Source organism: Oncorhynchus mykiss, chromosome 11, assembly GCF_013265735.2.
Source record: "Oncorhynchus mykiss isolate Arlee chromosome 11, USDA_OmykA_1.1, whole genome shotgun sequence".
Taxonomy (NCBI): Eukaryota; Metazoa; Chordata; class Actinopteri; order Salmoniformes; family Salmonidae; genus Oncorhynchus; species Oncorhynchus mykiss.
The window spans coordinates 55,985,776-56,057,864 of record NC_048575.1 but is presented as its reverse complement, the minus strand read 5'-3'; the positions used below and the strand labels follow the sequence as shown (position 1 = coordinate 56,057,864).

Below are 72,089 nucleotides of genomic sequence, written 5' to 3'. Positions count from 1 at the left end.
GAAAAGGACTGCCCACTACCTCCAAACGTCCCTATTTTTAACTCAGCCTGCCTCCTACACAGAAGAGGAGGGTGGAGTGGCTCGTGGAACCACAGCTCCAGGAGCCACATGGCCAAAGAAAATACAGATCTGGCACTACGATGCATCAACTAGGACACAACACAACAGCCAAAGTCAACAACTCGAGAGCACTAAGTATGAAGAGGCACCAGTTCAAGAGTTATATCACAGAGGAATGGGAAACACCAGTTTACATGAATATTTAATCACATTAACGCCTTTCTTTTCATTGCACTCACCTAACCACAACCAGACTTTAACATGCTCTGCAGACAGTTATCTAGTTATACACTACACTGAGCTCCAGTCTCTTTTGTTGATTTTGTGCATCGTCGTGTCACCATAATTCATAGGGACATGAAAGATCATAGAGTCAACATATGATCATCATAACTTTCCCAATCCCTTATTCTACTGTATTATTGATTGTATGTTTGTTTATTCCATGTGTAACTCTGTGTTGTTGTATGTGTCGAACTGCTTTGCTTTATCTTGGCCAGGTCGCAGTTGCAATTGAGAACTTTTTCTCAACTAGCCTACCTGGTTAAATAAAGGTGAAATAAAAACATAAAAAACATGGGAACCATGTCAATTACAGCTTACAGATTTACCAATACTAAACAACTGGTATTTCAGAGTTGTATATAACTCCTAGATGTATGTAATTCCTATATAACATCTGAAGCTATTATATAGGAATTATCCACTCACTCTTAACCACTGTAAAAAATAAATAAATAATAATAATTGAAAAAAGGACTCCAAACCCTAAACAAAACAAATAAGAACAGCAATCTCTGTAAATGTTCAAATCCCCATGTCCTAAAATCAACCGCTCGTTTTTCCTGGTGGAAGTGTATTTCTTTGGTTTCCAACAGCATACTGTAGCATCAGCTAACCAGGTGTAGTATGGTTCAGTCTGACTGAGGCTTGGAGGGGGGGGGGGTATGGAATTAGTAGAAGCCTAGAGTATGATTCCTGCATTTCTCTCAATGTTGAGGACTCTTTTCACTATACCAATGCTTGCGAAAACAGTCAAGCTCATTCTAAGCTTGTTAGTCACCCTGGATGCGATCTTGCTAGCTGGGGCTTTCAACACTTTCTTCTGGTAGCTCTACACACACACACACCTACTCACCACCATGAAAGCATTTTTGAAAAAGCACATGCTCACGCACAGTAACTGGCATTAACAGGTACTTGTATGTAACAGGCACAAGCATATTCAACACCTCAGACAAAGAAAAAACAAATGGTAAATGGAGAAAAGTGTAGCTCTGCAGTACAAGGAGCTCAACATACAGAATGAGGTAAATACCAACACAGGACTGAAATCCATAATTACTATTTTTATCATGCTTACTTCATACGAAAGGTTATAGTGTTGCGCTGCCATTTGGTTGGATTGTGGAGGAGCACACCAACAGGGAATGTGAGTGCCGCTAAAAGTCTCAGTAGACATTCATTTTGAGGAGGAAAATGTAGATACCAAATGAATAAATGTAGGCCTATACATTATGCAAAAAAACATTTGGAGAAATGCATCATTGAAAGAGAGAAAAAAAGAAGCGTATCTATTTAAGACACCATATCCTTTTAATCCAGCGATGAATAAAATCTCTATGTACACAGTGCCAGGATTTTTGCAGCAAAGAAATACACTTGGTACAAGTGCACTCAAAACAGCTAGTCCTCCAAAAGTCACAATATCGGGAAAGATTATATTTCAAAGCTAAAACTGCCTGAAGACAATTAAATAAGGTCTCTGAGAGCTGTCTGATATCCATCCCTCTGAGAGGGATATTCTAAATATAAACATATATTGGAAATGGGTTTTTAGTTTGACTCCAGGCAGGTATATGGTTCCTATGGCAACCCTTTTTTCATTTGTGATAATAAGGGGGGGGGGGGGGGGGGGGGGGGGGGGGGGGTTGGGGAGGGGACAGTGTGGAACACCACCATGTCTTTTTCATTTACACTGCTGAAACAAATCAGTGTGATCTCAACGTGATCTCTGGACAATTAATGTCAGAATTCAGCCCCCGCCCCACCTGTATGTCGTAGCCCCTTATAATAATGACAATAATTAACACAGTCTTGCTGCTTTAGACAGGAAAAAAGTGAGTCATGAGTAATTAGTACATACTGTGTCTATAACTAAGTAAATAGTCTGGAAAACTCCCCAAGACTTTTCTTTCCCAAAACCCCCTTCTGTTTGCCTATCAGAGGTGTCAGAGCTGTTCACGGGCACTGTGTGCTTCACCAGCCTGGATGCCTTCCACGTTCTCTATATCATGATTCATGAATGCTTCTGATGCACTATACAGTGGGAAAGTGTCAATTATTCCCACATTTGCTTGTGCCCTCTGTTTACTCATGTCTGTGTAGGAAGATGCCATTGACACCATTCATGGACAGCCACCAGAAGACATCTACATACTGTCTTAGAGTGTACTGTAGGGTGGCGGAGCTTAGTGTCTATCAGAGGAGGGGCAGTGCAGTCTGTGCCTGTGTGTGTGGCCTGAACCAGGCCCAGCCTGCCAGTTCACAGGGACTGATTTTTCAGTATGTCTCTGGGAGTCTCTGGTTTCAGTGGGCGATGCTGGGTGTTGGGAGACTGGGAGAGAGGAGTGACTAGGGCTTGGAAGCTTGACGTATTCAAACCAGACAAGTACAGTCTGTGTTCATATACTGTATCACCAGCCCACCAGTCTGACAATCAGGGCCACGTGATCAGAAAGGCGCTGAGTAGTTCAAGGAGCACTCATCTCACCTAACAGGAGGTAGAGAGCTAAGATGTCAGGGCATGACTGAAGTCATGGCTGAGTAAAAACAAAATGTAAACACTGTTAGAAATGAACACAACAGTAAATGGGTAAAACACAAAAAGACTGAGAGGTTATCTCTCTTGTTTTTTTAACCTCTTCAATCTCAACCTCAAAAATAAATAAAACTATTGAGAGAAGAACGGAAAGCCTTAGTTCGGAGGACAGGCTCAAAATGATCCTCCCCGTGGCATGACATTCATTTAGTAAGTGTTGATATATCAGGGCTTCCGAGTGGCACAGCGGTCTAAGGTACTGCATATTAGTGCTAGAGGCATCACTACAGACCCTGGTTCGATTCCCGGCTGTATCACAACCAGCTGTGATTAGGAGTCCCATAGGGTGGTGCACAATTGGCCCAGTGTCGTCCAGGTTAGGGTTTGGCCGGGGTAGGCCGTCATTGTAAGTAAGAATTTGTTCTTAACTGACTTGCCTTGTTAAATAAAAACATTTAAACAAATATATGTAAAGCCCTATTGAGAGGAAGACACAGGGCAGAATGACACAGATTTCACAATACTGAAAGTGTTATCAGACGAGATGCAGGTTTATGGTTCAAGGGTCCATTCATACAGAGAATGCTCTCCCTCTCCGCCTGCCTGACACACTGATAAAGACACAACAAACAAAGCAGCTCCACACACAGCTCCATTCTGGCCTCTCCCCACAGGGGTCATATATCATCCTACTGAACACTCCACAAGCAGAATCTCCTTTAACCTCCTCCATTCATTTGAATAAAGCATATTTTACAAAATTCTAAGATAAGTACATGAAAACAGGCATAACAGATAGATTATCGAACTGACACTGATCTAAAGGTCTGAACCCCATTCAGAACACAATTAACCACCAAAGCACATAATCTTAGCAGATGTGTCCTTTTCATCCTTGTTTGACTGTCATCCATAACCTGTCTACCTCTGACAGACCCAGGCATGCTTGACCCTGGGGAGTCGGTAGCTGCAGGCAGAAGTCATCTTATCCTGGATTTACATAGATAAATGCAAAGCAATAATTCTGGGGTCAACCAGTGGCCTGAGTCTTGACCTGATGTCTGCTCTGTTGCTATCTAATGGTCCACTCTGGCTATTAACCATACTGACAAGAGCTTAGCTGTCTTATGTTGTCAAGAGTCAACTACCTGATAATGTATTGTACTGAACTGAAATGATGCCCAGTTCTCAGTCTCTACTCTGTACATGACAAAAATCTGTCCTTTTTTAAACAGTAGCAACCCAAAAAATAAGGTCCAGTGTGTTCAGCACAAAGCTGCACAGATGCACAGGATCAGCCTAGTGGCAAATACGAGGAATTAACCACTTAGGGTTATATCCACATCCAGGCTGAAAGACACTCCAACATACACAGACACAAATCCTGTTGAGCTGAGCAGAGATACCCTACATACTACCAGCCCTCCAAGGCACAATTAGGATTTCACGGGAGGGAGAAATCCACATTCCAGCACAAGTCCTTTCTTCCTCTTCAATATCAACTTTTTACTCAAGGAAGAACCTAAAGCATCACTCAATAGGATTTGAATGAAGAAATAAAAACAAAGCCAGAAAAAAAACTATCTAGGTAGTCATGGTTGACTAAGGAAAAGAAGAAAAACTGTCTTCCAGTTTCAATAATTTCCCCAATTCTATACAATATGAAAAGAATATTGTGTGAAGTGTGTAACTTAGCCATGTTGACTGAGATGAAGATCCTGTGTGGATTGCTACAAACAGCTGCTCTTCTACCATCTCTCAGTGTCCTAGACGAAGTACAGTACTAGAGTAAGAGGCCAACATTTTAACACATCAAAGAGCTGGCTGACAAGTGTTGTGGAGGAATAGCTACATTATGAACAGGAGAGCAATTGGAGATAATATTTGACGGAACATGTCCACAACATACAACAGCAGTTAAAGGTTTAAAATAGGAAAATAATGAGAGTGTTTTCACACTTGGTCCCTTTCAGCCAATTCTTGGGAACTCGGTGCAGTTCACTTATTTTTGTGTGTAGTGTGAACACTCCAAAGGAACTCAGACGCTCAAAAGAGTCCCCGAAGAGAACCGAACTGAGACCATCGAGAGGTTCAGTTCACTTTAATCCGGTTCCCTTTTTTAGGGCAATGTGAACACAAAGCTCCCCAGGATCACTTGTCATTATTCCCACACCACACACTAGATTACTGCAACACTGTTTCCCCTGCCATAAAAAATGTGTGCTGTTTTTGGATATTGATTAGCAAGGACGCACAGACATTACAAAATATGTGTGTAGTTTTGTACTGACACAATGTTCAGGTTATTTGTTTGCAATATGTGATATTTAGGCTAAGATAGCTTCATAAGCTGCTTATTCAATTGTGGGGTTTGAATAGTGTGAGAAGACAACAAATATGATTTGGTCACAGCATAGGGTACAAAATCAATGCTTGCTCTTAAAGTGGCAGTAGCCTATATTGGGTGTACAATTTCCAATTACAGCATTATTTGTTCTGTAGTTATTCTTCTGATATTTATTATGTTACCAATAATATTTACATGTTAATATTCACTTCTGATTATAATTATTATGTCTCATCTTTTAACTAAATGCAACCTATTGCTTCCAAAATGTAAGTAGGTACATCTAGCTGTCTCATAATATGTTCTGATAGAATGGCTGGTCCTGCACTTTGTTAAAACCCAGCGTGCATTGAGTGAATATTGGAAAAAGATCTTGATTCCTTTCTAAACATAACAATGTAAATGCAAAGAGGACTCGGACCACAAAATAGGTGAAGTGAACTTGCAAAAGAGTTGAGTCCTCATGCAAAGGCAAGGGCAGTGTGAATACAAAGAGAACCAAGGTTTTGGGCTTTTTTTTCCACCCCAGAGTTCACTTTAAATAGGACTGAGATGGGTTCTTTTAAAGAGGACTATATGTGAAAACACCCTGAAATGAAGAATGACAGTTCTCATGATGTGATCACTGCATTCTACTAGGGACATGCATTAATTAACTAAGGTTAGAACAAGTTTTTTCAGATTCACTCTGACAGTATCATCAGCTTAATTTGATATAGCCAATAAACCCAATGCACCCTAGAAAATAAAGAGTAAATTGATGCAATTAAGAACGATAATTTCCTTTTAACAGCTTTCGAGAAACACATTTTTTTTTTACTGACAGTGACATCAGAGCTTTTTGATAAGAGCATGAGAAGAAAAAAATCCCTAATTTACTATGAAGATCTCAACATCTATTACACTGTGAAGTGACTTTGATGCTAACACTATCAGATGAAATTATGACAATAAATGGGGAATGCAACATGGGATAGTCACTAGCTGATGAGGAAATGCCTGGCAGCAAAGCCTGGACGTAGCACATCGCAGCACATAAGGGCTCAGTTTTGGATCAGTTACTGTGTTGTGATCAAGGCTTCCCAAGTGTCCAGACAGTGGAGCCGAGATTGAAAAGACCACATTGTAGCTGTCACTACCGATTCCGGCCCAGAGCTATTACCCTGCCTGGAGAAAAGGTTAAGAACATCCTCCACTTGAGAAGTGCCAAAACCTATTGACAGATGTGCGCTGGCATACAGAGAAATCATGCCTGCACTGTGGTTATGTCTCAGTACTCTAACTATTGATATAACTTCTCATAACATTTACCGAACAAAAGACCTCAAAGCGCTCGCCAACACCTACTTTATGAGAAAGTTCTTTCAGTGCAGCTCAAAAGCTGAGAGCTTCAACCCTCCACCTTACAGTGTGGGCAGTTCTGGCAGAGACACGTGCAGAACGACACCGACTGAGAGTGCAACAGTTATCAACAGAGCCAAATCTCCACGGCTGAGAAAGTTGACTCTTGCCCACCTCTGTTTTATTGAAGAGTCCACAATGTCCACAATGCCTTCCAGGTCTCAGTGCATTAAATGGGATGATCTCGATACAGCTTTAGCCACTTCAGGGTAATGCAAATCACTTTAATATGTTAAGAAGATTAAACTGGATAAATGTCTAGATACATGTTTTTTTTAAAGCCACATAAACCGCTCTGGTGTTTTTATTTAGGGAGGGGAGGTGTGTGCGTCAGTTCAGATGATCAACACAAACCCTCCAAAATCTCATGCCATTGGCTGAGGAAAATTAGGCTTATTCGAGATTTTGCATTTTAAGCTTCTTGGATATAAGACCATCCCACTTCTTTCTTATTATTTTAACACCAACCCTTAGGACAACAAAACACAGGTCACAATCTCATATCTCCGTTATGCTACTCTTGAATTTGATTTGGTTGTCTTGTCTTATCCTGCCTGTGCCAATATATGGTCTTAATTTTGACCATGAAATGTTGGTATTTTCAAAGGTTTCATAATCTATTGGTAAAAGTATGAGAGATATCAAAGTAGGTACGGTGAAAGGAATATGGAAATTATATCCCTTAGTAGCTTAATGAAGCTTTAGATACTTTTAATGATACTTTAGATAAAAGTATTATCCTGTCACACTTAGTAGCTTAAACTTTGATGATACTTTAGATGAAAGTATTATCCTGTCAGAGTATGTGCAATATTTCTATAGTTTTGAAATCTGGTAAATTCACTACAACTAAATCAATAAACATTGGATTTACATGTGTGTTTTCATTGGTTGATTGGTTTCCCTGGCAATTATTTTGGCTTATCAAAATCAAAATCATGTTTTCCATTTATTACTGAGATATATCAAATTCAATCAGGTGATCAGGTATGTTCCCAACACATGATTTATTGTCAATCCTTTTCTATCAGAGGAATTGTGGAACTGAGAAGGTCTGTCAGTTTGCCATTCTGTAAAACATAGAAACTGCGCTCAAAATTGTTGAGTGTGAAAATGAAAGGGAGAAATGGAACAAAAATAATGTAAAGGGATTAACAAATAATTTGCATACCCTTTCCACTGCTTCCAAACCACAGGATCAGAGGAATGACAAGAAGGTGATGGCTGCTAAGTCGTATCACCAACTGCATTCTCTGGAGAGGAGCAAAGCCAGCTCAGATCAATCAGAGTTTGCTTTTATATCAGAGATGGATTCATTTAACATAATCATGTCTTGGTCACCACTCTCAGAACAGATAGGCCAATATTTATCTGTTTATTGTCTATCAAAGCTACCTCCTTAATTGGACAAGGGAAAGAGATGTTCTTATTTCAATTAGACAAATCTTCTCGCTCTACAAACTCTAACTTTCCGTACGTCTCTAAAAGAGAACGAGTTAGTCTGCTTTCAAAACATCCACTTGTTTCCAAAATGAATTGGGTTCAAAATTGCTATTAAAAACTATTTGAACATAAATAACAACTTTATTCTACATTTCGGATGAAGTCTACACTAGCAAACACTGGTAAATTGTAGTAAAAAAATACTCCACAGCAGATAAAAACAAATACTGTGTTTCGGGAAAATAAAGAACCCACAGAACGGAGTTCACAACAACATCACCAGGGGAGATGAGGACGTTCTTAAAGAAGGTGAATCAGGGGATTGGGACAGAACTGTAACTAAACTTTAAGCTGGACTACGGATGAGAAGCACATTACAATTTTGGAAAAATTCCACAGAGCCAAAGCTTCCTCGTAGGCTGTTAACTTTATATTCTTTAACTCTATCATCACTCAGAAATGTGAGTAACACTCAAAGGGAAAGTTTAAATCCAATAATTCTGTCTGTATAGAGAAGAGAAGCCCTGGAGAAAGGTACAGTATAAGACAAAAGGAGGCACTAGCATGGAAGAGTCTGAATAAAACAAGCATGATTTGAAATGTCACTGTTGGATTTCACAGCATTGCTCAGTGAGGCCACAGACAACTAACTAAAAACATCTTGAACTTATGTGACATTTTTGGGCACATGTCATGATCCTAACGCCAGACTGAAGGTGACAGAATCCTTACATCGTTAACATTAGCGCTAATTACTGAAGGTGGCTGAGGTTGCTGCTGTAGTCTAGCTACAACGCTAGATGGTTTCTGTGCCCTCATATAAATAGACATTTAATCTTGTATGTTTGTCCTAGCATCCACAGCAGCAAATGCACTTTCCTGTGCAGATTATGAATCTCTGTTCAAACAGATCTGAGAGTCAATGTATATGAACTGACTGAAATGGAAAGATGGCACTTCCATTTGAATAATATTGACAGAGACCACAGGTTGAGTACTGACTGTCTTTTCATGCTCCTCTATCAGTTGTCTTTGCTCTTGATTATTTCTGTTTTCCCCACCAAAATTAAGCAAAACTGATCATTATGAAAAGGCATGAACAGGGTTTTGATAGCAGCCAACATTTGGACAATATTCCATTTAGTCCAGGATTTACAACATGTTGTGTATCAAGTATCACTTTCACATGACTTTCCCCTCTAATACTGCTGCTTGGACACTAACCTGGGCTTAGCCATTCACACCACATGGGTATTCCCCTGATCTTTCCTTATCCCCTCATGGTGATAAAACACAACTCTATGGTAATTGAAATCATATTTTACTCAAATCCACTGTGTAATACTGTTTTACTACATGAGCTCCTATCACTACGCAAAAGAGAGGGAATGAGAAAGAAAGATATATAAAGAATAGAGAAGATACTGGCAGTAATATGTCAACAGGACAAGTCATAATGATTGAGTGGGTGAGTGTGTGAGTGAGTGATAGAGAAAGAGAGAGAGAAAAAGAGAGAGATAAAGAGAGGAGTGGAGAGAGAGAGAAGAATACAGAGAGGTCAAGAGGGGTAAATGAGCAAGTTGGAGCATTACCACAGTGCACACCTCACCTCAACCCAACACAGTGGCCCACTCACCAAGGGCAAACTTCATAGCATGGCAGCCTGTGTTAACCTATCTGGGCTTTGTAGAATGGGGGGCTGTACAGAATTTACATTTGACACAACATGTAAATCATTCATCTTTGTGGAAACTCGGATTATGTGGCTTATTGACTCTCAACATTCAGCTGATTATGCTTAATCAATCCTGCGCTTCTGGTAAGAGAGGTTGTAATTCTTTACTCTTCAGAACCTCGCATGAATCATACATGTTGCGTAAGAATGGACGATGACTGAATAAATTGGGTCACGGGTCAGCTTAACAGGGTTGTTATTATGATAAACTGGAACATTAGCTAGGGAAATAAACACCCTGAATCTTGGCTAAATGAGCTGGTGTAATCCTACCAGCCAACTACACCCACCCGATGACACTGGATTTACAACTAGACAGACATCACGTTTCATTTGCAGACCTTGGGTCTCATGTAATGATAACTAATAGTATGCAAAGTGTCTTTAGACGTCTAAATATACATCCCTGACTCTTCCGCTGAATGAGGACAATCGCCTACAGAAATTAAAATCCCCGTCTCTCTCACATCCCCAACAGGAAGATCTTTCAGGAATCCTGCATGGGTGGACGTGTAGGCTTTCCTGGGAATGACAGGGTCTGTTGGAGAGGAACCCCACCCTCGCGTTCTCCACCATGCCAAGGCTGTTGAGAGTGGGCAGCTAGCACTGAGACGGCAGCCTGTCGTGGGCACTGCCAGGCTTAATGCTGCCCTGTCGTCATCAGAGGCTTGCAGAAAAGAACACTGAGATTCACCAAGAAAAGAGGAGGGGGGATCGTCACATTTAAATCCTCTCTTAACGCCCCCACATGGTTTAGCCAAGCGTAACAAATCATTCACACAGAGTGAGACAGAGAAAGAGAGAGAAAAAGATATTAGCAGCAGTAAGCAAGCTCAAGAGATCATAGTGAGGCACTTCTAATCGTAGTAATGGTTTAAGCCCTCATACCCTCCACCAGATGCGAGAAAGTCTCCACAATAACTAAAATCCTCCATGCCTAAGACTGTGCCCTGTGGCTCTGGGCCCTCCTCAAAAAACAAACTCCACAACTGACTTACATTTTAGAATACCAAAGAAGTGAAGAGAACTCCAGTGGGAAGATTTGCTTAAGAAAAGCTGAATAAATGTATTTACAATCTTACAGTTACTGTAAGTTGATACACAACGGATACCTTAATGCAAAGCTCACAAGATCAAGTAGTGTAGCTGCACAAGAGACGGCAACAAGTCTTAACCACTTCTAATGGATTGATGGTGGTGAGCCAACAAATGTTTTCCATTGTAGCAATAGATGGTGAATGTCACCCACATAACAGCAAAACACTTGTTGTGTGTGTTTAATGGCCATGGTGTTATAAAGACGAGCATTCTGTGGAATAGATTGAAGTATACCATTCCCAAGGGGACCTCAGTGATTCTAATATATTCCCCATTTGGTTATCATTAAGTGATAAACATAACTTCAATCACTCCTAAGGAGTTTGGCCATAGTCCACTCTTGACCCTCATTAGATTTTTGTTAACCTTTATTTAACTAGGCAAGTCAGTTAAAATAACAAATTCTTATTTTCAATGATGGCCTAGGAACAGTGGGTTAACTGCTTTGTTCAGGGGCATAACAACAGATTTGTACCTAGTCAGCTCGGGGATACGGTCTTGCAACCTTTCAGTTACTAGTCCAAAGCTCTAATCATGAGGCTATCTGCCACCTTAAAGTCATTAAAACTTTGTGACCTCAAAAAGTTAAATATAAAGAAATGTGTCACAGCACTTAGGTTTTTAAATCTACAGCCAACTGAAACAAACTCCTTGTGTTATCAACAAGCATTTCACCTCATCATGTTATATCATTACTACTTCAGACCCACATAATAGATGCTTATGGTGATTTACGGCTCAATTAGTAATTTAAAAATGCATTGCAAAAACATATAGACAGCCTTTCCGAATGGGAAACTAAGTTCAAGTTATTGGGTGAATCATTACTTTATAGCCCAGGACAAGGAAATATATTGTTTCTGTGTGCCTTTGCTTTTGTTTCTGGTAATAAAAGCCTATTTGGAGGCATGGTTGGCTGGGCTTCTGCCCATTCTGCTCCATTACAATTACTCAGCAGGCTAGCATCGGGGTAATGAAGAGGGTGTCACAGTGGGCGGGCCTGACAGTGACTGACCTGCTCTGGAGCTCGGTTCTGTTCCTCAGCCACTGGCTGCTGTAACGGTCCCTAACTGCAGTGACAGCAAGCAGACTGGCTGTAGACCTACCCACCTACCTACCGCAGAATAAACACGTGTGTGCAGTACAGTAGTATACAACCTCCATGAATCCTCCTGCTCAAGTCTCAGCTAGTACTGTATGTGTTTTTAAAAGTGTCAGGGAAAAAGGGAATTACATTTCAAAGCCCAGTAAATAAAGTTTGTATTGATTTGATATAACATGTAATCTGTTTTGCTGTCTTCTACCAAAAGGGAATCATGTAAGACAGCATTATAGATAATACGACCATACATCAATTGGAGTTTGGCCGACATAAGGGCAATAGATCATGTTCAAGCTAGACTGCTTAGCTCTGGAATTTATAAACTACCTCCTAAATCGAGGTGGCTTTCAATTTTAGTTTTTGATTTAAAGATATGAGATATTGTCAGAGTTGATTTTGTTTCATCTTTAGTTTCACAAGGGGCTCTAGATTGAACTCCATCTCTCAAACTGAACCACACTTGCCATTGGGTCCATTACAAAAGTAATGCATTGCTCATCGGTACACCTGCAGGTCTTCACACCTGTTCAAACCAGTGTTTCTTTTTACTGTGACATTAAGAGCTATTGATAAACTGTATTTTGTTCCCTATCACATCATGTCTTCATCTTTGGTGCTAATGCCGAATGCATTTAAAATATGAGTAGGCTAATGCTTATCAAGGGATGTGCTGGTGGTGTCACCTTTTGTAACATAATAAATGACAGTACGATTATTCCATAGTTTGCCAGTATATAAAATTAAAACGTATTATTTCCACATTGTATCTTGAAAATCTGCAGATTTTCAATGCGCATTTTGGAACTCTGAGTCAAATCCATACTGATAATACAGTAATAAATGAATGTATGCTGTTACATACACCAGTCTCTACAATTTCAAAGCATATTATACCAGATCTTAGTGATTTAGTGAATCATGCTGTATATTCCACTGATTTTATTCCCAGTCAAATAAAAATGCTCTATGATTGAATTACTGAATAACCTATATCTATCACAAAAAAAACTAATAATACAGTGATCAATTTATTTGCCTATTGCACTATAGTGAGTAGAAACAACAGATAACTGAAAACATTATTTCATTATTGGCTCTACGATTTAGATTAAAACTTAATTTAAAAAAGAATCAACATTTAATCATCAGTAACGTAAGTTTGTATATAACGCATCAAATCTATATAAAAGATGAGATTTCAAATCACAATGCATTTTCAGCATTTAGGCTAAGAAACATTTGTGTAAAATATAGGGTGCTTGCACCACCCTCTGGTCAACATTGGTTATAACAACACTGGCAAAGGAGAAGAATGTAAAGGCCTCAGAGACACAAACCAGAGTGAAAAATAGTGACAAGCCTAATGTTGTTTCATTAATTAAAAAGTTTGATGAATATGTTTATTGTACACACCAAAGACGACAAAATTGCTCATCATCACTGCATTCACTGACTGAGGCCTGAATAATTATTATAACAATTTGACTTGATGTATGTCTATGTGCTTTAGTGCACTCTAGTGTTAAAATAAAGAAGTTAATTCAAATTATATTTTGGAATCAGATGCATTATAGATTCCTCTCACCTTTCTCAGCGCTGGCTAGACAGTTGTATTTTATCTATGGAGAACCCTGTTCTTTGCTAATCTTCAATCCGAGTTGACGATCCCCATGGACGATCAGTTTCTTCTAACCCCCCAGTGAAGAAACGGACAGTTGTTTACTTACACAAGGCAGTAATCTTCCAATCTCATCCCTGAGTAATGCAGGATTATAGAACGTCTGCATTGGTAAAGGGCATGGCATTTTCACATTAGATCATCCCAAAAAGGTAGTGGTTACTTGCACAAAGAAGCATCCAATGGGCTCTTGTCAGAGTCTGGCCTGATCCCTGATGCACCTCAGAAAGCCCAGCAGCCAGAGAGTTGGAATACCTTGGACCACATGCAGCATCATAGCCTGTCAGCAACAACACATGACTGGAGACGTGTCAGTTGAGATCGTTCACTCACGTCCTGCTTGGCTAATGGACAAGTTTCAATATACAACGTCATAAACGGGGACATCCATGTGCAAGCTGCTACTTTAGATTTATTATAACACAATTTACACATTTCAAGGACACATGCGACAGAACTCCAGATTTACAGCTCTTAACAAACAATACAAACACCTGTAACTCTCCAGAACAACAAAAACAAATCCCTGTTGACGAGGGAAAATGTCAGACCAGGCTATTAACATTTCAATACAAGGCTTCTTTATATCTATGCAATTGTGATTGTGCAGCAGATTCTTGTCCTGGTGCTGCTACAAGCTCCCTTTGGTTGATGCTTCTTTGCAGCAGTAATATAGCACCTATGGAAAAGAGTTTCAAAAGTTCTGAGTTATAGCTTTTCTTTTAATCTAGTCATTATATATTTGCGATTTTTAACACCTGATGTCATCTACGCATATGAGCTGTGTAGGTCTACATGTCATAGCCCCATAATGCAATTCAGTGAAAATTGAAGAAGGCTATCAGTCTACATAATGAAGTGTGCATTTATGGGTTTAACGACACTATGTCCCGCATAATGCACAAAATCAGCTATTATCTATGCTGAAATATGTACAGCTAAAAGCTTGTTTTATTTTCTCGGCCATATTGTAACAGGCAGTCTAAAAAGAATTGGCCATTATCTATGCTTTTGATTTATAATCCAACTTTTAATGCCCACACCAAGTCAATACCATCCATTGAAATGATAATACTGGTATTTCTCCACAGTGGAGTTCATGATCAGAAAACAAATTAGAATTGGTATTCTCTGCATTCATTTGATGGGGGTGTGATGAATTTTCCCAACCGATGAGTGTGTTTTCTAGTGGGCTTGTCGTTGTGTTACTCTATTAGTGGGATCTTAGAATGGTAAAAGATGGTTTACTACTAAACTACTATTACTACTAAACTACTACTACTATTCCATTCAGAGCATGACAATAATAAACGTAAACACTAACTAAACTAACAAAAGCACAGCTCACGATTCTCTCAAGTGTACACACATTGATTCCATACTCGGATATGTACAATTACATATACACAAAGCCTTCAGTACCATGGTACGTTGACATCTTTAGTACACACAAACTAGAGACCACAGTAACACTATCTGCATTCAATGTCACACACACACACTATACATTAAGGCATGAGGTGTCTTCTTGGATGCAGTGCATCAGCAGAAGAGGATACATTGAGAAATCAACTCAAATGCATTTCAACCACAGCATGTAAATGTCAATTGTCAAGTGGAATGGATTAAACTAATGGAAAGAATTAGGCCCGAATCAAAACGTCAAATGATCTAAGTGTACATTCTATAAAACATATGATTTATACAATATTTCAGAGTGAGACAGTGGTTAATTGATGCAACATTTACCAGTCCAAAAAATAGAGGACGTTCAACAATTTCAACACGATGAACCATTTTTCTGTCCAACAATTACAACAATGAATAATTTCACTATTTGACAAAACAGAACATTGACCACAATCAGGCCTACGTACTCTGATGTACAGTACAATACAGGATGATTCAAATGGTTATGAGTTGGGATGGTATGCCACGTGACTTATCCTTTCACTAGATACATATGTCAAACCTGCCTTTTTTCAATTATAGATTAGAGCAAAACATCACATATGAACTTTATCTAAACATGTAAAGCTATTGGCTTGTGCTCATACCTATACTTCCATTATCTACTCCTTAAATGACAGATTATACGGATCAGCCATGTACATGCAGTCAAATTGCATTAAATTAACATTTAAGCAACATTTTGAGATATAATGTTAGCTTTGTAAGTGGATTCATGGCATTTAAATGACTGGAAAGCTCATTTTGAGGGTGTCATAAGGGATTATAATTTCTAAATGCATGGAGGAGAACAATATCCTACAATTATCCTACAATATCCTACAAAAAGCCCTGTCTAGTATCTATAATTATTTGATTGTATTATTTCACAACGAAATGCTTCCCAGTAGCCTACTGTATATTAGCTGGGAGGGTGCTCCAGGTTATATTTTCATACCCAAGCTGTAGTGCCACTTCTTTTGACTCAAAGCAGTTTGCCTGCATACCATACATGTAACCAGAGGTCAGCACAAGCATTTGGAGAAATTTGAAAATTACAAATAACTATCCATAAAACAAACAGAAATCTAGTAGACTATCACACTACATTAAGTTGCCAAAATAGCACAAAACATGGATTTTAAATGTCTTTGATAATAAATTAGCAGCATTCATAACTGTGTATGAATCAAGTCAAGTTGTTATACATACATATTATTTCCAGACAGTTACCACCATCATTCTATAGTAATTCAAGGGCACTGTTATGTAATGGAGACAACTTCATGTAAAGTTTTTTTGTATTTTTGTATTTTTTTTAATATATATACACATACCTGCTGTAAATACTCAATATTCAATGAGCACCATGCTTATAAATCAAAACAATACTGTGGGTTGTCTTCGGTGAAATGACAACAGGGAGATAAACATACACTTCAGATATCTTCACATTTCTCTTCAGTGTACATTAAGGCAGGCGTGTCAAACTCATTTTGCCCTGGGTTGGATTGGACTCCCTCGCTGGCTGTATGTTTGACACCCCTGCTCTAAGAATTTCAACTCATCTTCCTATCAAACTTGTCTTGAAGTGCTGCTATTATTCTCATCCAATGAGCTCTCCAATCACATGTAGATTGTTTGCAGCACATGTTAGACACCTGTGTACTGTACTGTAGTGGCCTCGGTGCTCTTCTCATCAGGATGCAGACAACGTGGTAGTGCAAAGCCATTCCATTGTTGCAACAAATAGCTAGTGGTGAGCTTCGTTTGTGTTTGATGGCGTGTCCAAAAGTAAATGCTAAACGATACTCTGTGACTGAGGTTCTCTTGTGTCTTGTCAAAAGATATTGAATGTGGCTGTGTAAAAGAAAGCCCTTTTCTGACAATTAGCCACACATCACAAGAGGACATCACACTTGGATTAAAGCAACAACAAAAAAAATCACATGACTGAAACTTAAATTGAACTTAAATTGAAAAACATTTTGGCCCGAAGGCTACATCGGGATTTCGAAATTCAACAGAGGGCTGCACCATTTTTTAATTACCAATTTGTTTGTCAAAATCTATTTGTGGGCCAGAAAAAGGGCAGTTAAATATTTTCTTAAATGTCCATTATAATTTCTACATGCTTTCTATCTAGTTTTAGACATTCAAGTGTGGCCTGGAGTGTTTTTTTCCCCAGCCAAAATATGAATTCCCCCCTGTCCTATACATACAGTTGAAGTCGGAAGTTTACATACACCTTAGCCAAATACATTTAAACTCAGTTATTCACAATTCCTGACATTTAATCCCAGAAAAAAATCCATGTTTTAGGTCAGTTAGAATCACCACTTTCTTTTAAGAATGTGAAATGTCAGAATAATAGTAGAGAGAATGCTTTATTTCAGCTTTTATTTCTTTCATCACATTTCCAGTGGGTCAGAAGTTCACATACACTCAATTAGTATTTGGTAGCATTGCTTTAAAATTGTTTAACTTGGGTCAAACGTTTCTGTTAGCCTTCCACAAGCTTCCCACAATAAGATGGGTGAATTTTGTGCTTTGTGCTACACCAGCTCTGTCAGGAGGAATCGGCCAAAATACTAATTGAGTGCATGTCAACTTCTGACCCACTGGGAATGTGATGAAATAAATAAAATATTAAATAAATCATTCTCTCTACAATTATTCTGACATTTAACATTCTTAAAATAAAGTGGTGATCCTAACTGACCTAAGACAGGATATTTTTTACAAGGATTAAATGTCAGGAATTGTGAAAAACTGAGTTTAAATGAATTTGGCTAAGGTGTATGTAAACGTACGACTTCAACTGTATATACACACATACATAAACTCAGCAAAAAAATAAACGCCCCTTTTTCAGGACCCTGTCTTTAAAAAGATAATTCGTAAAAATCCAAATACCTTCACAGATCTTCATTGTACAGAGTTTAAACACTGTTTCCCATGCTTGTTCAATGAACCATAAACAATTAATGAACATGCACCTGTGGAACGGTCGTTAAGACACTAATAGCTTACAGACGGTAGGCAATTAAGGTCACAGTTGTGAAAACTTAGGACACTAAAGAGGCCTTTCTACTGACTCTGAAAAACACAAAAAGAAAGATGGTCCCTGCTCATCTGCGTGAACGTGCCTTAGGCATGCTGCAAGGAGGCATGAGGACTGCAGATGTGACCAGGGCAATACATTTTGCAATGTCTGTACTATGAGACGCTTCAGACAGCGCTACAGGGAGACAGGACGGACAGCTGATCATCCTCGCAGTGGCAGACCACGTGTAACACCTGCACAGGACCGGTACATCACCGGCAACAACGTCGTCTATGGGCATAAACCCACCATCGCTGGACCAGACAGGGCTGGCAAAAAGTCCTCTTCACTGATGAGTCGCGGTTTTGTCTCATTCGCGGATTCACATTTATCGTTGAAGGAATGAGCGTTACACCAAGGCCTGTACTCTGGAGCGGGATCGATTGAGGTGGAAGGTCCGTCATGGTCTGGGGCGGTGTGTCACAACATCATCAAACTGAGCTTGTTGTCATTGCAGGCAATCTCAACGCTATGCGTTACAGGGAAGACATCCTCCTCCCTCATGTGGTACCCTTCCTGCAGGCTCATCCTGACATGACCCTCCAGCATGACAGTGCCACCAGCCATACTGCTAATTCTGTGCATGATTTCCTGCAAGACAGGAATGTCAGTGTTCTGTCATTGCCAGCAAAGAGCCCGGATCTCAATCCCATTGAGCACGTCTGGGACCTGTTGGATCGGAGGGTGAGGGCTAGGGCCATTCCCCCCAGAAATGTCCGGGAACTTGCAGATGCCTTGGTGGAAGAGTGGGGTAACATCTCACAGCAAGAGCTGGCAAATCTGGTGCAGTCCATGAGGAGGAGTACTTAATACAGCTGGTGGCCACACCAGATACTGACTGTTACTTTTGATTTTGACCCCCCCTTTGTTCAGGGACACATTATTCAATTTCTGTTAGTCACATGTCTGTGGAATTTGTTCAGTTTGTGTCTCAGTTGTTGAGTCTTGTTATGTTCATACGAATATAAACGCAGTTGACAGTGAGAGGACCTTTCTTTTTATGCTGAGATATATACATGCACATTGTACCAGTCAAAGGTTTGGAAACACCTACACATTCCAGGTTTTTCTTTATTTTTACTATTTTCTACATTGTAGAATAATAGTGAATACAAACTATGAAATAACACATATGAAATCATGTAGTAAACAAAAGTGCTAAACAAATCAAAATATATTTTATATTTGACATTCTTCAAAGCAGCCACCCTTTGCCTTGATGACAGCTTTGCACACTCTTGGCATTCTCTCAACCAGCTTCATGAGGTAGTCACCTGGAATGCATTTAAATTAACAGGTTTTTCTTGTTAAAAGTACATTTATGGATTTTTTTTCCTTCTTTATGCATTTGAGCCAATCAGTTGTGTTTTGACAAGGTAGGGTTGGTATACAGAAGATGGTATTTTACCAAATAGGACTAAGTCCATATTATGGCAAGAACAGCTCAAATAAGCAATGAGAAACGACAGTCCATCTTTACTTAAAGACATGAAGGTCAGTAAATGCGGAAAATTTCAATAACTTTCAAAGTTTCTTCAGGTGCAGTCTCAAAAACCATTAAGCGCTATGATGAAACTGGCCCTCATGAGGACCGCCACAGGAAAGGAAGACCCAGAGTTATCTCTGCTGCAGAGGACAAGTTCACTACAGTTACCAGCCTCAGAAATTGCAGCCCAAATAAATGCTTCAGAGTTCAAGTGACAGACACAACTTAACATCAACTGTTCGGAGGAGACTGTGTGAATCAGGCCTTCATGGTTGAATTGCTGCAAAGAACCCACTACTAAACGACACCAACAAGAAGAAGAGACTTGCTTGGGCCAAAAAACACGAGCAACGGACATTAGACCGGTGGAAATCTGTCCCTTGGTCTGATTTGTCCAAATTTGAGATTTTTGGTTCCAACTGCCGTGTCTTTGTGAGACGCAGAGTAGGTGAATGGATGATATCTGCATGCATGGTTCCCACCATGAAGCATGGAGGAGGAGGTGTGATGGTGTGGGGGTGCTTTGCTGGTGACACTGTCAGTGATTTATTTAGAATTCAAGGCACACTTAACCTGCATGGCTGCCACAGCTTTCTGCAGCGATACACAATCCCATCTGGTTTGTGCTTAGTGGGACTATCATTTGTTTTCAACAGGACAATGACCCAACACACCTCCAGGCTGTGTAAGGGCTATTTAGCCAAGAAGGAGGGTGATGGAATGCTGCATCAGATGACCTGGTCTTCACAATCACCCAACCTCAGCCCAATTGAGATGGTTTAGGATGAGTTGGACCGCAGACTGAAGGAAAAGCAGCAAACAAGTGCTCAGCATAAGTGGGAACTCCTTCAAGACTGTTGGAAAAGCATCCCAGGTGAAGCTGGTTGAGAGAATGCCAAGAGTGTGCAAAGCTGTCATCAAACCAAAGGGTGGCTACTTTGAAGAATGTCAAATATTGTAGCGTTGTACGCTGAGAGTCAGGGAGTGAATACATTTAATTAATAAATGAACAAAACAAGAAACACAAACAGTGCACCGACATGAAACAGGAACAATGACGACTGGGGAAGTAACCAAAGGGAGTGACATATATAGAGTAGGTAATCAAGGAGGTGATGGAGTTTAGGTGAGGGTCATTATGCGCATGACGCTGGTGACAGGTGTGCGCCATAACGAGCAGCCTGGTGACCTAGAGGCCGGAGAGGGAGCACACGGGACAGTAGCCCCTCCCCAATCGACAGCTCCAGCCGCAGGACGCCGCCCAAGATGATGATCTCGGGGATCAGGAGCGGAGCGGTTACTAAGGCGCGGGAACCTGACGATCCGGCTGAGGTGCGGGAACATGACGTCCTAGAGTGCTGGAGAGAGAGCATACGTGACAGTACCCCTCCCCGGTAAGTTCGGTTTCAGCCACAGGACGCCAACCAAAGGGACGATCCCTGGGATCTGGAGCGGACCGGTCACCTCTGCTGAGTCGCAGAAACCTGATGAACCGGCTGAGACCTACCCGATTGCCTCGGTCTAGGCATGGAAACATGTTGAACCCGCTGAGGCATGGGAGCCTGTCGAGCCCGCTGAGGCATGGGAGCCTGTCGAGCCCGCTGAGGCATGGGAGCCTGTCGAGTCCGCTGAGGCATGGGAGCCTGTCGAGTCCGCTGAGGCATGGGAGCCTGTCGAGCCCGCTGAGGCATGGGAACCCGTCAGGCCAGCTGAGTCAGGGGAACCTGACAAACTGGTTGAGGCTTCCCATGTAGCGCCGGTTCGGACACCCGGACCCGACATCACCTCCAATACCAAAACAAACAAAATAAACACTCCCTCCTTCTTCTCTTTGTTGAGTCGTCATTCTGTAACGATGTACACTGAGAGTTGGGAAGCAAGTTCAGTGTGTGACTACATTTAATAAATAAATTAACAAAACAAGAAACACTAAACACGAACAGTGCACCGACATGAAACAGGAACAATGACGACTGGGGAAGAAACCAAAGGGATTGACATATATAGAGTAGGTAATCAAGAAGGTGATGGAGTCTAGGTGAGTGTCATTATGCGCGTAATGATGGTGACAGGTGTGCGCCATAATGAGCAGCCTGGGGACCTAGAGGCCGGAGAGGGTGCACACGTGACAAATAGATTTGGATTTGTTTAAGACTTTTTTGGTTACTACATGATTCCATATGTGCTATTTCATAGTTTTGATGCCTTCACTATTATTCTACAATACAGAAAATAGTAAAAATAAAGAAAAAAACAGGAATGAGTAGGTGTCCAAACTTTTGACTGGTACTGTACATATACATTTATCAAACCTCATGAGTCATCCATATGACGGAAACCCGTCGTAGTGACAGAGCACTTTAACCCCTGCGTCACAAGAACACTGTGGTCATGTATACACTCATATCAACGTCAGCTGTGCAAGTTGTATACAAACATTCAGATATGCAATAACTGTAAAGGAGTCAAACCGCCGCTATTTAAAACATAATTCTGCACAGAAAGTGGTTTCCAATAGAAAGATGGTCTAAGACGATGTCCTACATGACATCAATAGATTCATCGTAATGTAGACGTAATGCATTTTGTTGATATTTCTGCTTGAGGAGTGGTTATAATTGTACTGTACACATCCTGGTTTGGTAGATTGTACAAACACTTAAGGGCAAAGTGTTGTATCACTGAGACTTGATTTCTGTGTTGGTTTGCTGGTCATTGGTCTTTGCTATTTGTCTGTTGCAGCTGATAAGCACTTGGTTGTCAATTCAAGTCAGTCAATGGTTATCATGAGCTTAGGATCACAGTTCTGTAACCTGATGCAAATCCCTCTCATAACTTTCTCAGTTCTCCTTCTGGTGGTGTATGCAGGAATATCAACACCATATTGAGCAGTCACCTGCACCTGTATTTACCTTGCCTTGTTCATAAGGTTGAAGTCACTGAGCTTTAAGGTTTTAGCTTCATGGTCTCTGCACTGCAATGTGACAGGATATGCTAACACAAAAAGCAAAAGAGGCTCATTTCGTTCATTATTTGATTTAGCTGACCCTGCAAACCCGGGAGAGTATAGCGTGGCTGCAGATGCAAAAAGAGAAATGAAGGAGGGCGGGCGGGAGGGCCTTAATGAGGGGGCCTAGTGTCTGGCCAACAGTGCTGATGCTCCACTTTCCCAAATCATCCCCACAGGGGGCCTTGCCTGTACCCTGAGAGCCAATCAGATGACAGCATTGGAACCAGAAGAGGAAGAGTTGGCAGAGGGAGAAGAGGGAAGGTTCCAGAAGAGCCACTTGCGTTTACACTGCCTCCTCTGGTACAGGAAGTCCTCCTTGTCCCGCTCCTTCCGTGCTCTTTGATAGTGGTCGTCCTCCTTCAGGAACCACACTGGTGGCCAGCGGTGCTTCTCAAAGTAGTCCTGGTTGTCTGCAAGAGGCATGGCGCCACAACGTTAGCAAGATTAAATGCAGACACAAATGATTAAGATAATGATAAATTCTCAAAATATCCTGCATTGATGTCAATGGGAGATTTAAATGAAAGTTGTAGTTTCATGCACATATCTTTAGCTAGTATTTGCGTTACTTGTAGATTTGGCCTTCATGTCTCGAGGAAACTTGCGACACACACTATTATAGTTGGTGCAGATGTGGTGAAGGCACCAGCCACTTAGCTGTTGGGCACAGTGGAACTGAGAAACAAGACATTATAGAAGACCTTATTCCGGCACATGATAAGTTTACATTTAAAAGTGCAACACTTGTTAAAGAAATTAGCATTAGAAAACCTTGTGAGATTGGAGAAAAACAGTATTAAGTATATATACACCTATATAATTGCAACAATGAACAATCTTACCTGAGCCATCTCCAGGTACACCAGCACATCTCCATCAATATCAGCCCCCATCATAGCAGCCTCCATTAATACTGTCACTGTGTAGAGTTCTGTAACAGAGGCATAACACACAGGAGATCACCTAGATCAACAGAATTATATTGCCAAATCTATCTCACAACAGACTTATGCCAAGTAACAGAAATATTAGGAACAGACAGCTCTCTGAACACACATACTAGCCTAATAGACACTTTTTGAAGAGAAGAGAGAGTAAGTGCTCTGTGTGTCTACAAAGTGAGTGCAGGTCTTGCCAACAGATGTGGCTTTGTTTAAGAGGGTGTGCGCAAAAACAACTAGAGACCTGTAAGTGCAACCAGGTGTGGGAGGCAAAGACGGTTGGCGAGAACAATGAGCTCCATGGCATCCAGGTCAGTGCGGGAACAGAAGCGCCCAGTGTAGAGGTACTCCAGCACAGCCCTCATACAGCTGCGAGTTGTGTTGGGAAACAGGACCTGAGACAACAGGCACAGATCAACATCAGGTTTTCCTTCCCTAGTCACTAGTGAATTTTATTGTAATGTGTGTTTATCTGGTTATTTAGGGGACTTGCAGTAGGTCTTGATATTGTGCACATGATCAAGACCAAGGTTTAAGAAAAGAAAACAGTGGAACACACTGTAGCTCCAGTGAGAGGGTGAAAAGGATTGTCTTACCTCTTTGGTGCAGCTCTCCACAAAGGGCCCCCCAAACATAGCTGCCATCCAGTCACAGCTGGAGATGAGCAGGGGCTTATGGGCCATGATCGTTCCATCATCCAGCTTGAACGCTACATCTGGAACACAAAGAGAAATCATACTGCCATTACCTTCTTCTTTCTCTATTATTCACTAAGTCCTGTCAAAGGTTGATCTTGTTTTTGAAAAGCATTTTCTTTCCCATCTCCATACCTCTGTATCCCAGAGCAGAAACACTTAGCACAGAGTGTACAAAATCTCTCAGAATTACATGATGTGCTCTCACCAGAGAAGGTACCTTTGGCCAGGCAGTCTTTGACTCTGTTGGTTCGTCGTACATGGAAGGCTTTGGTGATTTCCTGGTTCATGAAGGCCTCGTTGTTAAGAATATTGGCCACCATCATGCGCAGGTCAAAGACCTCCAGCAGCTCAGCAATGTGTGCAATGTGCATCAGCTCCTTCTCGTGCTCGTCCAGCTGGCCTGTGTACAGGTATCGCAGCACAGCGCGGAAGGGCCCCAGCTGCATGGACTGGTCCATGTACACCACGGTCATAGGCCTGGGGTTGTAGGTCACTGGGTCATCCACCAGCTCCTCCTGGATGCTGACAAAAGCTCTGCTCAAGGTAGACAGCAGTCTGCCCCTCCGGCCTCCCTCAGAGTCTCTCAGGGTTCCATCACTGGTGCAGGCCCGCAGGTTGGCCCTGTCGCCCTCGTCAGTGCTCTCACACACATCGAAGCTTGCAGCACGCATCAGCATCTCGCGCCCAGACAGAGCGGTGGCGCGCGTGGGCCGCTCAGACTCCTCAGGTCGGGCATCCAGGATGAAGAGGTCATAGAACTTGGAGGAGGACGTGGCCAAGTAGATCTTGTGAGCGAAGATTCTCTGCTTCTCCTGTAGAACCAGGATGACATCGGAACACAGGGGGTCCTCTAGAAGACGGCCAGGATGCTCCTCAGTGGTGGTGGGGGGAGGTGGTACAGTGATGATGGGAGGGGGGGGTTTGGGAGGCAGGAAGGGGGCCTGGAGGAGGGGCCGCTGCACATTGCGCAGGTGAGACTTCCAGAACTGCAGGTGGCGCCGTGAGATTAGGGCAGCTCGGATGGCATTATCAAATACGTCCTTTACTCCAAACTGAGCCACAACACTGGTCTCGTAGTATGGCACTCCCAGCTCTTTGGCCACCTCATGGCCCTTCTCTGGAGGCAAAATCTCATTGGATTTAATCGGTCTGAAAGATGACCATAAAAAGGTCAAATTAACAAGATTCAGAGCAGCATCAACCTGAGGGTAAATAACAGTGTATATCGTTTACAAAGCTTAGTAAAATGTGGACCCTACATTTCTAATGGTGACACAATCAATATATAAATCACAAGCTAGCAATTTTCAATTGAGATGCTTGAGATGAAAAGCACTGTTTGAGATTGAAAGCACTGGACTTAGTAGTTGTATGTAGGGCACCTTGCTAGTGGCCGTCGTGCCCTGTTGACTGCCTCCAGGTCAGCATAGCGCAGGTCCAGCTGGCAGCCCACCAAGATGACTGGAGCCCGGGGGCAGAAGTGCTTGATCTCAGGGTACCACATGGTCTTCACATGGTACAGGGAGTTGGGGTTGGCGATGGAGAAACATAGAACCACCACATCCGACCTGCAAGTGATGAGTGGTGTTACGGGAGGGACAGAGAGGAAATGTCCACTAGGTTTACACTGCACCAGTTCCATGATTCGTATGAGTGAACAACGAGGTCAGCTGATCTCACCTTCCATATGCAAAGCGTCGGTCCTTGTGATGGTCCCCGAACGTGTCCCAGAGTCGCAACGACACGCTGACCTCATCCACCACATCCCTAGATCGCTCCAGAACCTGACCAGAGAGACACACCCATGACATCCATGTACATTACCACCAGCAGGGTGTGAAACTAACACCTGATCACCAGTCTAATGCGCTAAGTCCAAGGTAAACATTGTGTGTTGCAGGTTAATCAAAGTGCAACAAGGTTTTACACAACTGTAGCACTTAAAATAGAGGATTTCAGTATTATTTTCCTTCACTGTCAAGTTGGCTGGTGGATCAAACACTTAATTTCAGACTCTATGCAGCTGCACCTTTCCTCAGCAAGTTCATTATCTAAAACATAGACATGTTATAAAAAACAGACAAATAGATAAAGATTTTCATTAAATAACAATCAAAAAATATTACTCCACTACTCACTTCCTGGCAAACTCTGTACTGGTCTATGGCCCAGACAGTGGGTACATGCGTAGCAAGCAATTGGTACTGAGTCAGTGTTGCATTACAGGCCCGGGCACAGATAAGGCGGGTCTTCCCAACAGCGTTGTCCCCTACCACCACACACTTGATAGTCTCAACGTTTGGCCTCTCATAGTCCATGTCAGAATCCATCAACTGGGGCCTGTCAGGGCAGAGAAAAGCAGAGTTTGATCAAATGCCAAAGGATGAAGTTCAAGTTTGTTTATTAGTTATATACAGATGATATACGTGTAGTACACAGTGCATTGAAATGCTTACTTACAGGTTAACCTCTCGACAATGCAAAAACAATCAAACTGGATATCAAATATCAAATGTACTGAGGAGCTTGTTCAAAACACTACACTTCCTCACGACCCCTCTGACCCCATCAATGAATTCTTCCTTCTGATCAATATTGATCAATATTGCAATAAGCCCGGACTCTGCTTCATCTGCATTGCTCACACTGTATACAGTGCTATTGATGGTCTGTCAAGTGACTGCATTCAAAATGTTGCTGCCTGGCTGAGTGCCTGTGCCAATTCAGAAGGTCCCTGACATTCCTTACACTTCTATTTTAACAGACGTCCTGGGGATTTCAGAGTTCTGGAAGTCAAGTAGGGTGTGTTCCTGAAATTAAGCACAGACTGCTAACCCAATTTGTCCTTCATTTTGGTTACACTCAGGCAGGATCTGAGTCTTGTCATTTTATACAGATTAAAATATCAAGTTTTACTGACAGGAAAGGACATTACATTTACCTGGACAAGGTGTAATAGCATCACAATCTCTCTCCAACATAAGCCATTTTCAACATAACAAAATTGTATATGATTCATATTGTTACCCCATAAGATACATCTTTGATCAAATAAAACAGACCGCAAGGAGTGCCATTATGCAAGGATCCAGCTGAAATCACAGTCCTGTATAAAACGCTTGAAACCAAAGCATGTCATTCAGTAAATTCAACCATGGACTTACCAATAGGCTTGGCAATGCACAATAATTGTTTTTTAAACAAAAATACTCACACCAACATCTGTCTTCTGATTAATGTACACCATCAGTCATATATAAGCATTCCTCCCTTGCAGTGTCTAAGAGCTTCTTAGCAAGCCTAGAAAACGATCTAACCATAGGTCAGTGTAGGATCCAATAAAATGGTGGTGTAGAACGTAAGTTGACAGACAGACATCTTCCATCTACAAATAAGGCTGCACTGACTAAATAAAATTGAGAGAATTTGTAAACATAGGAAATTGTTATTTTTCCTCACCTCACGTCTCGAAAATGGTGGTTGCTGATCTCGTTATTCAGTTTCCAAGGGAACCAGATTTGCTTCTATGTCATACCCTGCTACCACCCATGCAATGGGCAATAGATTGACAGAACATAGACCTATCGTAATGGCAACTGAATAAGCTTTACCAGGGGTCCCCAATTACATTCAGCCGTGGGCCGATTTTTCCTTGAGCGGATGTTCGGGGGCCGGAACATCGTTATAATTTGTAGGCTACTAGACTGCAAGAATCCCAAATAGGTAGCCTATAGTATTTGACAAAAACAGAATACTTTCGAACTTTGATTTACATTGGGATACGATCACATATGCCTATCTATTAATGTGTGGGAATAATTTTTAAATATATATATTTAGTAGGCTATACATTATTTTTTATGGTCAGAAAACCGAATTTGGTCCGCAGGCTACCGATTGGGGAACCCTAGTAGACTGACAGCCACGCGCAAAAATGTAAACAATGTGTCAAGACTCAGCCAGACTGCACCAAAATAGCATAGCATACCAAGCCAGCCCCTATACCGTGGGAAATTAGAATTTCACATGTGAATGAAAGCCAATTATTAAAACATACCAGTTGTCCTTTCTATCTGCCTCTTGATATTCATTTATAAAAAGGCACACCCAGTCAACCTCCGGAACGATGAGTTGCAACAATGTTACTCTTTTTCACAATGAGCACGCGAAACTGATGACATTTGAGTTTCGACCAAATTCGAGTGTATACTGCTGTGTAGGTATTTTTGGTCTCTGTGGGTTGAGTTCCAATATAGGGCTATAATTGGATCGTCTCACAGTGGCTATCTCAAAATGCACGCCAATTCATATGAAATAGCTCCAATATTAAGTTACAGAATGGGAGAAGGCGGGGATCTTGGACGTCGGCGAACACTGAAGTCAGGGGTGGATTGCCAGTTTACCGGATCACTGAAGATCATGCTACTATTTTGGCAGAATATATTCCTTAGTCCAATGCCATTCTCTCTCGTTTGGCATGTTGGCCACGGTCTGAAGCAGACTGCGTTTAGCAAATACCGATAGTCCCGTTGTCTAATGCCGGGGCCACCAACTGTCCGTCAGTCAGGCTATGGCATACAATATGCAAGTCTAGCACTAGCCTATCTTATCTGCAGGGAAGAATGCCGTATTTATTTAGTTATACTATGCATGTAGTATATTTGAGCCTATGACCATTTAGTTAAGTAGCTTTAGATGCAAACCAGACTGTCATAACTAGTAGCCTAAGTTTGATAGATCATAGCCCCAAATCCACATTATTTCAGAGGATGCCGTTCAATGGATAACATAGCCATATAGATCATATGATAGCGTCTTTACAATAGGATATAGCCGCTCCAAGAGCGTTCAATTTAAGAAGGATTTAGCTAATAACATTCACCCAGGTTGCTACGAAAGCGTTTTCCACCAAGCCGAGTCACTGGTCATTCAGATCCACTGCATTACGTTATGTAACACCCAGAGATTCCTTATTGTGCCATTTTGTGTTATTGAGGTGCATGCCAAAGTATTCGATAATTACAGCCTATAATTATAGGTTACTAACCCATTGGCCTATCCTTACCGCAACATAAGGAAGTGGTGCATCGGATTGACCGATGTTTGAGACCGAGAAGAAGAGGGCTCCATGGGATGAAGCTTGAACCTGACCGTAGCCTCCCTGACCGTAGCCTGGTTTGAACTTCATCTTCGCAGCAATGTTAAATGTAGTGGATTAAATATAGGCGACCAGCCGCTCAAGACACCAGAAAAATCCACTTGGTAAAAATAATAAACGTATCATCACTGTGTGTCGGAAGACACTGGTGGGCTTTGAGTCTGTCTGTACCGTTAACAGCAGCTCCAGCCTCCGCCACGCAGCGTCAAATAACTGCCTCCAGTCACCTACGTAGCTTTTTATAGAGGCACGCGCACAAACAAAAAACCCATTCATTACAAAACCGTGGTCCACCCCAAATCTCCAGAAAATCCCATTCCAAACCTAGGCTAGTCGATTTAACTGCTGTAACTTTTGGCTCACATTCTACTGTAAAGACAGACTCAGCTAGGCTACTGTAGGCCTATGTGACATATAATGATTAAGGTTATGCCCAAACTTCAAAGATGATGTCTAAAATAAGCAATCAACTAGTATAACTACCTCATAAAACTGTAGACTATTTCAAACGTAATGTGACGACTGGACTTACCAGTTACACGTTGCTATGACTGCCATGGTGTGGCACTGTGAGTCCATATGGTTCTGGTCCTGGAATTTGAATTCGATTTTATGATCACTCGCTGCAACCTGGACTCAGGGATCGACCAAACACGGAGCTCACTGTATGGAATTACTTTTGTGCCTTTAATACAAACATTTTGAAATTGAGAACAACATTCTTAGTATTGCAAACAAAAAAAATGATGTTGAAAGCAAAACATGAATAACCTCAAACCATTGAGAGCTAAATAAATAATATCACAAGGAAATCATTTTGAAAGAAATTAGTCAATAGCTATTGAACCAAGCGTACCATGACTATAAAGATGGTATATTCTGAATTAGATAGAGACAAATCGGTCTAAGGCACTGCATCTCGTGCAAGAGGCGTCACTGCAGTCCCATAGGGCGGCGCACAATTGGCCCAGCATCGTCCGGGTTTGGCCGGGGTAGACCGTTCATTGTAAATACGAATTTGTTTTTAACTGACTTGCCTAGTTAAACAGGTTAAATAAACATTTATTTTTCTCCATCCACCCCTGATTCAGAACATACCATATTCATAGTTATGGCATTCTTGGTTCAATAGCTACTGGCGAAAGAATATATACAGAATATCCAATATAAAACAAAATTGACCTCGGTATGAAACATAAATGAATGCACTATTTTTTTTAATGAAACCTTTTCAAAAGTGCTTCCCTCTTAATCAATAATTTTGTTCTATCTATGGTTATGTTACTCTGACCTTTGCTTTCGCTGCTTTCAGAGAGAAAGAAAATATACAGTGCCTTGCGAAAGTATTCGGCCCCCTTGAACTTTGCGACCTTTTGCCACATTTCAGGCCTCAAACATAAAGATATAAAACTGTATTTTTTGTGAAGAATCAACAACAAGTGGGACACAATCATGAAGTGGAACGACATTTATTGGATATTTCAAACTTTTTTAACAAATCAAAAACTGAATAATTGGGCGTGCAAAATTATTCAGCCCATTTACTTTCAGTGCAGCAAACTCTCTCCAGAAGTTCAGTGAGGATCTCTGAATGATCCAATGTTGACCTAAATGACTAATGATGATAAATACAATCCACCTGTGTGTAATCAAGTCTCCGTATAAATGCACCTGCACTGTGATAGTCTCAGAGGTCCGTTAAAAGCGCAGAGAGCATCATGAAGAACAAGAAACACACCAGGCAGGTCCGAGATACTGTTGTGAAGAAGTTTAAAGCCGGATTTGGATACAAAAAGATTTCCCAAGCTTTAAACATCCCAAGGAGCACTGTGCAAGCGATAATATTGAAATGGAAGGAGTATCAGACCACTGCAAATCTACCAAGACCTGGCCGTCCCTCTAAACGTTCAGCTCATACAAGGAGAAGACTGATCAGAGATGCAGCCAAGAGGCCCATGATCACTCTTGATGAACTACAGAGATCTACAGCTGAGGTGGGAGACTCTGTCCATAGGACAACAATCAGTCAGATATTGCACAAATCTGGCCTTTATGGAAGAGTGGCAAGAAGAAAGCCATTTCTTAAAGATATCCATAAAAAGTGTTGTTTAAAGTTTGCCACAAGCCACCTGGGAGACACACCAAACATGTGGAAGAAGGTGCTCTGGTCAGATGAAACCAAAATTGAACTTTTTGGCAACAATGCAAAACGTTATGTTTGGCGTAAAAGCAACACAGCTGAACACACTGAACACACCATCCCCACTGTCAAACATGGTGGTGGCAGCATCATGGTTTGGGCCTGCTTTTCTTCAGCAGGGACAGGGAAGATGGTTAAAATTGATGGGAAGATGGATGGAGCCAAATACAGGACCATTCTGGAAGAAAACCTGATGGAGTCTGCAAAAGACCTGAGACTGGGACAGAGATTTGTCTTCCAACAAGACAATGATCCAAAACATAAAGCAAAATCTACAATGGAATGGTTCAAAAATAAACATATCCAGGTGTTAGAATGGCCAAGTCAAAGTCCAGACCTGAATCCAATCGAGAATCTGTGGAAAGAACTGAAAACTGCTGTTCACAAATGCTCTCCATCCAACCTCACTGAGCTCGAGCTGTTTTGCAAGGAGGAATGGGAAAAAATGTCAGTCTCTTGATGTGCAAAACTGATAGAGACATACCCCAAGCGACTTACAGCTGTAATCGCAGCAAAAGGTGGCGCTACAAAGTATTAACTTAAGGGGGCTGAATAATTTTGCACGCCCAATTTTTCAGTTTTTGATTTGTTAAAAAAGTTTGAAATATCCAATAAATGTCGTTCCACTTCATGATTGTGTCCCACTTGTTGTTGATTCTTCACAAAAAAATACAGTTTTATATCTTTATGTTTGAGGCCTGAAATGTGGCAAAAGGTCGCAAAGTTCAAGGGGGCCGAATACTTTCGCAAGGCACTGTAAATATTAGAAAAGTAATAACACGTAATAATAAATACACAATGAGTAAGGATAACTTGGCTTTATACACGGGGTACCAGTACCGAGTCATTGTGCAGGGGTACAAGGTAATTGAGGTAAATATGTACATATAACTAGTGACTAGGCAACAGGATAGATAATAAACAGTTGCAACTGCGTATTGTATGTGATGAGTCAAATAAGTTAGTGCACAAAGGGTAAATGCAGATAGTCCGGGTAGCTATTTGGTTAACTATTTAACTAACTATTTAGCAGTCTTATGGCTTGGGTTTTAGAAGCTGTTTAGCGTCTTGTTGATTCCCAACTTGGAGCATCGGTAATGCTTGCCATGCGGTAGCAGAGAGAACAGTCTATGAATTGGGTGGATGGAGTCTTTGACAATTTTTAGGGCCTTCCTCTGACACCGCCTGGTATAGAGGTCCTGGATGGCAGGGAGCTTAGCCCCAGGGATGTACTAGGCAGTACGCACTACCCTATGTAGCGCCTTGTAGTTGGGTGCCAAGCATTTGCCATACCAAGTGGTGATGCAGCCAGTCAAGATGCTCTCAATGGTGCAGCTGTAGAACGTTTTGAGGATCTGAGGGCTTGTCATGACAAATAGTGTCCCTCGGCCAAACAGTGTCCCCCTCCACGTCACAATGGAATTCGATGAACTATTAGCGTCCTTTGCTATATCAACAGTGTGATGACCTAAGGATTAGAATTTTGGAGATCATAACAGCCAAAATTACGTTTTTTTTCATCATCGCTACGCAAACCTTGCTGGTTTCCGCTACAATTTCGCTGTTTTACCAAAGTTTTGTTTAGGTAATAAAATGAAAACATAAATTTGAACTACTTTTGGGTACCTTGTTAACATTACAACATGAAATCCATGTCTTAAGCATTGCTACGTTTTGGAAATGGCAAAGATCTGCTTGACACATTAAAGTTACTTACCTTACAGATCACGAAGTCAGTTAATTTCCAACTCATTCATATGCAAATAAGTTTGATTCATACACTGGCTCGTCTGGCTGTCATGTTTGTATTTTAACCTGCCTTTCCCTTGTCCTGTCCTGTTATGATTTTTTGTTTTATCTCATTAGTACACCCTTGTGGTTGAATATATATATATGTATATATTGCAGGTCCCAGGATACAACAATGAATAATAATGTGGAGCAAATAAATACCATCAAAGGATACCGTACAATAATGAACACCTTGTGAAACAGCTGTGAAAACCAACCTGGCAATATTTAAGATTTGAATACATGAACTTGGATTGTTTTTTGGTACAATTGTGTAATTCATTTATTTTCACAGATTTGTTTTGTACACTCACATGGCAATCATAGACTAAAATACTGAATTCTGGTGTTTGGAATATAGAGGAGGTGAATGTGAGGTACTGCCTGTCACTTGTTCTCAAAGTCCTCTGCAAAGTCCAGTCACAGCTGCTCTCTTTGTTCTGAGTGTTTGCAGTGCTAGTGTTTTTAGTTCTGTGGATCTCATATATTATGAGCCCGGTATGATAGAGCAAGAAAACTTTCTTAGCGGGTAATGACAACAACAGTAGTTGTAGATGGTCGCTGAGGGCAAATTCATGAAAGAATGTTTAGTTGACTATGCAGCAATACTTTGCCCTGACAAGGAAGAGCTGTTTGAAAATGTTTCCCTGTGAAGACGAACAGTGACACGGGCGTGTTGAGGACATTGCAGAGAATATGGATCAACAGTTGAAAGACAAGGTAAAGGATTTCACCTATTACTCCTTGGCCCTGGATGAGAGCAGTGATGCACGCGACACATCGCAGTTGTTGATATTCTTATGAGGTATAACCCCAGACTTTGAAATGACAGAGGAGCTTGCTTCAGTGCAGTCAATGAAGAGCACAACCACAGGGAAATATTTATTGGAGGAGGTTAATAAATGTGTGGCAAAGCTGGGACTAGGTTTTTAAAAGTTATCCAGTGTGACCACTGATGGGTGCCCAAACTTAACAGGAAAAAACATTGGCCTTTTGAAAAAGATACAAGATCAAGTAGCTGAGCTGAACCCAGATCAGAAAATTATTTCCTGCATTGCATTATTCATCAGAAGGTGCTCTGTAAATGTGTTCTGAAAATGAGCCATGTTGTGGATACAGTCACTAAAATGGTACACTTCATAAGAGCAAAATCTTTAAACCACAGGCAGTTTGTCTCACTGTTGGAAGAGACAGAGACGGGTCATGCAGATCTTTCCTACCACACAAATGTGAGATGGCTGAATTTGGGGAAGGTGCTTAAATTGTGACTAGGGGGCAGTATTTTCATTTTTGAAAAAAAAAAAACATTCCAGTAATAAACGGGATATTTTGTCAGGACAAGATGCTAGAACATGCATATAATTGACAGCTTAGGATAGAAAACACTCTAACGTTTCCAAAACTGTAAAAATATTGTCTGTGAGTATAACAGAACTGATATTGCCAGCGAAAGCCTGAGAAAAATCCAATCCGGCAGTGCCCCATGTTTTGAAAGCGCTGCGTTCCAATGAGTCCCTATTGAGCAGTCAATGGTCTATCAACCAGATTACTCTTTCTCCGTATTCCCGAAGGTGTAAGCGGCTACATTGCGCAAGTGGTCACCTGATGCTGCCAGAGAGATTCTTGCGTAAAATACAGAGGTAGTCATTACACCAATCGGTCCTACTGAAAAACTAATTGTCCTGATGGATGTATTATCGAATAGATATTTGAAAAACATCTTGAGGATTGATTATAAACAATGTTTGCCATGTTTCTGTCCATATTATGGAGCTAATTTTGAATATTTTTCGCAGTTTTCGTGACTGCAATTTCCGGGGGATTTCTCAGCCAAAAGTGAAGAACAAACGGAGCTATTTCGCCTACAAAAATAATATCCGTTGCGTTATGCTAATTAGTGTCAGGCGATGATTTACGCTCCCGCATGCGGGATGGGGAGTCACTAGAGTGTGGGACCTGAAGTTGGTGATTGCTGAGTTTTTGCAAATGAATGTAAAATATGTGGATTTCCCTCAACTGCAAGATAAAGAATAGTTGGCTGATTTTGCCTTCAACGTGGACATCATGGTCCTTATGATTGAACTGGATTATATTCCCCTACAAGGGAAGGGCCTTTTTGCACGTCAGATGTACAGCCTTGTCAAAGCCTTCAAGGGTAAATTACTCCTCCTGACCCACCAAGTAGAAGCCAACAATCTCACCCACCTTCTGACACTACTAATCTGTTCCCTATCAGACGACCAGTGGGAGAAGTAGACATCGCTGGTGCGTGCTTTGAACGGTGAGTTTTCTCATCGTTTTGAGGATTTCTAAGTGTTGGAAAATGACATGTTGTTGGTTTCCTCTTCTTTCACCTTCAATGTGGATAACGCTCTCACTGACCTGCAACTTGAGCGTATCGATCTTCAGTCTGCAGTGATTGGAGAACTATTCAAAACAATGTCACTGATGAGGTTCTATGCATCTCTCGATGAACAAAACTTTCCAAAGATTAGGAGTCATGCTCAGAAGATGTTTGTACTGTTTGGGGAACAGACATTTTCAGTGATGAAATATAACAAGTCAAGGCACAGATCATCTCTTCCTGACTCTCACCTCTCAGCAATCCTGCGCATAGCGACATCAGAAACTATACTTGACTTCACTGCTGTAGTCAATGCCCATCAGACTTCAGTCCTCACATTGATTGAGTAGTTTAAATGTCATGTTGAGCTCTCTATTTTTCTTGTTTTTGTGCATACCCTTTAACAAGAGTTCTGTCCGTGGTGTTGAATGCATCTGTCCGTGGTGTTGAATGCACAGTGTACTTTTCCTTCCGTGTAGTTCTTTGAAAGTTTAATAATGAAAATACCTACCAAAAGGAGAACATGGATGTGGTTTATTTTTGTGCAAGTTAAAACAGTAAAATAAGTAGGGTGTCTGGACGTGATTTACAGCATATACAGTGGGGAGAACAAGTATTTGATACACTGCCGATTTTGCAGGTTTTCCTACTTACAAAGCATGTAGAGGTCTGCAATTGTTATCATAGGTACACTTCAACTGTGAGAGACGGAATCTAAAACAAAAATACAGAACATCACATTGTATGATTTTTAAGAAATGTATTTGCATTTTATTGCATGACATAGTATTTGATACATCAGAAAAGCAGAACTTAAAATTTGGTACAGAAACCTTTGTTTGCAGTTACAGAGATCATACGTTTCCTGTAGTTCTTGACCAGTTTTGCACACACTGCAGCAGTGATTTTGGCCCACTCCTCCATACAGACCTCATCCAGATCCTTCAGGTTTCGGGGCTGTAGCTGGGCAATACGGACTTTCAGCTCCCTCCAAAGATTCTCTATTGGGTTCAGATTTGGAGACTGGATAGGCCACTCCAGGACCTTGAGATGCTTCTTACGGAGCCACTCCTTAGTTGCCCTGGCTGTGTGTTTCGGGTCGTTGTCATGCTGGAAGACACAGCCACGACCCATCTTCAATGCTCTTACTGAGGGAAGGAGGTTGTTGGCCAAGGTCTCGCGATACATGACCCCATCCATCCTCCCCTCAATACAGTGCAGTCGTCCTGTCCCCTTTGCAGAAAAGCATCCCCAAAGAATGATGTTTCCACCTCCATGCTTCACGTTTGGGATGGTGTTCTTGGGGTTGTACTCATCCTTCTTCTTCCTCCAAACACGGCAAGTGGAGTTTAGACCAAAAAGCTCTATTTCTGTCTCATCAGACCACATGACCTTCTCCCATTCCTCCTCTGGATCATCCAGATGGTCATTGGCAAACTTCAGACGGGCCTGGACATGCGCTGGCTTGAGCAGGGGGACCTTGCGTGCGCTGCAGGATTTTAATCCATGACGGCATAGTGTGTTACAAATGGTTTTCTTTGAAACTGTGGTCCCAGCTCTCTTCAGGTCATTGACCAGGTCCTGCCGTGTAGTTCTGGGCTGAGCCCTCACCTTCCTCATGATCATTGATGCCCCACGAGGTGAGATCTTGCATGGAGCCCCAGACCAAGGGTGATTGACCGTCATCTTGAACTTTTTCCATTTTCTAATAATTGCGCCAACTGTTGTTGCCTTCTCACCAAGCTGCTTGCCTATTGTCCTGTAGCCCATCCCAGCCTTGTGCAGTTCTACAGTTTTATCCCTGATGTCCTTACACAGCTCTCTGGTCTTGGCCATTGTGGAGAGGTTGGAGTCTGTTTGATTGAGTGTGTGGACAGGTGTCTTTTATAGAGGTAACGAGTTCAAGCAGGTGCAGTTAATACAGGTAATGAGTGGAGAACAAGAGGGCTTCTTAAAGAAAAACTAACAGGTCTGTGAGAGCCAGAACTCTTACTGGTTGGTAGGTGATCAAATACTTATGTCATGCAATAAAATGCAAATTAATTCCTTAAAAATCATACAATGTGATTTTCTGGATTTTTATTTTAGATTCCGTCTCTCACAGTTGAAGTGTACCTATGATAACAATTACATACCTCTACATGCTTTGTATGTAGGAAAACCTGCAAAACCTGCAAAATCGGCAGTGTATCAAATACTTGTTCTCCCCACTTGTATATACAGTTGAAGTCGGAAGTTTGCATACACCTTAGCGAAGTACATTTAAACTCAGTTTTTCACAATTTTTGACATTTAATTCTAGTAAAAAACCCTGTCGTAGGTCAGTTAGGATCACCACTTATTTTAAGAATGTGAAATGTCAGAATAATAGTAGAGAATGATTTATTCCAGCTTTTATTTATTTCATCACATTCCCAGTGGGTCAGAAATGTACATACACTCAATTAGTATTTGGTAGCATTGCCTATAAATTGTTTAACTTTGGTCAAACATTTCGGGTAGCCTTCCACAAGCTTCCCACAATAAGTTGTGTGAATTTTGGCCCATTCCTCCTGACAGAGCTGGTGTAACTGAGTCAGGTTTGTAGGCCTCCTTGCTCGCACACACTTTTTCAGTTCTGCCCACAAATCTTCTATAGGATTGAGGTTAGGGCTTTGTGATGGCCACTCCAATACCATGACTGTGTTGTCCTTAAGCCATTTTGCCACAACTTTGGAAGTATGCTTGGGGTCATTGTCCATTTGGAAGACCCATTTGCGACCAAGCTTTAACTTCCTGACTGATGTCTAGAAATGTTGCTTCAATATATACACATAATTTTCCTTCCTCATCGTGCCATCTATTTTGTGAAGTGCACCAGTCCCTCCTGCAGCAAAGCGCCCCCACCACATGATGCTGCCACCCCTGTGCTTCACGGTTGGGATGGTGTTCTTCGGCTTGCAAGCATCCTCCCTTTTCCTCCAAACATAACGATGGTCATTATAGCCAAACAGTTCTATTTTTCTTTCATCAGCCCAGAGGACATTTCTCCAAAAAGTATGATCTTTGTCCCCATGTGCAGTTGCAAACCGTAGTCTGTTTTTTCATGATGGTTTTGGAGCAGTCGCTTCTTCCTTGCTGAGCGGCCTTTCAGGTTATGTCGATATATGACTCGTTCTACTGTGGATAAAGATACTTTTGTACCTGTTTCCACCAGCATCTTCACAAGGTTCATTTGCACTTTTCACACTGAAGTACGTTCATTTCTAGGAGACAGAACGCATCACCTTCCTGAGCGGTATGACAGCTGCGTGGTGTTTATACTTGCGTACTATGTTTGTACAGATGAACGTGGTACCTTCAAGCGTTTGGAAATTGCTCCCAAGGATGACCTAGACTTGTGGAGGTCTACAATTGTTTTTCTGAGGTCTTGGCTGATTTCTTTTAATTTTCAGATGATGTCAAGCAAAGTGGCACTGAGTTTGAAGGTAGGCCTTGAAATACATCCATAGGTACACCTTCAATTGACTCAAATGATGTCAATTAGGCTATCAGAAGCTTCTAAAGCCATGACATCATTTTCTGGAATTTTCCAAGGTGTTGCAGTTCGTTTTGGAATGGGTGGCCAGTAATAAACTATTTTGAACAAATACTTCCCTAAACTCTAGACCTCAGCTGAATCTGGTAATGAATTGCGTGACTGTTGAACAGGTTGAGGAGACTAAATTAATTGGTGTTACCTTAGACTGTAAACTGTCATGGTCCAAACATATAGATGCTATGGTTGTAAAGATGGGTAGATAATAATAAGAGAGGTGCTCTGCTTTTTTGACACCACACTCCAAAAAGCAAGTCCTGCAGGCTCCAGTTATGTCTTGTCTTGATTATTGTCCAGTCATGTTAGTGCTGCAAAGAAAAACCTAGTTAAAACTAACCTCTCTCATGACGGTCTAAACTCAACTCAACTCCCTATTAGAGTTCTAATATAAATACTATGCATGCCAGTCTGTCTTCACTAAGAGTTTAGGAGAGATGAACTGCATCACTAGTTTTTATAAGAAAAATTCATGTGCAAAAAATGCAATGTTTTTTGCATAGTCAATTTACACACAGCTTTGACACACACTTACCTCATCTGACTGGACACCAGAGGTCTTTTCACAGTCCTCAAATCCAGAACAAATTCAAGAAAGTGTACAGTATATATAGAGCCCTTATTGCATGGAACTCCTGTCGATCTCATATTGCTCAAATTAATGTTAAAAGCACATACTGTTTTGATGAGTTTGATGTGATTTTTGATTGCATTTGCATTGATATCAGAGTTGTTAGAGGGACTATAGAGCCCTGAGCACCAGGCCATTAGGACCTGATGGAGGGACAATAAAGCCATGATAACCAAGCCATTGGGATCTGATAGAGGGACAATAGAGCCCTGAGTACCAGGTCATTAGTGGCCTGATGAGTTAGAGAGTTGGGTACACCTAAAATATGTCCAGGGTGCATAAAATGAGATTACTGTGGTTCATTGGTCACGTAGAATTTTGACTCATGACTGCCAGTCTGGCAGTAATAATGTCACAGCAACAGCCCTAGTCACAAGATTAACACACACACAAATACAGGTCAATAACTCCACCACCACCCAAGTCTCTCATAGCTGGTACTTCTCTCACAGCTGGTATCTCAGCCCTCCACATTTCCACCACACACACACAGTTTGCACAGACTCACCAATGCCGAGGACTTAACGGGTCCAGTCGAGCTCCCAGTTCATCTGGTGTTGCGCCTGGTGAAGGGTATGTGGTCGTCAATCACATCTGCTTCTCATCTGCGTCTGACAATGCTGGCTTGCTGAGTCAGTGGCTAGATGGTTGGGGTGAAGACGGGCTACTCATTCTAGGATCTGGCTACTCATTCTACGATCTGGCTACTCATTCTAGGATCTGGATACTCATTCTAGGATCTGGCTACTCATTCTAGGATCTGACTACTCATTCTAGGATCTGGCTACTCATTCTAGGATCTGACTTATGACGACCCTCCTTATTAGGATGCTGGTGGGCGGAGTTGGGAGGGTCGTCAGCTACATGGGAAACACCTGGGCCCGGTGTCTCCCAGGATAAATACACCACTTCCCCATTCATGGAGGAGACTCTCTCCATGCAGACACCTTTATAGACTTTGTTGTGTTTCTTGGTGTTTTTTTGTTGTTGTTTGCTTTAGCATCTTTCAACACCCTGCATTATCACATTCATGCATGCAAAACACTCACTTACACTACTGATTACTGATTACACACACCATTGTATATTATACTTAGTTACTGTACTTATTTAATAAATATATATTTTGTTACTCCTTATCTCCACGTTGTCTCCCTTTTGTTACTGGCTTTGAGCCGGTTCGTGACAGACTACTCATTCTAGGATCTGGCTACTCATTCTAGGATCTGACTACTCATTCTAGGATCTGACTACTCATTCTAGTATCTGGCTACTCATTCTAGGATCTGACTACTCATTCTAGGATCTGGCTACTCATTCTAGGATCTGGCTACTCATTCTAGGATCTAGCTACTCATTCTAGGATCTAGCTACTCATTCTAGGATCTGGCTACTCATTCTAGGATCTGGCTACTCATTCTAGAATGCAAGAGGTGTCAGGGAGAGGCTCATGTTGGCTGTCCTCTTATAAAAGGAATGCCAACCTGCCAGGCAATACAAATAATATAAAATATGTTGTGTCTTTATATATACCCAATACCCACAGGTGTTCCCACTTCTGCAATCAAAAGAGTCCAGCTCAAAACAAGCAGAAAGGAGTGTGACAGGGCAGACTTTAAGCATACAACAAAATACACTTTTCACTCATATGACCACGCAATTCAGAGTAAGAGGTACTAAAACTCATACATTGAACAAGACTTAGTCTTGTCAACAAATTACAAGTTGAGGGCTTGAAAGGCAAGTTTGCCTACATCAATGATATTAAATGAATGCAACAGATTGAAAGTGGACCTCTGCTATGGAGATAGAATGTTGCATGAAGGTTGGCTAAACACACTGTCACTGTAGAAAGTCATGCACACAAGATTCTACAACCTGGGCTTGCCTATTCTTCCGGTGAAGCTTCACATTCTAGTGACTCGTAAAAAATACAGGCAGCAGCTGGCAGGACTTCCATCCCTCATACTGGCTGTGGCTCTGCCTGGTATGTGTGTTCCAAGGATCATCAGCTGAAATTATAAAGGATGGCAGAAACAATATTTACAATACACTTCTAATTCGTTTTTCAACCAAATGCCCTATCATCACTTTTGGTATAAAGCAGTACGCTGGGGTTAGGAAACCCCTCTAAAAGGCAGACAGACTGCAAGAGAGACAGTAAAATATTTTTTGAAAATACCTGAGAGTTTGAGCCACATCAGTGAGGTGATGTGTAATCTAGAGGTGGCCAGGGCCACATTGTGAACACATTTCTGCCCAGTGTGGAATACAATTTGAAAAAAGAAAAACCTGCACAGTGTGGATGCACTGAAAGCACATACATTAACTTAAGTTAATATGAATAGCAATAAAATACAGTGGACCCAATGTAGACAGAAGAGTCACATCCAGCTCACATGTAAGTATTATGTGTAAATGCACTTATTGGGATCCGAGAGTTTTCTCATCGGTATATTCTAAATGAAGTAAGAAATGTAGACATAATACATAGCCTAAGCATACCTGTAGACAGCTGTTGGTCAGTTGATATACCGGCATGAATGCAGACAGTCACTCACTGGCCTCCTTGTTGTAAAGTGTATTGAAAACTTTGTTTTCTGTTAGGCTGGTCCTGAGACTGCCATCTTCGCTACACTTTGTGCTGGATTGTACACACACACGCACACGCACACACACACACGTTTTGGTATATTTGAACTTTGTTCAGAGGACAGGAGGATCATTTGACCTTTAGATTTCAAAGTTTCTATGAACTTGCCCAGTGCAGTATTTTATCATGCCCTTGTGTGGAAAGACAAGTCAGAGTAGGCCTACTTGATTAGCCAAAATTGTGTAATTCTGTAAAGGCAGTTAGTAATGTATTTTCTATACATTCCTTAGTTGCATTGACACAAGGTTTGTAAATAACAATAGTGTGCCAGAGGCTGCATCACACACATCTGTGCACACTCTATAAATAATCTATAAATAAGCTTAGCTATTGTTAACAGTAAACCCCCTTGGGAAGGACTAATTAGTTATTGACTTTCATGAGCACATTGTTGTTACTGTGTGTTTTTGGCTACTGTAACCCTAAGCATAACATTGCTTAAAACAATGGTATTACATATGTTAATTGACAATGCTTAAGTGAATAAGTACAGAGATGATGGTAATCTAAATCACCTGAAATCATGTGATTCTAACCATTGTAATGTGTTATCTATTCCACTAGATGAGGCTGCTGTGTTACTATTTTCTCCACTGCTATATAAGCTGCTATTTTGTTATCAAAATAACAATGTGTAATTTACTGTAACACGTTTCTTGCATAAACATGTTAATAGACTGATAACAGTACAAGTCAAACTAGGTCAAGTCAAACTCGACCCTATAACTACTAACTCATGATGTGATGAGACCATTGTGCAATAGTGTGGTTAAAGGTAAAAAGAAAAGTTGTGTAAGCAGATCTTTGTTGACAGGATTTACAAGTGAACTCTGTGCTGGGGTCCAGACAGTTTGAGGTCTGGCTGGACTCACTTTGCATACTTACCAGATCATTCAAACTGCCTGACAATCATAGGGATCCTCTTTCAGCCCCCATGGCCACTACTCTCACAGACTCACAGAAGCCTTTCTCTCTGGACCCCTACCATGTCTCTGATGTGTTTGGCTTCATTCTCCCTGCACCCCTGGTAGGTACAGCCTCCATATCTTATGGGATACCCATTGCATTTGTAATCATTGTCAGTCATTAGTGGACATTTGTTGTTTCCCATTACAACTGTTGCTTATTAGTTGTTTGTTAAATCAAAGTAAGTGGAAAGTAAGTAGTATTGATATATTTGTAAATGTTGTAAGCAGGTTGTAACTTTCTCAGCCTCAGACAGTGACATTAGTTTCCCTGAGACCCCCCAAATCAAGCTGTGGTTAAGACTTAGTGTTTTTGAATTTGGAGTGCAGAGTACAAATGAGAGCATTCCAATCCAGGCAAGGTTGATACATGCTATACTTTGTTGAGACAGAATTGGGATGAGCTGTTGCCACTTCTCAAGGGTTATGTTATTGTTCTGTGCTGGACTTTGATGTTGTGCATTTCATAGACTCCTGTTAAGGCCATTGTGTTCTGGAACTGTTGTTTCAGTAAAATAACTGTTGTGTAACAATATGATTGTATTATCACCTCCCACTATATAAGGGACATGTAATCATTTACTTTTGGAGCGCCTTCCCTGACTACGATCACAGACGGATCTACCTTGCCGCTGCTCGTATGCATTAAAATATGCACTATTATACCACAAAATTAGTCTCTGCTTAATCTTTGGATCTAGTTTCCACAACAACTGGCAATTGGCGTCCTTTGTGTTTGTCCTGTTTGTGAACTTTATCCTTTATCCTTGGTAAAGCAAAGCATTGATGTAATGAGGAAACAGCAAGATTGCTTTTCTAACTACTGATATGTCCAGTGCATCATTTGGAATACATAAAATAAGTGGAATAGATTTTAGAACTGTAATTTCATAAGCTTGTTTGACACTTTCCACAGTTGCTTGTGGTCTACTCTGCATAACCTGTCCTGATACGAGACAGAGCATCCAACAATAGTATTAATTGAGGGACAGTACATTGACACTTTCAATATGACTCAATACCCTAAAGACAGAGTTGCCGCCATACTACCAGCCCTGGATGGACATTGCCCAGCATGTTACAGAGCTCATCTACTCTCACACGCTGCGCTCCCACATTCTCAAGGTAAGTCTATGCTGTCAAACTCAGCGGATCAGTAAACGGTTCAAATAGGGGGGAATGGATTGGAATTTCAATTCTACCACCTGGTTGAATTCCACAAACTTGGTTTGGAACACATTATACAGTGGAAATTAAATAGGTTTATATATTCAACCGTTTTTGGTGACAGTTCCACATAAAAAATATTAAAAAATGTTGAATAACAATGCGTGACTTCACCTGTGCAGAGATGACAAAATATAAATCCAATTTGATAAAAGATATTTAATTTAATCGATTAATTACATAACCTGAAGCATTTATATACAAAAACATTTTTTGAAATGGGTAATTTGCAATGTGTCAAGCAGAGTGTATTCATAATTACTCACAATTGTACGTGATATAGTGTCAGCTCCATTCTTCCATTTACTCACTCAGATGCCCTTGCTGAACACCCGATTCCTGGAGAGCCACAGAGAGCTGCGTCTGGCCCATTTGGCCCTGAGTGTGATGACCATGGGCTACGTGTGGCAGGAGGGGGAGAATGACACAGTCAAGGTTTTTCAACAACCCTTCTTATTATGTGCAGTTGAAGTTGGAAGTTAACATACTTAGGTTGGAGTCATTAAAACTTGGTTTTCAACCACTCCACATATTTCTTGTTAAAACTATAGTTTTTGCAAGTCTGTTAGGACATCTAATTTGTGCATGATACAAGTCATTTTTCCAACAATTGTTTACAGACAGATTATTTCACTGTATCACAATTCCAGTGGGTCAGAAGTTTACATACACTAAGTTGACTGTGCCTTTAAACAAAATTCCAGAAAATTATGTCATGTTTTTAGAAGCTTCTGATAGGCTAATTGACATCATTTGAGACAATTGGAGGTGTTCCTGTGGATGTATTTAGAGGCTTAACTTCAAACTCAGTGCCTCTTTACTTGACATAGGAAAATCAAAAGACCTCAGAAAAATATTTGTAGACCTCCACAAGTCTGGTTCACCCTTGGGAGCAATTTCCAAATGCCTGAAGGTACCACGTTAATCTGTACAAACAATAGTAAGCAAGTATAAACACCATGGGACCACGCAGCTGTCATACCGCTCAGGAAGGAGACGCGTTCTGTCTCCTAGAAATTAACGTACTTTGGTGCGAAAATTGCAAATCATTCCCAGAACAACGGCAAAGGACCTTGTGAAGATGCTGGAGGAAATGGGTACAAGAGTATCTATATCCACAGTTAAACGAGTCCTATATTGACATAACCTGAAAGGCCGCTCAGAAGTCACTGCTCCAAAACCACCATGATAACCACCATGATAATCTGTCTGTAAACTATTGTTGGAAAAGTTACTTGTGTCATGCACGAAGTAGATGTCCTAACTGACTTGCCAAAACTATAGTTTGTTAACAAGAAACTTGTGGAGTGGTTGAAAAATGAGTTTTAATGACTCCAACCTAAGTGTATGTAAACTTCTAACTTCAACTGTATATAAACTCAGCCAAAAAAGAAACGTCCCTTTTTCAGGACCCTGTCTTTCAAAGATAATTTGTAAAAATCCAAATTACATCACAGATCTTCATTGTAAGGGGTTTAAGCACTGTTTTCCATGCTTGTTCAATGAACAATAAACAATTAATGAACATGCACCTGTGGAACGGCTGTTAAGACACCAACAACTTACAGACTGTAGGCAATTAAGGTCACAGTTATGAAAACTTAGGACAGTAAAAGAGGCCTTTCTACTGACTCTGAAAAACACCAAAAGAAAGATGCCCAGGGTCCCTGCTCATCTGCGTGAACGTGCCTTAGACATGCTGCAAGGAGGCATAAGTACTGCAGATGTGGCCAGGGAAATAAATTGCAATGTCCGTACTGTGAGATGCTTAAAACAGCGCTACAGGGAGACAGGACAGACAGCTGATCGTTCTCGCAGTGGCAGACCACGTGTAACACCTGCACAGGATCAGTACATCCGAACATCACACCTGCGGGACAGGTACAGAATGACAACAGCAACTGTCCGAGTTACACCAGGAAAGCACAATCCCTCCATCAGTGCTCAAACTGTCTGCATAAGGCTGAGAGAGGCTGGACTGAGGGCTTGGAGGCCTGTTGTAGTAAGGCATGTCCTCACCAGATATCACTGGCAACAACGTCGCCTATGGGCACAAACCCACCGTCACTGGACCAGACAGGACTGGGAAAAATGCTCTTCACTGATGTGTTCCGGTTTTGTCTCACCATGGGTGATGGTCTTATTTACGTTTATCGTTGAAGGAATGAGTGTTACACTGAGGCCTGTACTCTGGAGCTGGATCAATTTGGAGGTGGAGGGTCCTTTATGGTCTTGGACGGTGTGTCACAGCATCATCGGACTGAGCTTGTTGTCATTGCAGGCAATCTCAATGATGTGTGTTACAGGGAAGACATCCTCCTCCCTCATGTGGTACCCTTCCTGCAGGCTCATCCTGACATGACCCTCCAGCATGACAGTGCCACCAGCCATACTGCTCATTCTGTGTGTGATTTCCTGCAAGACAGGAATGTCAGTGTTCTGCCATGGCCAGCGAAGAGCCCAGATCTTAATCCCATTGAGCATGTCTGGGACCTGTTGGATCGGAGGCTGAGGACTAGGGCCATTCCCCCCAGAAATGTCAGAGAACTTGGTGGAAGAGTGGGGTAACATCTCACAGAAAGAACTGGCAAATCTGGTGCAGTCCATGAGGAGGAGATGCACTGCAGTACCTAATGCAGCTGGTGGCCACACCAGATACTGCTTGTTACTTTTGACCCCCCTTTGTTCAGGGACACATTATTCCATTTCTGTTAGTCACATGTCTGTGGAACTTGTTCAGTTTATGTCTCAGTTGTTGAATCTTGTCATGTTCATACAAATATTTACACGTTAAGTTTCCTGAAAATAAACACAGTTGACAGTGAGAGGATGTTTCTTTTTTTGCTGGGTTTCACATGTACTCTAGTTGTTACCATCATGGGATCCCCACATTGTAGCCTGTACATTGAATATATTCACTGATTATGTACTCTTCTTTGGCAAATAAAGGTGCAGTTCAGGTATGAATCTATGTGAGACATTCTTTTTCAGTCATATCCAATAACAGGTGTATCAAACTCCCTTCTTTGAATGATGCTGTATCTGTATGTATGTATTACAATTATACACTTCAACAGTGTTTACCACTCCTGCTCCTAGGACATCAATGATTACACATTGTAACTATGAAATAGACTAGAACCATGATTTAAGTAAAGGCTGAGTTGTAATTCATATATACAGAAAAAAACAGTAAACAATACTTCCTATGCATATCTAATTCCCTTCATTTGCATTAATCTGAGGACACAGGATAGGTGTAGTTTTCAATGAGATACTTAATTTCAACCAATGGAGAATGTGAAACTCTTTATTGAAAGTTCATTATCCAGGTCTTATAAATACATAATACATGCATTATAAATATTATAATTGTAACATTATATTATAAATACAAGTTCAATCTGTACTTCAATGCACATATGGTGTGCATTATAAAACAGAGGAAGAAAGAGGAGGTGGGGAGAGAGGTGTAGAAGACCGAGGTAAAACAGAGGAACAGGGAAGACAGCATATGATTAATGAATTACAGTGCTACCCTAATATTCTCTCAGTCCATCACAATTACATAGTGTCTCTAGCGGTGTCTCCTAACCAGCCTTGGGCTCCCAGTCGGCCCGAAGGTTATCTTAAGAGCGGGTGAGGTGGCGATGACGGGACTGGCTTCCTCTCTCACATCAAAACATAGATGCAGATGAGAGACAGATGGATGCTCATGCTCAGAGAGCATGTTACGTTTTTTTACATTTTATTCTAACACTGTCAGTCATCATAATCATCTGGAGGTGCAATGCAAAACTGACCTTGGATCATTAACTCTGGGACTACTACATCTCTATCTGTATTTCAATGTAAAGCATCTCTTTAATAATACTTCTTGTTGACTCGACCAAGTGACCTCTCACCTATGATCATGCTGTGCCCACTGTGTCAGCCAGTTCAGATGCGAGAGGGGTTCACCAACACAGCTGATATAACCTAGAGGATTTAGGGAGAAGGGGGAGAGGGATGAAGTGAAGGAGAGAGACTGTTATTGAGAAAATAAGGTAGTTAAAGAGACTGTGTTCAACAGGAATCTGTGTGTGTAGTCTCACCTGGTGTCCACACTAAGTGGCTACAGAGTACTTTATGCTGAAAAACAGACACGAGGACAAACAATAGAAGATAATGTCATTATTAGACTTTTACATTACCAGATCACAACTGAATACATAAATACCACTTGAAGCTTGATGATGACTTGATCATTTGAATCAGTTGAGTTAAGGCAACAGCTGGTGAGGTGTCAGGTTCGCCTCTGTACTTAAAGGGGGATTATTCCAACTCTCTGTGAAATGCTGCAGACCTGCCTGCAGATGAGGTAGGAACACATATCCAACACAGTGGATAGAATTTTACAGGTCAAGGTAGCCTTCTTCCTCCAAATTGTGCAGCAAGTTGTAGTACTGACATGTCACAGCACTCCAAACATCTCTCTATAAGCGTTCCACTCTAACAGAGAGAAAGAAAAGGTTTTGTGGGAGGAAGGAACCTAATCTCCGTGTTCCTGTGTTCTTCCTCTATGAATAGGGAACACTGAGGTGGGTCCGAGGTTATAGAAATACAAGTTGTGTGTGTGCCTCTGTGAGTGGTTACTGACTGTAAGTGATGCAGGCACCTATCTGAGTGTACCTGAAACACTTAAACATAGAGGGCTATGTGTTTCACCACTTGGTTATTGCAAGGCTAACCCCCAGGTAAATCATGACTTGGCAGCAACAGGGGCTTGATAGTCAAGTGAAAATGGCTGGTTGTTCATTAGGTGGTGGGAAATATGCAATATGCATACAAAATAAATACTTACCTTCCCTGAAAATCCATCTATACCGCCAAAGATAACAATGTTATATCTTGAAAACATGCATTGGAATTAAAAGGGAAATGTTTAAACTATTAACCTGCTTCATTATTTATGTATTACCAGTTGATGAAGAACAGCTCCAATTTCATATATCATTGAACATTTGTCTACGAATAAGTAAGAATAAAAGGTTAAAATAACTTCTTAGATTTGATGGAGACATTATACATCTTAGTACCTTATCAATTTATGATTTGTATCAATGTGGACGAGAGACAAGGGAGCAGGAACAGAGAATTTGTCACGGATCCCTCTGGAACTTTCATTACACACACCTGTCCCCTATTACCACCTATTAGTACTTGTACAAGTGTACCCTTTGGTTTCCATTGGGCTGTTGATTATTGTTTCAATGGCCGTTGGTCGTGTGAGTACCTGTGCTGTGTTTTGGCTTTCGTGCCACGTATATTGCGCAGATGATTACCGGTCTCGTTCCTTGTGGTATCATTGTGCGCTTGTGTTATTTATTCAAGGTACTCCTCGCTCTTTTGTTTGGGTTTCAATCCTGTGTTTTTTTTACATGTTTGTTTGGTCTTCGTCCCCGTGCCTTTACACAGCACGCTGTAATTTGGGTAAAGAAATAAAAAAAACTATTACGCATTTCAGCGTCTGTCTCCCGATCACTTCATACCAACGTGACAGAATAATCGACCATTAAGGGAGACAGTGGGAATGGCCCGTCCGACGCAACTTTGGCAGCTGCAACTGGGCCGTCCGACGTCTCCACAATGGTCCGTCCGGCGACGCCACTTCCGGTCCGTCCAACGTCACTGCTACTGGTCCGTCCGACACCGCCGCAACTTTGGCAGTGGCAAGTGGCCCATCCGACGACGCAACTTCGGCAGCTGCATCGGGTCCTGATCAACCCGCACTGCATTCCTGTGATCGTGCTCGAGGCCGGTGTCATTGTGCTGCTGGTGCAGCGCGTCAAGGCGGGGGGGGTGGAGGTACTGTCACGGATCCCTCCGGAACTTTCATTACGCACACCTGTCCCCTATTCTCACAGATTAGTACTTGTAGAAGTGTACTCTTTGGTTTCCATTGGGCTGTCAGTTATTGTTCCAATGGCCGTTGGTCGTGTGAGTACCTGTGCTGTGTTGTTTTGGCTTTCATGCCAAGTGAATTGCGCAGATGATTACGGGTCTTGTCCCGTGTGGTATCATTGTGTGCTTGTGTTATTTATTCGAGGTACTCCTCGCTCTTTGTTTGGGTTTCAACCCTGTGTTTTTTTGACGTGATTGTTTGGTCTTCGCCCCCGTGCTTATGAGTTGCCATGAAAGAAAGTTAGATGAATTCAACTGGAAATGGCGAGAACAGGCGTTCGTAGCTAAATGCTTTTGGTTTGCTTGAGAATAATAATTGCATGATTTATCATTCTACGGTATGTACACTACCGTAGATCTTTGTTTCTGGCCATTTGGTTTGTGACCATTTTGAGCCTGTAATCAAATCCACAAATGGACTTCCTGGCAAGAACATATCTGCCATGCTGACCTTCAACATGGGGGCCCCTCAGGGGTGCGTACTTAGTCTTCTCCTCTACTCCCTATTCCCCCACAACCGTGTGGCCACGCACGACTCCAACACCATCATTAAGTATGCCGACTACACGACGGTGGTAGGCCTGATCATACGATGATGAGACAGCCTATAGGGAGGAGGTCTGTGACCTGTAAATGTGCTGCCAGAACTCCCTGCCATGCATTTATATACTGTGCCTTGCGAAAGTATTCGGCCCCCTTGAACTTTGCGACCTTTTGCCACATTTCAGGCTTCAAACATAAAGATATAAAACTGTATTTTTTTGTGAAGAATCAACAACAAGTGGGACACAATCATGAAGTGGAACGACATTTATTGGATATTTCAAACTTTTTTAACAAATCAAAAACTGAAAAATTGGGCGTGCAAAATTATTCAGCCCATTTACTTTCAGTGCAGCAAACTCTCTCCAGAAGTTCAGTGAGGATCTCTGAATGATCCAATGTTGACCTAAATGACTAATGATGATAAATACAATCCACCTGTGTGTAATCAAGTCTCCGTATAAATGCACCTGCACTGTGATAGTCTCAGAGGTCCGTCAAAAGCACAGAGAGCATCATGAAGAACAAGGAACACACCAGGCAGGTCCGAGATACTGTTGTGAAGAAGTTTAAAGCCGGATTTGGATACAAAAAGATTTCCCAAGCTTTAAACATCCCAAGGAGCACTGTGCAAGCGATAATATTGAAATGGAAGGAGTATCAGACCACTGCAAATCTACCAAGACCTGGCCGTCCCTCTAAACTTTCAGCTCATACAAGGAGAAGACTGATCAGAGATGCAGCCAAGAGGCCCATGATCACTCTGGATGAACTGCAGAGATCTACAGCTGAGGTGGGAGACTCTGTCCATAGGACAACAATCAGTCGTATATTGCACAAATCTGGCCTTTATGGAAGAGTGGCAAGAAGAAAGCCATTTCTTAAAGATATCCATAAAAAGTGTTGTTTAAAGTTTGCCACAAGCCACCTGGGAGACACACCAAACATGTGGAAGAAGGTGCTCTGGTCAGATGAAACCAAAATTGAACTTTTTGGCAACAATGCAAAATGTTATGTTTGGCGTAAAAGCAACACAGCTCACACCATCCCCACTGTCAAACATGGTGGTGGCAGCATCATGGTTTGGGCCTGCTTTTCTTCAGCAGGGACAGGGAAGATGGTTAAAATTGATGGGAAGATGGATGGAGCCAAATACAGGACCATTCTGGAAGAAAACCTGATGGAGTCTGCAAAAGACCTGAGACTGGGACGGAGATTTGTCTTCCAACAAGACAATGATCCAAAACATAAAGCAAAATCTACAATGGAATGGTTCAAAAATAAACATATCCAGGTGTTAGAATGGCCAAGTCAAAGTCCAGACCTGAATCCAATCGAGAATCTGTGGAAAGAACTGAAAACTGCTGTTCACAAATGCTCTCCATCCAACCTCACTGAGCTCGAGCTGTTTTGCAAGGAGGAATGGGAAAAAATGTCAGTCTCTCGATGTGCAAAACTGATAGAGACATACCCCAAGCGACTTACAGCTGTAATCGCAGCAAAAGGTGGCGCTACAAAGTATTAACTTAAGGGGGCTGAATAATTTTGCACGCCCAATTTTTCAGTTTTTGATTTGTTAAAAAAGTTTGAAATATCCAATAAATGTCGTTCCACTTCATGATTGTGTCCCACTTGTTGTTGGTTCTTCACAAAAAAATACAGTTTTATATCTTTATGTTTGAGGCCTGAAATTTGGCAAAAGGTCGCAAAGTTCAAGGGGGCCGAATACTTTCGCAAGGCACTGTACTTATGCAAATTGCATATCTGAATTAATTTTTCAATACATCTGCAAAAATGTCTAAAAACACTCAGTATAGGGTATTGTGTGTAGATAGGTGAGACATTTTTTTTTTTTTTATTCAAGCTGTAACACAACACAATGTAGAATAAGTCAAGGGGTATGAATACTTTCTGAAGGCACTGTATATAAAATCTAATTTTATTTGTCACATGCGCTGAATACAACAGGTGTAGAACTTACAGTGAAATGCTCACTTACAAGCTCTTAACCAACAATGCTGTTTTAAGAAAAATGCCTAAAAAATAAGAAATAAAAGTAACAAATAAGTAAAGAGCAGCAGTAAAATAACAATAGTGAGGCAATATACAGGGGGTACCGGTACAAGGTCAATGTGCGGGACACCGTTAGTCGAGGTAATTGAGGAATATGTACATGTAGGTAGAGTTATTAACATGACTATGCATAGATAATAACAGGGAGTAGCAGCAGCACAAGGGAGGAGGGGCAGTGCAAATAGTATGGGTAGCCATTTGATCAGATGTTCAGGAGTCTTATGGCTTGGGGGGGTAGATGCTGTTTAGAAGCCTCTTGGACTTAGACTTGGCGCTCCGGTGCCATGCGGTAGCAGAGAGAACAGTCTATGACTAGGGTGGCTGGAGTCTGTGACAATTTTTAGGGCCTTCCTCTGACACTGCCTGGTATAGAGGTCCTGGTTGGCAGGAAGATTGACCCCAGTGATGTACTGGGCCGTACGCACTACCCTCTGTAGTGCCTTGCAGTCGGAGGCCGAGAAGTTGCTATACCAGGCAGTGATGCAACCCATCAGGATGCTCTCGACGGTGCAGCTGTAGAACCTTTTGAGGATCTGAGGACCCATACCAAATCTTTTCAGTCTCCTGAGGGGGAATAGCTTTTGTTGTGCCCACTTCATGACTGTCTTGGTGTGCTTGGACCATGTTAGTTTGTTGGTGATGTGGACTCTCAACCTGCTCCACTACAGCCCCATTGATGAGAATGGGGGTGTGCTCGGTACTTATTTTCCTGTAGTCCACAATCATCTCCTTTGTCTTGATCACGTTGAGGGAGAGGCTGTTGTCCTGGCACCACACAGCCAGGTCTCTGACCTCCTCGCTAAAGGCTGTCTCGTCATTGTCGGTGATCAGGCCTGTTGTATCATCGGCAAACTTAATGATGGTGTTGGAGTCGTGCTTGTTCATGAGTGAACAGGGAGTACAGGAGGCAACTGGGCACGCACCCCTGAGGGGCCCCCGTGTTGAAGATCAGCATGGCGGATGTGTTTTCACCTACCCTTGTCATGTACATATTACCTCGACTACCTTCTACCCTTGCACATAGACTCTGTACCGGTACTCCGTGTATATATTCTCATAATTAAATTTGTATTATAACTCATTGTTGGGAAAGGGCTCGTTAGTAAATATTGCATGATCTACACCTGTAGTATTTGGCGCATGTGACAAATACAATTGTATTTGAATAAATCCTGCACACAATGTGCTTGTTTTCCATTTTCTTCTTGATCAGGAATCCTATTTGATTTAACGTGTGTCACATCTGCTCCTGCCACGCCCTCCAATGCTCATCCGGTGTCTCCTTGACCTGCCGCCACTCCCCCAGTGCTCTCTCCCTCTCTCTGTGTGTGATTGTGTGGGCAGAGACAGGTGTGCTGGAGTCAGAGCAGATTCCCACCAGCTGCAACCTGTTCCATAACCAAGACCTCTACAAATACTCAGTCCTGCCACTTCAAAACTACCAGAACGTAATCTCTGCCCAGTCAGTCCATGTCTCTAGCTGTTTGTTCCTGTTGTCCCTGTTTTCCCTTGCCTGACGCTGTTTTCCTCTCCGCTACAGTTCTGCCCGCTCTGACTCTGGTCCCTGTCTCCAGTCCGACTTCTCATCTGTCCTGCTACTCGGTCGTCGATTCCCCACTCTACGCTCCTTTGGATTCCCCTCCGGACCTGCTTACCCTGTTCCCACACCTCTGCCTCAGCCTTCGCACCTGGTTTCCAGCAACCCGCCCAAGCTTCCCCTGGGCTGCATTCAATCTTCCCCCCTTGTTTCAATAAATACCTTGGTTAACTTATCCCAGTCTCCCCATCTGAGTCTGCTCTTGGGTTCACCTGTTCCGCTCCACGTGACAATGTGTATGAAAGTGTTTGGTGAAATATGCGTAAGAGGAGAGTCATTACCCATAATTCTGCACCTTTTGATAGTTACATTTGAAGTCAGAAGTTTACATACACCTTAGCCAAATACATTTAAACTCAGTTTGTTCACAATTCCTGACATTTAATCCTAGTAAAAATTCCCTGTTTTAGGTCAGTTAGGAATCGCCACTTTATTTTAAGAATATGAAATGTCAGAATAATAGTAGAGAGAATTATTTATTTCAGCTTTTATTTCTTTCATCACATTCCCAGTGGGTCAGAAGTTTACATACACTCAATTAGTATTTGGTAGCATTGCCTATACATTGTTTAACTTGGATCAAACATTTTGGGTAGCCTTCCACAAGCTTCCCACAATAAATTGGGTGAATTTTGGCCCGTTCCACCTGACAGAGCTGGTGCAACTGAGTCAGGTTTGTAAGCCTCCTTGCTCGCACACGCTTTTTCAGTTCTGCCCACAAATGTTCTATGGGATTGAGGTCAGGGCTTTGTGATGGACTCTCCAATACCTTGACTTTGTTGTCCTTAAGCCATTTTGTCACAACTTTGGAAGTGTGCTTGGGGTCATTGTTAATTTGGAAGACCCATTTGCAACCAAGCTTCAACTTCCTGACTGATGTCTTGAGATGCTGCTTCAATATATCCACATAATTTCCCTTCCTCGTCGTGCCATCTATTTTGTGAAGTGCACCAGTCTCTCCTGCAGAAAAGCACCCCCACAACATGATGCTGCCACCCCCCGTGCTTCAAGATTGGGATGGTGTTCTTGTCACGCGGGTGAATGTCCAAAACACTGGCGCTAAACCAACCCAAAACCTAGACACAAACACTGGACAGCGAAAACCCAAAACCAAAACACGATACATCACCAAACGTAACAACCAACAAGCCCGCACAAACACCAGCGGGCAAAACAAACTTAAATAACACCCATTCCAAAACCCCAACAAGGAACAGGTGAAAACAATTATACAAAAACAAACAAAAAGGGAAAAGGGATCGGTGGCAGCTAATAGACCGGCGACGACGACCGCCAAGCGCCACCCGAGCAGGAAGGGGAGCCACATTCGGTGGTATTCGTGACATGTTGTCGGTGATGTTCAGTTAATAAATAAATAGAATGAACACGTACCACGCTGCGCTTTGGTCCAATTCTTCCCATGACTATCATGACAGAAGAACCCACCACAAAAGGATCAAGCAGCATGGCCAGGAGGAGAAGGGATCCTGGGCACGGGAGTAAAGGGAGTTTAGGACATCGTGGACATGGGAGGAGATCATGGCATGCGACAAAAGCCTGCCATGGAAACTGGCGGAGGCAGATAGAGAGGAGCGGAGAGATCAGGAGTTACTGCAGAGACAGGAGCACGAGAGGCAACCCCATTTTTTGGCGATGATCTGGGTTGGCGAGCGGGGCAAGCGGAGTTGGTCACGGTTCCAGTGCCATGTTTTCCGGTTTTATGCACCTTCAGTGCAAAGTCACAGCCCAGTGCATGCAGTACATGCTCTCCATACCTGCCGCGTAAAGAGGGGTATCCAGCCAGGAAGGGTGGTGCCGGCTCAGCACTCCTTGTCTCCAGTGCGCCTCCTCGGACCGGGATATCCAGCGCCGGCTCTCCAGTGTGTCTCTCCAGCCCGGTGAGTCCTGTGCCTGCTCCACGGACCAGGCCTGCAGTGTGTCTCCCCAGCCTGGTGAGTCCGGAGTCTCCAGCAATGGTCCCCAGTCCGGGGCTTCCAGCGACGGTCCCTCCGGCCATGATCGGTGGTCTGGTTCCTCCGGCGATGATCTGTGGCCCGGTTCCTCCAAGTGAAGTTCCATGCACCAGGGCCGCCACCAAAGCGGAGGGATCTGCGGGGGGAGGGTGGTCTACGTCCCGCACCGGAGCCGCCACGGTAAGGGGATGCCCACCCGGACCCTCCCCTTTAGAGTCAGGTTTTGCGGCTGGAGTCCACACCTTTGGGGGGGGGGGGGGGGGGGGGTACTGTCACGGTTTGCAAGCCTCCCCTTTATCCTCCAAACATAACGATGGACATTATGGCTAAACAGTTCTATTTTTGTTTCATCAGACCAGAGGACATTTGTCCAAAAGGTACCTTCTTTGTCCACATGTGCAGTTGCAAACCGTAGTCTGGCTATTTTTCATGGTGGTTTTGGAGCAGTGGCTTCTTCCTTGTTGAGCGGCCTTTCAGGTTATGTCGATATAGGACTCGTTTAACTGTGGATATCTATACCTTTACTTGTTTCCTCCAGCATCTTCACAAGGTCCTTTGCTGTTGTTCTGGGATTGATTTGCACTTTTCGAACCAAAGTGCAGAACACGTCTCGTTCCTGAGTGGTATGACGTCTGCGTAGTCCCATGGTGTTTATACTTGCAATATATTGTTTGTACAGATGAACGTGGTACCTTCAGGCATTTGGAAGTTGCTCCCAAGGCTGAACCAGACTTGTGGAGGTCTACAATTTTATTCTGAGGTCTTGGTTGATTTCTTTTTTTTCCATGATGTCAAGCATAGAGGCACTGAGTTTGAAGGTAGGCCTTGAAATACATCCACATCTACAGCCTATCAGAAGCTGCTACAGGCACAACGTAATTTTCTGGAATTTTCCAAGCTGTTTAAAGGCACAGTCAATTTAGTGTATGTAAACTTCTGACCCACTGGAATTGTGATACAGTGAAATAATCTGTCTGTAAACAATTGTTGGAAAAATGATTGCATTGATTTAATGACTGCAAAGAAAATGTATTGATCTACTGGGATTTTTTAAAGACTAACTTTCTGTTTTGTCTGCATGGATTCAAGAGAAGTATAATTTCGCAATTTTGACCGTGTATAGTTTTGAGGAATGTATTTATGTTTTTAGAATGCAACTACATTTTGAAAATGCATTCACTGTTTTATAAAAGGCCACAGTTCTGTGACTTGTCAACTCTATTTTGAAAATCGAAAACATTGTTCCAAAGAATGCTTGAACGTGATTGATAAAAACTGTAATATCGTCCTACTGTAAATCAAAGGTGAAATTATCCAGCAACTTTGGCACCTTCAGGTTTGAGACATGGAACACCAACAAATAGTTCCTGGATGCAAACACATCCAGGACTTGAATATCTGTAAACATAACCCCAGGCATCATGCAATGCACCGAGAGTATCATCATGAAAATAATTGCATGTCCCTCTGATATGAACTCTTATCTCCCATAAGATACTCCCCCGCAACCTGGCCGTTCCATACTGGAAGGTGTCTCAGCGTCTAGGCCTTCCTCCCATCCTTACCCATGCAGACGCAGTACTGGCTAACTGGAAGAAGAGGGATCCACATGGGTATGTTTGGAAGAATCAAGATTCTCCGGGGCAGCAGGTAGCCTAGCGGTTAGAGAGTTGGGCAAGTAACCGAAAAGGTGCTGGTTTGAATCCCCAAGCTGAGAAGGTGAAAAATCTGTTGATGTGCCCTTGAGCAAGGCACTTAACCCTAACTGCTACAGGTTCGCTGTTGAATATTAGACCCTAGCCATGACCCCACTCTCTGTGTGTTTCTCAGTGAGAGTGGGATATGCAAAAAACACATTACCTGTGTGAAATATGACAAAGATAAGCACCCCCTAAATTATTATTATCTGCCTCTACTGTTCTCTTTTTGTCTCAGTGATATTTAAAGGAAATGTGTTTCTTTTTCATGTCACATCATCTCCCGTACCAGACCATTTGACATGGAGTAAGTATTGCCTTGAATAATTGATTCCAACCAGCTGTATTTGTAGATTCCACACATTCCAATAGTCTTTGCTCGTTGGCTCTCGCTGACATTTGAAATCATACTATTGCAATCTAACAATCTCCTGAAATGTTTGCAGGAACTTTAACTTCTTCTACCAGCTGTCATTGTGGCCATGGTGATAGTTGTTGTTTTCATCGCTCTCCCAGGAACTTGGAGCTGCTTGTCACTCTGCCTGGTGGGGACAGTGTGAGGGGGTTCTTCATGGTCACTCTACTAGTGGAGCTGGCTGCAGTGCCAGCCATCAAGGTGAAGGTCTCTTCTGAAACCCACAGAGCTGTAAAATGAGATGCCCAATTCTGAGTGACATTGTTAATGTGGGTGTGTTTCAGAGTATTCCCCTGGTTATTAATGGGGTCCAGTGTGGTGATGCTGAGACTGTTACAAGGGCACTAGAGGAAATCAGCCAGGCGATGGAGGGCATGACAGATGCACTCAAACTGATGCATGGTACTACAACTGAAACAGATGTTTTACTGTGTTGATATTCAGTCCAGTTCACCTGCATTCTCAGCGTATCTTATGTTGTTCCAGCATATGTCAAGCCAGATGTCTTCTATGGCATTATAAGGATCTATCTGTCTGGGTAAGTACTGAACACCCCTAGTAGGCCTAAACGATACAAAATGAGTCTGACAGAAGTTAATTGTCTAAGTTGTTAATGACACATAAAATATGACTGTATTCAAAATGTATGTGTGTGGATCAGGTGGAAAGATAACTCATCCATGCCAGCTGGTTTGGTGTATGAAGGCATCCAGGCAGAGCCTATGGAGTATTCTGGTGGGAGTGCTGCCCAGAGCAGTCTGCTGCACTGCTTTGATGAGCTGCTAGGAGTCAAACATGAGGAAAATTGTGGTAAGAAAGCAAAATTAGACAGGTCCAGAGGAGTCTATAATACCACACAATAATTAATAAATGTTTTGCAGAGATACAAATGGCTGTGTTAACAAGTACAATCTTAACAGATGTTTCCTTTGGCAATAAGGAAGTGTTCACTTAAAAACATAAAGAGTTATTGAGTTGTGTTATACATACTGTATGTGGCTGAAGGCCTACAACATTTTGGCATGGCATTATATTTTACATAGGCATGTTTTTTAACACAAAGGTCTCCTGAAGATGTTATTTCCACTGAGGGTGAATATACTTTCTACTTGTACAGGAGCCTTTCTGACCCGTATGAGAAACTACATGCCCTCTTCCCACAAGCATCTGATCCAGGACATATCTCTGCAGCCCTCCCTGCGAGGCTTTGTCCAGCAGGAGGCCAGTGAGCTTCTGACCGCAGCTTTTCAGCTATGTGTGACCAAGCTAATGGCCCTCCGCAGCTATCACATCAACGTGGTCAGCTGCTTTATCACCATTCCCGCTGCCCGTGCCCGCCAGCTGCGAAGACAGGGCAACAGTTCTCAGGAGGAGACTGTCAGCAGGGCGCCCACGGCTCTGGAGGAGACGGGTACTGGCGGCTCGGGCATCATGAGCTTCCTAAAGACTGTGAGGGACCGCACACGGGACGTCTCCCTGCCGCTGGACAACAGGGCCATGCAGAAGAGCACAAATGGAGCACAACCTCAAAACACACAATACACAACTCATCAAACACATCTGCAATCTAACACATTTTAGAGACACTTTTATACCTACAGTGTGTTTAATAAATTAATGAAATGACTTGTCATTATGAGAGGTTTGTGCATGACAAGGTTTGATGTCTGACTAAATGAGTCCTGGTGTTATTGACATGCTCTGTATAAATGATGCTACTCTTTCAGTTCAAACCTTAATTTAAACCATCAGTGTTCGTTTCCGTTAAATGCAACCACTAATCTCTTTATTCAATCTAAAATGGAATGTAAAATATATATTGGATGACTAGTCCAGACTGACTGTGATCATACCACAACCCCAAATCCTGTATGGAATTTGGTCATAGTCAGAAAACTCGCACTGATCCCCAGGGCAGGCTGAGGAAAGTTTTGAAAGTTAGCTTATCCTGACCTGACAGTTAATACATACAACCAGGGTGATACTTAACTGTAATCTGAGTACTGATTTCATATGTCATCACGGACAGTATAGTCAGGGTTTTTCTGTATTTTATGCAACCTATCCTACATGTCCTGTTTGGGAGTTTTTGCTAAAGAAGTAATTGAAGGTCCCTGCAGTTCATCATCATGATGACTAATATAAACACATTGCAATACAACCTTCACTGTCAGCAAAGAGCAGGTGTCCCACAAAAAGCTGCAGAGCCCAGAGACACCAGAGTAGGGCACTGACTCAAACAGCATGGCTCACAGACAGAGAGAGGGAGAGAGATAGAGCTGTGACGTGGTAAGGTTGGACTCAGCTGCAGAAAAAAGACCAGACGAAGAATCTGTGATTAAGGATAAACTTAATACTTTACTGAGAAACATTAGCTGCAGGATAACAGTACACAACAAACACTAAGTCTCGCAAACTCACTCAGGAAACAACCGCACACGGTAAACAATTCAAGCTTATTTTTTTTACTCCTTTTTCTCCCCAAATAGTAGTTACAGTCTTATCCCATTGCTGCAAATTCCGTACGGACTCGGGAGAGGCGAAGGTCGAGAGCCGTGTGTCTTATCAAAAACAACCCAGCCAAGCCGCACTGCTTCTTGACACAATGCCTGCTTAAACCAGAAGCCAGCCACACGAATGTGTCGGAGGAGACAACGTACACCTGGCAACCATGTCAGCGTGCATGTGCCCGGGCCCGCAACAGGAATCGCTAGAGTGCGATGGGACAAGGGCATCCCTAACCCGGACGAGGCTGGGCCAATTGTGTGCGGCCCCTTGGGTCTCCTGGTCGCAGCTGTCAGCGACAGAGCCTACACTCTAACCAGGATCTCTAGTGGAACAGCTAGCACTGTGATGCAGTGCCTTAGACCACTGCACCAGCCCGAAACACACCTCTTTTAACAGGGAAATCATAATGAGTAAATTGAGTGTCGTTGATGTCTCTAGGACAGTGTCGTGTCTGTGACTATCACTAAATGACTATCACTAAGTGACTATCACTGACTGTTATTTTATCAAATCAATTCTCGGTGGAATTCAAATCGAATCAAATGTTATTTGTCACATACACATGGTTAGCAGATGTTAATGCGAGTGTAGCAAAATACTTCTAGTTCCGACTATGCAGTAATATCTAGCAAGTAATCTAACAAATTCACAACAACTACCTTATACACACAAATACACACAAATGTAAAGGGATGAATAGAATATGTACATATCAATGAATGAGCGACACCGTTTGGCATAGGCAAGATGCAGTAGACGGTATAGAATACAGTATATACATATGAGATGAGTAATGTAGGATATGTAAACATTATTAAAACCTGTTTGGGATAGGGGGCAGCATTTTCACGTTCGGATGAAAAGCGTGCCCATAGTAAACGTCCTGCTACTCAGGCCCAGAAGCTAATATATGCATATTATCAGTAGTATTGGATAGAAAACACTCTGAAGTTTCTAAAACTGTTTGAATGATGTCTGTGAGTATAACATATCGCAGGCAAAAACCTGAGAAAAATACAACCAGGAAGTGGGAAATCTGAGATTTGTAGTTTTTCAACTCATTGTCTATCGAATATACAGTGTCTATGGGGTCATATTGCACTTCCTAAGGCTTCCACTAGATGTCAACAGTCTGTAGAATGTGGTTTGAGGCTTCTGCTGTAAAGTGGGGGCGAATGAGAGCTGATTCAACCAGAGGTCTGCCAGAGTGGCATGAGCTGATCACGCGTGCACACGTGAGAGCGACCTGCGTTCCATTGCAATTCTAAAGACAAAGGAATTCTCCGGTTGGACCATTATTGAAGATTTATGTTAAAAACATCCTAAAGATTGATTCTATACATCGTTTGACATGTTTCTACGAACTGTAATATAGCTTTTTAAACTTTTCGTCTGAACTTTCGCCTGGACTTTCCCGCACCTCGTGAATTTGGATTTGTTTACCAAACGCGCTAAAAAAAAGGAGGTATTTGGACATAAATTATGGACTTTATCGAACAAAACAAACTGGGATTCCTGGGAGTGCATTCTGAAGAAGATCATCAAAGGTAAGTGAATATTTATAATGCTATTTCTGACTTTTACTGACTCCACAACATGGCGGGTATCTGCATGGCTTGTTTTTGTGTCTGAGCGCCGTACTCAGATTATTGCATGGTTTGCTTTTTCCGTAAAGCTTTTTTGAAATCTGATACAGCGGTTCATCAAGGAGAAGTATATCTATAATTATGTGCATAATACTTGTATCTTCAATCAAAGTTTATTATGTGTATATCTGTAAATTGATGTGGCTCTCTGAAAATTCGGCGGATGTTTTCGAGGCACAACATTACTGACCATAAAGCGCCAATGTAAACAGATTTTTGGATATATATATGAACTTTATCAAACAAAACATACAGTGGGGCAAAAAAGTATTTAGTCAGCCACCAATTGTGCAAGTTCGCCCACTTAAAAATATGAGAGAAGCCTGTAATTTTCATCATAGATACACTTCAACTATGACAGACAAAATGAGAAAGAAAATCCAGAAAATCACATTGTAGGATTTTTAATGAATTTCTTTGCAAATTATGGTGGAAAATAAGTATTTGGTCACCTACAAACAAGTAAGATTTCTGGCTCTCACAGACCTATAACTTCTTCTTTAAGAGGCTCCTCTGTCCTCCACTAATGGCACCTGTTTGAACGTGTTATCAGTATAAAAGACACCTGTCCACAACCTCAAACAGTCACACTCCAAACTCCCCTATGGCTAAGACCAAAGAGCTGTCAAAGGACACCAAAAACAAAATTGTAGACCTGTACCAGGCTGGGAAGACTGAATCTACAATAGGAAAGCAGCTTGGTTTGAAGAAATCAACTGTGGGAGCAATTATTAGGAAATGGAAGACATACAAGACCACTGATAATCTCCCTCGATCTGGGACTCCACACAAGATCTCACCCCGTGGGGTCAAAATGATCACAAGAACGGTGAGCAAAAATCCAGGAACCACACAGGGGGACCTAGTGAATGACCTGCAGAGAGCTGGGACCAAAGTAACAAAGCCTACCATCAGTAACACACTACGCCGCCAGGGACTCAAATCCTGCAGTGCCAGACGTGTCCCCCTGCTTAAGCCAGTACATGTCCAGGCCCGTCTGAAGTTTGCTAGAGAGAATTTGGATGATCCAGAAGAAGATTGGGAGAATGTCATATGGTCAGATGAAACCAAAATATAACTTTTTGGTAAAAACTTTGCATCCAAAGAACACCCTACCTACTGTGAAGCATGGGGTGGAAACATCATGCTTTGGGGCTAATTTTCTGCAAAGGGACCAGGACGACTGACCATGTAAAGGAAAGAATGAATGGGGCCATGTATCGTGAGATTTTGAGTGAAAACCTCCTTCCATCAGCAAGGGCATTGAAAATGAAACGTGGCTGGGTCTTTCAGCATGACAATGATCCCAAACACACCGCCGGGCAACAAAGGAGTGGCTTCGTAAGAAGCATTTCAAGGTCCTGGAGTGTCTCCAGATCTCAACCCCATAAAAAATCTTTGGAGGGAGTTGAAAGTCCGTGTTGCCCAGCAACAGCCCCAAAACATCACTGCTCTAGAGGAGATCTGCATGGAGGAATGGGCCAAAATACCAGCAACAGTGTGTGAAAACCTTGTGAAGATTTACAGAAAACATTTGACCTCTGTCATTGCCAACAAAGGGTATATAACAAAGTATTGAGATAAACGTTTGTTATTGACCAAATACTTATTTTCCACCATAATTTGCAAATAAATTCATTAAAAATCCTACAATGTGATTTTCTGGATTTTTTTTCTCATTTTGTCTGTTGAAGTGTACCTATGATGAAAATTACAGGCCTCTCTCATCTTTTTAAGTGGGAGAACTTGCACAATTGGTGGCTGACTAAATACTTTTTTTGCCCCACTGTACATGTATTGTGTAACATGAAGTCCTATGAGTGCCATCTGATGAAGATCATCAAAGGTTAGTGATTAATTTTATCTCTATTTCTGCTCCTCTCTTTGGCTGGAAAATGGCTGTTTGTGTTTTTGTGACTCTTACCTAACATAATCATATGGTGTGCTTTCGCTGTAAAGCCTTTTTGAAATCGGACCCAATGGGTAGATTAACAAGAAGTCAAGCTTTAATTTGGTGTATTGCACTTGTGAATGAATGAAAGTTACATATTTCTAAAAAATATGTTTGAATTTCGTGCTCTACCTTAAGAAGCCATAAGAAGTTTTAAAGTGGTTTTATTTAAGGCGACTAGTGATACCTTTATGAAGTCCATTTATTTAAGTGTCCAGAGATTGAGGCTCTATGTTGGCAGCAGCCTCTGTGTGTTAGTGATGGCTGTTTAACAGTCTGATGGCCTTGAGATAGAAGCTGTTTTTCAGTCTCTCGGTCCCAGCTTTGATGCACCTGTACTGACTTCACTTTCCGGATGATAGCTGGGTGAACAGGCAGTGGCTCGGGTCATTGTTGTCCATGATCTTTTTGGCCTTCCCGTGACATCGGGTGCTGTAGGTGTCCTGGAGGGCAGGTAGTTTGCCCCCGGTGATGCGTTGGGCAGACCGCATTACCCTCTGGAGAGCCTTGCGGTTGAGGGCGGTGTAATTGCCTTACCAGGCGGTGATACAGCCCGACAGGATGCTCTCGATTGTGAGTGTTTGTAAGTATTTTAGGTGACAAGCCAAATTTCTTCAGCCTCCTGAGGTTGAAGAGGCGCTGTTGCACCTTCTTCACCACGCTGTCTGTGGGTGGACCATTTCAGTTTGTCCTTGATGTGTACGCCAAGGAACTTAAAATTTTCCACCTTCTCCACTGGGGTCCCGTCGTGGATGGGGGGGTTGCTCTCTCTGCTGTTTCCTGTAGTCCACGATCATCTCCTTTGTTTTGTTAACGTTGAGTGAGAGATTAATTTCCTGACACCACACTCCGAGGGCCCTCACCTCCTCCCTGTAGGTCATCTCATCATTGTTGGTAATCAGGCCTACCACTGCAGTGTCATCTGCAAACTTGATGATTGAGTTGGAAGCGTGCATGGCCACACAGTCATGGGTGAACAGGGAGTACAGGAGAGGGCTGAGAACGCATCCTCGTGGGGCCCCAGTGTATTATTATGTGATTAAACTAATCATATAAACTTAATTAACAAGGAAGTTGGGGCACCACAGGAAAATGTTTAGAGTCTCTATTTCCGGAATCGACTTTTCATATATTTTCACATCTTATAGAGTACTGTCTTGTATTAATGTATTATTATTATTTCCTCATCAGTTCTCTTTACTGAATGTCGCAAACTCTTGGATATCTGCAAGAAACCTAGCCTCCATAATGAATCAGCGATATACAAATTGGCTTAATTATTTATTTACTAACTAACTAAACAAAAAACAGAAACATAAACAATATAGCTATTGGTTACTAACACAATTTGTTGATAAGTCCCTAGTGGGGTTAACCTCTCTAGGGTATGTGGGACGCTAGCGTCCCATCTGGCCAACATCCAGTGAGATGGCAGAGAGCCAAGAGAAACAATTTCTAAAGACTGTTGACATCTAGTGGAAGGCATAAGAACTGCAAATTGAGTCCTAAATCAATGGATACTGTAATGGCATTGAATAGAAAATTACAACCCCCCAAAAAAAACACTTCCCGAATGGATTTTTCTCAGGTTTTAGCCTGCCAAATCAGTTCTGTTATACTCACAGACACTATTTTAACAGTTTTGGAAACTATAGAGTGTTTTCTATCCAAATCTACCAATTACATGCATATCATATCTTCTGGGCCCGAGTAGCAGGCCGTTTAATTTGGGCATGCTTTTCATCCAAAATTCCAAATGCTGCCCCCTACCCTACAGAGGATAAACCGGTATGACGGCTTGATAGACAATGGAAAGGGGTGGGGACAGATAAAGAGCGGGAGAGACAAAAAGGATTCACTACACACAGTTTATAATTATATTAATTGAAATGCTAATCCTTTGCACATGAACGGCCGCTCATTTGAAAATAATTGCAATGTATATCTTTATGCTCGTATGTCGTTGTTGTCTTCTCTGTTGGAATCGCCGGCCCGTCTGCTGAAGAGTCAGTTCATCAGAAAGTCTCTGGTTAACTTCCCCAGTTGTAGTTCTTCAGCATTTCAACATGTAGCGTCAGCTCCATATTTTCTGGTCTTCTTAACCATTTGAGACATCCGGCTTACCACGGGTCTCTTTGGCATGAAATGTACATTTTATCACGGGTGGTTTTATACTCTGGAGTAGAAAAGGGCAGTTCCATGATGCCTGGAGTACTGTCTGGCTCACGGGGGTGTGGCCACTGACTAGGTAAACTTCATATGAAAATCCATAATTTTATTTAGAAGGCTAACATCACATTACATCTTTTCACAAATAATTTCATAATTACTCATTCATTATATCCTACATCTAGATGTAAATCTGATAATTGAAACGTGTACACAAACAGAGATACAGTAATGTGGGTCTCCTGTCTTTCATGAGGTCACCAAATGAAACAACTTCATCATGACTGTCCCTTAAGTGTCCACGGACCACTCCCACATTCTCAAAAATATAAATATTGTTTAATCATTCAAACCTTTGATGTCCAAGGGTCTCTCTGTGTTCCACAGTTTACATTCCAATCTCAAACACTACAGATCATAGAGGCAGCGTATGTTATGACCGCCATAAAACAGCAGAGAGAGAGCATGCTGTAGAGCGAACCCACTGTAACCTGATCCTTCAGATCGTCACAGGATAGTTATGACAACAGTCTCTGTCGCCCTCTGGTGGGTGGGTGGGTGGGTGGGTGAGAGAGAGAGAGAGAGAGAGAGAGAGAGAGAGAGAGAGAGAGAGAGAGAGAGAGAGAGAGAGAGAGAGAGAGAGAGAGAGAGAGAGAGAGAGAGAGAGAGAGAGAGAGAGAGAGAGAGAGAGAGAGAGAGAGAGAGAGAGAGAGAGAGAGAGAGAGAGAGAACTGGCAATTTACATTTTACATAATAGGCAAAGGAAATGGACAGTCCACACCTTCCTTTATCTGCCACTTGGTCCCGGTGAGGCATGTGTGCTCCTAAGACATTCACAGTTTTTTATTTTCATATTATTTTAGAGAGGTATTATAATAATGGGATGAAAAAAAGATAACATCAAATTCTATTAGAGACATGCCTAGCAAAGTTCAATTTAGCAAGGAATGGAGACAAGTGTTCAGGAACAGGCTTATTCTTAAAATGTCTGTAGTCATCATGTATACAATGTAGGTCCAAGTAGGGCACTGACCTTTTTAGCACAGTGGATATAAACTGCCATTTTCAGTCCTCTATATAAAGGTGTTCTATCTCCATCAGAGTTATTTCAGAGCACAATGCACAATGCAGTGGATTGAAGCTCCATCAGTTATCAGAGATTTCTTCACTCCTACAGACCATCGTTCCTTCTGCCCACATACACCCCCTACATGCCCTAGCTATCACTTCCTGGAGTGATAGAGCATGGAAAACACAGAGAAATAAAGAGCTTGATTGTGCCATGAATGGCCTGTGTGCTGTATCATCTTCACCTTTCCTGGCTCGCCTCCATTGGTGTTTCATTACAATAACAGACTTGCACCATCAGATAAGACTGGTGATGTGTGGCAATCTGCCATGGAAATCCAATTCCACAAACCTGACCGATCTATCTTACCCACTCTCTTCTCCCATATACTGAATAGGGAGGACATACAAAAACAAGAGATTGTCATTGTGAGGAAATTGATCTCAGCTATCTGTTTCAAAAAGCCATGGTTTTAGAGGCTGTATTCGAACCAGTTCTATTCACTAAACAAGCAAAACAGAAGGAAAGAGTTCCTGTTCTTACTCATGCATACCTCTTTTACAATCTGAGAAACTGAGTGTTAAACATGACAGGGAGGCAGACGAAGGAGGGAGGGATAGGAGAGTAGAGAATAAGAAGAGAGGGAGAGCACTGGGTGGCAAAAAGTACAAACACTGCACTCATATGTCACTGTGATTTGATTATAGAGCCCTCCTCTGCAGCCAAAGCAAATAATCCCCTTCCTTATTACCTCAGAGCAGAGGAGTCCCTGACAACCCGCCAGTAAACACTGGCAATCACTAAGGATGTGTTCATTGTGTGATTGGGCCTGTTGGGCCTGTCTGCCATGTGGGAGAGGGTTCAGAGGATCTTACAACAGTGTCTGGTTTCGGGGGACGTGAGACACAAAAACATACACACACCCTTTATTCTTTCATACGTTGTTCATTGAAGGTGAGTCCATTGTATTGACTGTGATGTTATACATGCTATAAAACATTTGTTATCACTATGATAAAAAACGTAAATGGTGAAACAACATTTTAAACTTTTTACCTGTGGCCGTGGAAGTCAACCTAGGGCTGGGGGCTTCACTTGTGTCTTTCCTCATGCTTTATTGTTGCTACAAATCCCTTTAACAGTAGTCTTTCCTCCATAAGATAATATACAATTAGTAAAAACTGCTGTTAAAGACAGTGAAAACTGTATTGCACTTCCCTTAAAACTTCTTATGGCTGGGGGGCAGTATTGAGTAGCTTGGATGAATAAGGTGCCCAGAGTAAACTGCCGGCTCCTCAGTCCCAATTGCTAATATATGCATATTCTTAGTATATTTGTATGCTAGTATGTTTGAATGATGTCTGTGAGTATAACAGAACTCATATGGCAGGCAAAAACCTGAGAAAAAATCCTACCAGGAAGTGGGAAATCTGAGGTTGGTTGATTTTCAACTCAGCCCCTATTGAAGTTACAGTGGGATATTGGTCATCTTGCACTTCCTAATGCTTCCACTAGATGCCAACCGTCTTTAGAAACTTGTTTGTTGCTTCTACTGTGAAGTGGGGCCGAATGAGAGGGGAATGAGTCAGAGGTCTGGCAGCAGTCACGCGCTGGTCATGCACATTTCACATGAGAGGTATCTCCCGTTCCTTTGCTTTTCTTAAGACAAAGGAATTCTCCGGTTGGAATATCATTGAAGATTTATGTTAAAAACATCCTAAAGATTGATTCCATACATCGTTTGACAAGTTTCTACGGTCTGTAATGGAACTTTTTTACATTTTGTCTGGAACTAGTGAACGCGCTTCGTGAGTTTTGATTTGTTTACCAAACGCGCTAACAAAAGTAACTATTTGAACATTAATGATGGACTTTATCGAACAAAACAAACATTTATTGTGGAACTGGGATTCCTGGGAGTGCATTCTGATGAAGATCATCAAAGGTAAGTGAATATTCATAATGTTATTTCTGACTTCTGTTGACTCCAACATGGTGGATATATGTATTTGTTCTGGATATATGTATATGTATCAACGTTCTCAGATTATAGCATGGTTTGTTTTTTCCATAAAGCTTTTTTGAAATCTGACACAGAGGTTGCATTAAGGAGAAGTATATCTTTAATTCCATGTATAACACTTGTATTTTCATCAACATTTATGATGAGTATTTCTGTAAATTGATGACCGGATGTTTTTGGAACTACTGAACATAACGCGCCCAATGTATACTGAGAGTTTTTTATATAAATATGAACTTTACCGAACAAAACATACATGTATTGTGTAACATGAAGTCCTATGACCGTCATCAGATGAAGATCATCAAAGGTTAGTGATTAATTATATTTCTGCTTTTTGTGACTCCACTCTTTGGCTGGAAAAATGGCTGTGTGTGTTTTTGTGACTTGGCTCTAACCTAACATAATTGTTTGTGGTGCTTTCGGTGTAAAGCCTATTTGAAATCGGACACTGTGGTGGGATTAAAAACAAGATTACCTTTAAAATGGCATAAAATACATGTATGTTTGAGGAATTTTAATTAGGAGATTTCTGTTGTTTTGAATTTGGCGCCCTGCACTTTCACTGGCTGTTGTCATATTGATCCCGTTAACGGGATTTCAGCCCTAAGAAGTTTAACAAACCAGAAAACTTTTGTAATCTGTTACGTAATCTGTTCATTACATACAAGACATCAAAAATGTTTTCACAATTCACCTTCGGAGTTGATGAAACGTTTCCCAATAGGTTTTTTTCCAGTCGTTATAAAATGAGCCACCCTGGGAAAGGAGTTGAATACATGACATTCAAGGCGACTCCCCACACAGGGTAAGTAGGAGCCTGAGCACGTCAGGGCCTTTTGTCTGAATATGCTCGTCACCAGAGTGACGAGCATAGTGGCTCACACTGACACCACTAGTGACTCACTTGCCAGGTGTGGAACAAAGACCGTGCCAATATTCTCACACACACATGTACAGTCATGAACACACACACACACACACACACACACACACCAGTAGCCTAGCACAGTTTCACATATCGTTTCTTTTTTGCGAAATCAGATTTATAGCTAATCTCATGCTATTTTACAAATTTTGCCATGAGGATGGGACTTGTTTTTGCTGTTTTATAGTTCAGGTAATCTTGAAAGACAGGACAATCTCACCTCTTTTTTCCCCACAAATATTTGTCTTAATATTAATTTAGCATTTTAGAGATATATGATGGTGTTGATCAAATCTCCGGACACATCTTTTAGGAATCAAAGTTTTGAGATAAATATTATTTAAAATCACAGAGGGCTATTGCAAGAAAGTACATATGAGAATTGTTCAGTTAATATCAAATATTGCCATTTTTTTGTATCAATCTGTTCCTTAAAGTCAAATAATGCAACAAAATAAAAATGTTATACTATAAAAATGAAATTTCTCTGCGGGACAAGGATTATCACGACTTTCAAGAATCCCTGAGCTAATTTCCTGCTATTCCACACATTTTACCATGAGGTTGGGAGAAAATTGTGCAGTTTTAAAGCTAATTTCCTGTCATAAAAAAACCCATGGCTAATGAAGCATGTTG

The 72,089-nt window shown here is 41.8% G+C and overlaps 2 protein-coding genes across 7 annotated transcripts; one reads left to right on the top strand and one right to left on the bottom strand.

The window, feature by feature from the left end:
* Positions 1-20,564: 20,564 nt before the first annotated feature.
* Positions 20,565-29,724, bottom strand: LOC110536010 (rho-related BTB domain-containing protein 2). Of its 2 annotated transcripts, none has more exons than XM_021621478.2 (10): positions 29,441-29,724; positions 26,514-26,715; positions 26,056-26,159; positions 25,758-25,943; positions 24,581-25,524; positions 24,274-24,392; positions 23,922-24,072; positions 23,579-23,667; positions 23,306-23,411; positions 20,565-23,146 (listed from the first exon to the last, which is right to left on the bottom strand). In XM_021621478.2, the coding sequence occupies exons 1-10, from the start codon at positions 29,503-29,505 to the stop codon at positions 22,941-22,943; spliced, it is 2,172 nt and encodes a 723-aa protein (XP_021477153.1). In that variant the 5' UTR covers positions 29,506-29,724; the 3' UTR covers positions 20,565-22,940. The 2 variants fall into 2 exon arrangements, with proteins under 2 accessions (XP_021477153.1, XP_021477154.1); XM_021621479.2 differs by lacking the exon at positions 29,441-29,724 and adding an exon at positions 27,835-27,951.
* A 13,842-nt stretch (positions 29,725-43,566) lies between these two features.
* Positions 43,567-61,301, top strand: ido1 (indoleamine 2,3-dioxygenase 1). Of its 5 annotated transcripts, XM_021621472.2 has the most exons (11): positions 43,598-43,753; positions 44,721-44,816; positions 45,234-45,353; positions 55,018-55,336; positions 58,542-58,660; positions 59,037-59,051; positions 59,261-59,360; positions 59,444-59,561; positions 59,646-59,697; positions 59,821-59,969; positions 60,277-61,294. In XM_021621472.2, the coding sequence occupies exons 3-11, from the start codon at positions 45,340-45,342 to the stop codon at positions 60,738-60,740; spliced, it is 1,350 nt and encodes a 449-aa protein (XP_021477147.2). In that variant the 5' UTR covers positions 43,598-43,753; positions 44,721-44,816; positions 45,234-45,339; the 3' UTR covers positions 60,741-61,294. The 5 variants fall into 5 exon arrangements, with proteins under 5 accessions (XP_021477152.1, XP_021477148.1, XP_021477146.2 ...); XM_021621473.2 differs by lacking the exon at positions 55,018-55,336 and having other exon boundaries at positions 43,570-43,753; positions 60,277-61,191; XM_021621476.2 differs by lacking the exon at positions 55,018-55,336 and having other exon boundaries at positions 43,633-43,753; positions 44,725-44,816; positions 60,277-61,224.
* The last annotated feature ends 10,788 nt before the right edge of the window (positions 61,302-72,089 follow it).

Coding starts and splice junctions, on each gene's coding strand:
- LOC110536010 (XM_021621478.2), bottom strand. CDS start 29,505: ATGGAGCCCTCTTCTTCTCGGTCTCAAACATCGGTCAATCCGATGCAC. Junction 23,412..23,578: donor TGTACCTGGAGATGGCTCAG/GTAAGATTGTTC, acceptor CTTGTTTCTCAG/TTCCACTGTGCCCAACAGCT. Junction 23,147..23,305: donor CATGAAGGCCAAATCTACAA/GTAACGCAAATA, acceptor TGCCTCTTGCAG/ACAACCAGGACTACTTTGAG.
- ido1 (XM_021621471.2), top strand. CDS start 43,713: ATGTCTCTGATGTGTTTGGCTTCATTCTCCCTGCACCCCTG. Junction 43,754..55,017: donor TCATTCTCCCTGCACCCCTG/GTAGGTACAGCC, acceptor TCTCCGCTACAG/TTCTGCCCGCTCTGACTCTG. Junction 55,337..58,541: donor AAGTGTTTGGTGAAATATGC/GTAAGAGGAGAG, acceptor ATCTCCCATAAG/ATACTCCCCCGCAACCTGGC.